Raw genomic sequence first — 51,891 nt, 5'->3', positions numbered from 1 at the left:
AAGTTCTTTCCACTGCTTTCACCAGAGCTTCCTTACTTTTTGGTCCTAGTTCATTTATCAGCCTAATGGGAACCTCGTCTAGCCCTGTGGCTGTACGCTTAGGAATTTGCTCTTCCACTTTCTTCCAGTTTAAATTTGTTAGCACCAGCTGCTTTTCCCCTTGGGTCTCTTTCATGCTCTTTTTTTCAACAAGTATAACCTCGTCATTGCCTTCGAAAGACTCGGCTGTTGCTTTTCGGATGTAATTTATTGCCGCTTCTCCTTTGAGTCTGTTTTCATCTTCGTCTAGGATATGTTGTTGTATTGTTGTTGACTTCCTGTCCAATAATTTTATGTGGTTCCAAAATATTCTAGGTGCGGCCTTCTGCTTCTCACGTATTTATGACAACCAACGTTCACTTTCACCTTTTAATTTTGCTTGCACCAGCATTTGAACCATAGACTTTTTCTCCCGGTATATTTCCCATTTACTAGTTACTTCATCCTGTTGCAACTGCGCCTTCTTTGCCTACCTGTGCTCTCGAGATGCTTTCTGTCGCTCGGCGATTGTTTCTTGTATCTCCTTGTTCCAACAGCATTTCGGTTTCTTTTTTCCTTTCCAACGAACATGTTGGTTCTCTTTCCGTATTTCTGTCTTTATTACACTTATAAGCTCACCATATTCCCACTCTTTACTTGGCCATTTGCCAAGTTATTCCTCAACTCTAGTGACTGTATTTGCTATTTGTTCAGCGTTCAAATTTGGACTGGCCATTTTGCTCTCCTTGCTCTCTTTCCCAACTACATATCCCATTTTCAATATGATGCGTTTATGGTCACTCCCTATGCTGTTAAACCCTTCCTCATCGATGACCATTTCTCTCAACTTATAATGAATTCCTTCTGTCATCAGACAGTAATCAATGGTCGATTGCCGGTTTCCCACTTCCCACTTCACAGCAAAGTGGTATCGTGACTGTTCTACTACCATTCTTCCACTTCACACCCTGCCATCCATTCTGAAAGTGTGATTTAGTGTGAACACATTTTGATGAAGGAGCTTTTAATACATTGATGAATTAACAAGACCATGCTCCACCAAGCTTGAGCAGGCTAAGCTTGGTGTGCCAGTAGAGTGAGCTTGATTTCTTCTCTGCTCATAATGCCAGCATACATGATTGGCAGACAGGTGAAAGGTTGGACTTAAAGAACATAGCGGTGTCACTTCTAGGTGCTTGACACAATAAGAGATAGCATGACATACTTACAGGTGGAACAGTAGCATGACATGTTATGACCATGACACATTAAAGCATAATATAAACAGCTGCACTAATGGGATTTTACTGGGACAATGTTAGTTTATTACTTTGAATGTGATAGCATTACAGGTGAACTTCAACCACTCTGAAGGATCTAGCAGAAAATGTAGCCGGATCCCAAAGGCAGTGCAGTCTAACACAGCATCTCAATGTACTAGCTGTCGAGAGGGAAGAGGGCGAGAAACTGGCACGTTTTGCACGCACCAGATGTTTCAAAGAGTGACTTTAGCACAAGAGAAGTATAAAGCGGTCTGCGCTGGACGCATGAAAGAAGACGAAGGAATGGGCTAGGGGAGAAGTGAGAAGGAAGAAGTAGGAATAAAATGGCGGACGACACCCGTCTCACTTAGATTATGTCATTTCTGTTGCCGTTCTAGTTAGGAACGCTGCATTTTGGCGCAGCCGACAGTTTTCGAAGGCCAGCCATGCGGGTGACGTTTTTCGTCGACCAGGCGTCATCGGAGTCTGTTGTGTTCACCCGATACCAAGTGCACGGTGAGCCAGCGACGGACCTTCCTCTTGAAGTTAGTTCTACCGCGCTGATCAACGTGGTGCTGCAACAAGCTGCAATCAGCCGCCAAGCCCTCGTGCAAACAGGATCGGTGACAGTGAATCTACAACTGCAGACACTGAGCGAACTCGTTCTGGAACCCATACGACGTGGCACCCTCAAAGAGGAAACGCCTGCCGGGAAGGTGAGCCTAGACGACTGTTATGGAACTGCAAAGGAACAATATACAACAGATCGAAATAATGCGAACTTTCGTCCAAGCGCTTAGTCGAGACCAGTCAGCACGAAGCATTGTTGAACCAGATGTTTTTGAAGGAAACTCGCAAAATGCACACTACTGGCTGTGGTTTTTCGAGTACACCTGTGAAAAGAATATGTGGCACTCCGACGACACAAAGATTTTGCATATGCGCCGCTATTTGCACCGCCATCGAATCGTTGTCCGAATTTACTTCACAAGTGGAAGCTGCAGTGCGTAAATAAAACAGTTTATCATCGCACGGGTCATCGTCACAAATTTTGCATTATGTTGCTTTTGACTTACCACTTTTCTTTTTCCATTTTGGTTTGATTGTCGTTATGTGGACATATGGTACACTGCGTTCCCAAAATAAATTGTCATTACTGTACCTACTGCTAGTCCTAAGATAATTGTTGTAACTGCCATTACCTGCTGATTGCTTGCCTAGATTGTTCTTTTTTTCCATTTCGTGTCTTCTCGCTCTCGAAGTGTATGTTTTCAGCGCATCCCTTCACACAAAATATTCTTCACGCGTTAAGTGTTATCTTTCAGTTCTCTCCTATTTTTTGTATAACTAATTACTTACATGTTCTTAACTGCCAGTATCATGTTAATTAACTGTCATGTGCAAACTTGCATTTTTGTTTCCAAACTCAGCTTCTTTCTTATATTACCATACTTGGGCAATTGCTTTTCTTTTTTCTTCCTTTTTTTCAATTATTGTTCTGCCTTAATGCGTATTCATATACATGCCTACTGTATCGCCCAACTGCCACGCTCTCAAATGAGAGTAGCAGTATTGTCAATAAATAAATTTGGGCGGTATAGCCAGAAAATGGTATGACGTGCAACTCATGGATCATGGAACAACATGTTGGGAACTGTGGAAAAACAACTTTTTAGGGGCTTTCGAAGGCAACGCAGTAGAAAGATGGGATGCGGCACTATGGTTCAGTTATACAGGTGGCTCTCTGCTTGAGTACTGTCTTGAAAAGCGTCGCCTATTGTTTTCTGCAGAACCGAAGCTGTCGTCTTCTGCTGTTGTAGCTTTAATAACGCAAGGGTTGTGTATCGAGATCCGTAGTCATGTCCAGCTCAAAGGTCCAAGAACGTTTGAAGACCTTCTGAACTTTCTACAGACCTCAGTGCCAAGAATTACATCGAGAAGACAGCCAGATGGTAGAACAGCGCAACTTGATTCTCGTGAGCTGAGTGAGCATCTAGAGTCGTTGCCGTCAACTGAATGTGAACACAGCTTCATAAACAAATCTCTGGGAAGCGTAAATCATGACTGTGAGGATGGTGAAGAACCAATTACCGCAGTTTACGGCAACCTACTTCCACATAATCTGTCTACCGTGCATCACAAGCCCCAGAAAAAGTGCTTCAGTGAGACAGTGCATTTGGTGTCGTCAAGCTTATTGTATGCCCCCATTAAGGTAGATGGCATTGAAATGAAGGCTCTCGTTGACAGTGGAGCTTCGGTATCTATTATCAACAAGACTCGAGTGGATGCCAGTCGTCTGCACGCTGGTAGAACATTGCGTGTCCAAGCCTACGATGGGTCAGTGACCATGCATAGCGAATGGGTAACCCTGGCTATTGAATTTCAAGGAAATGCTATTACCAGTGACGTATTGGCAATTCCCAATGTCACCTACGATTTTCTTTTGTCCCGACCAGACATGAAAAAACTTAAGATGAACCTCTATTGGGATGACAAGGTTATGGCCGAAGACACGATAAGAACAGAAGATCCTGGTGAAGAACCTAGTGTATCAAGGCTAATTTTTCACCAGGAAGACATGAGGAATAAGTACCCAGAGCTTATATGCATGGGAAGCTACCCTCCAGCAATGAAATCCCATGTCGTTCCTTTCGAGCTCGCAGATAAAACAGTGGTTCGTAGAACCCCCTATAATATGTCCAGAGATAAAAAGGTGTGGCTGAAAAAGGAGTTGCAAGAAATGTTAGACGCAGGTATCATCCGGCCTTCTGTATCACCATTTGCTTCTCCTATAACTATTGCACCTAAAGAAGACGGGACATTCCGCCTCTGCGCATACTACCGGGCTCTCAATCGTCAAATTGAATTGATACCTTATCCAATGCCGAGAATCGACGACATCATTGACGAAACCGGTGGTTGCCATTGTTTTTCACGAATAGATCTCTGCAAGGGCTTTTGGCAGATTCCACTAAGTGAAGAAACGAAGAAGTACACCGCGTTCATAACCCCGTTTGACTTGTTTGAGTACAACCGCCTACCATTTGGTTGGAAAAACTCCCCTGCGTGGTTTCAGAAGAATATGACGGACATTCTGAAACCTTACCTGGGCATGTTTTGCAATGTGTACATCGACGACATCATCATCTACTCAAAGACAAAGGACGAACACCGTAGTCACCTTTCAAAAGTTCTTCATGCCCTCAGTCTTGCCCAACTCACAATCAACTTCAAGAAAAGTGCGTTCTTTCAAGATACCGTAGTATTTCTTGGCAGGGTGTTTGATGGACAGACTAAAAGCACCAAGCAAGAATCGGTAGAGAGAATCTCCAAGCTGGTAAAGCCTTATGATGTGCACTCCCTGCGCGTTTTTCTTGGCCTTGCAGGACACTTCCGGGCGTTTATCAAAGACTACGCACTGAGAACAAGGTGCCTCACACGTTTAACTCAGAAAGACGTGTTTTTTCATTGGGACGAGAAGTGCGAAGCTGTCTATCGTGAGCTGGTAAAACTAATATCGTCGGACCCCATCTTGAGAATACCGGATTTTTTTTTGCCTTTCGTGCTGAACACGGATGCATCACATTATGCTACCGGTGCAGTTCTATACCAGAAGCCATCCAAACAAGCTGATCAAATCAAACACTACGTCGTGGGGTACTACAGCTATACCCTGAAACCCGCCGAAATCAATTACTGTACCACAGAAAAGGAAGCTCTGGCCGTCTTAAAAGCTGTGCAATACTTTCGTACTTACCTGGAAGGTGCCAAATTCATACTTTTCACGGACCATCAAGCACTGACTCAACTTCTGAGCATGGCCCAGCCAAGAGGCCGCATTGCTAGATGGGTGAACTATCTGCAACAATTTGATTTCGTAATTTCGCACCGTCCTGGCCCACTCCTCACTGACGCTGACGCACTATCAAGATTACTCGTACAGGAATCAAGCAATAATCCAGAGACAATCAATCATATTAAGCTATGGGAAGGTACAGAAGAGCTCCAGTTTATCAATGGAAGGTATCACGTACCCACCAACTATGATTCCAAGGATTCTTCATCTATACCACGACATCCCTGAATCGGGTGGACATGATGGCTTCTGGCGCACTTATAAGAAATTGCTCATGAGATTCACATGGCCGGGCATGAAAAACGACATCAGCCATTACATCCGCACATGCCACCTCTGCCAGGTGAACAAAGTTAAATTCAAGCAATCGACAGACGTTATGACAAACCCTGAATATTCAAGCGTCCCGTTCGAAGTAATTCATTTGGACTTCGCGGAGCTCAAAAAGAAGGGGGAAGGAGTCAAGCGAACGCAAGCTTTCTTGCTCTCCATAGATGAGTGCACAAGGACGATTGCGGCTAAAGCTGGCAAAGAAGACGCAAACAGCGTAATAGACCTGCTCAAAGCTGAATGTTTTAAACACACAAAGACGCTCGTCTGCGACAACGGGCCGGCTTTCCGGAGTGCCAAGTTATCAGAGTGGGCACAGGAGCACGGCATAATGATAAAGTATTCTTCTCCATACCACCCGGCAGCAAACGGCCTAGCGTAACGTGCCATACGAGGCATCAAACAGTATCTGAAGATGTATCCAGACTTTGCCGGTGGCTGGAAGTGCTGTCTCGAGGCCGCTGTGAAACATCACAACAGATCATACACCACGGGTTTAGGCTGCAGCCCTCATTTTGTAACTTCGGGTACAGCGCCCATACTTCCTGCAGATCGTGAGCTAGGTCTCCTAGAGAACCTCGAACTTGCGGAAGTAAGGAAAACTGTCAAAGAACAGGAGGTCTACAAGCGCCGCATGAAGCGAAACTTTGATAAAAGGCACAGTAGCGAGATACCGGACATACAGCCTGGAGACTATGCCCTTGTAAGGAAAGGAGCTGTGCCCTCAAATTCAAAATTTTGCGGACCATTTCAAGTTATTAAGACTGCATGCCAGCATGGAATATTGAAGAATGTCTGGTACGCCGGAGCCTCGGGCCAAACGGAGTGCGCCGCTATTGAAAACATATTCAAGTATTACCCCAGGAGGTGTAATTAAAAGAAATCCGGAAGAGTGAAGCGGTCTGCGCTGGACGCATGAAAGAAGACGAAGGAATGGGCAAGGGGAGAAGTGAGAAGGAAGAAGTAGGAATAAAATGGCGGACGACACCCGTCTCACTTAGATTATGTCATTTCTGTTGCCGTTCTAGTTATGAACGCTACAAAGTACCCAATGGACCACAGATATCCAGTGGATATCCGATTTAGATCCGAACGTCCACGTCCGGAAAACAATATCCGTGGTACGAACAGGGGACCTAGTTCTTGGGACGTAACATAATGTCCGCATACTTTGATACGGTGGACGTCCAGAGGATGTTTGTTTATGGATTGACCAGCGGTGTACGTCCCCCGGATGTCCGCCTAGGAATGCCTTGCAACGTCCATTGATTTATGCCCTGGACATAAGCATGCACAGATGCGAAGCTACAGGCGATGGTTACGATGATTTAATTCAATATTTATATCTCCCAAATCGAGCTATATATATATACCGCCGCCATAATATTAATCTCCTAGGTAGAACACTCGGGAAAAGACGAAATTCGCTGATTCACTAATTTTTTATTTAAGAACCCGGACTTTGAACACGGGCTAAAGAAAATCTGACCTAGCACTTGCGTGCGGATTTTTACCTTCATGTGCGGCCTCGCGCACCGTCCACAGTGTGGAGTACAAGGGCATCATTCTATAAAAAATAGTATGCTATAGTCCACGCGTTTATTCTGTTCTGTTCTGAGCAAATGAATGTTTGTATTGTTAACAAAACCGATGTTCCTGTTCTATTCACCAAGCCGTACCGTCGTACTAGAACTGTTTTTCATTCTATTTCAGCAACATGAATTATGCGCATTTGTATTCTGCTCAAACTACTAAAATTTTTTGAAGGTATTTTGAATATTTAATAGGCTTTGTGGCATTTCGGTTTCAGTAGTTTACGTTACTCTTTTGTAATATGCACCTTCAATCGTCATAGTCATCAATGTGTGTGAAAAGCGACGAACGTGCCCCATTCGTGCCCCGTAACGTGCGCGCCGATTCGCTGGCTTCTGCGGGTGCCGTGGCGCGTTTTATATTATTGAATGCAGGTGCCTTTCTCGCGCGCCTTTCAAGTGACGCACTGCGACCTTGCACTTTGGAAACGCGGTGAGAGATCTTTTGTTCCGTGCGTGTGATCCGAGGGCCAGTTTCTGCGCGGGTTGTACCGACTCTCTTCACAAAGTGCGGTTAGGGCTATTGTTAGTAAGCCTATTGCGTACAAGTGAAACTGCTTTGTTCTCGCTTCCTACGGAATGTCGCGACCACCCGACAGGCGTGCTTGCGAGAAGGCAAGCAGGGAGACAAGGAAAGTTATTAATGTTTTTGCGAAAGAAGGAGTTCAGGGGGGTTGTGAAAGTAGCCGGCATGACTCGGAGCAAATAGCATTTGTTCAACCTCTCGAGGCACCACGTGACAGCGGTGGGAACAGCTTAGAAAACTTAAATCGCTCAATCGCGGGATTTGAAGAGCATTGTTACGAAGACCTCACGTCCGTAGACGCAGATGACAGGGAACAGTGGGCAGAAGTCAATCTTGAGTCTGGTAGTAGTGAAAGTGATAGTGAAGAGCGCACAAGCGTACATGACGGACTGCAGGATTCCTTGCGTGAATGGGCAAACGAATATGGTATCAAAAGAAGGGCGTTAACAGCTTTGCTGAAGACGCTAAGGACACAGGGGGGACTTCATCAGTTACCGGAGGATGGTCGTACACTTATGCAGACCCCTCGAAAAAACCTGGATGAATTTCCCATTTGTGCTTTGGCGCCAGGAAAGTATTGTCATTTCGGACTTGCTGTGGGTCTTCAGCGTTCATTGTCTCATGTAGAAAAGCTGCCAGCTGTAATTCCACTCTCATTTAATGTAGATGGCCTCCCCTTGTCAAAGAGCTCCAAAATGCAACTGTGGCCCATACAGTGCTTACCCCGTGGTTGCGGCAATGTGCCCCCATTTGTTGTGGGTGCGTTTGCTGGACAGTCTAAGCCATCCTCGTCTAATGATTTCCTGAGGCCTTTTGTTCGAGAGCTGCAAACTTTGCTTGTGCAAGGTGTGAATATCAATGGCGACACTGTTCAGGTGACAGTTGCCTCGGTCATCTGTGATGCTCCAGCGCGAGCTTTCGTTACTATGACAAAAGGCCATGGAGGGTACAGTGGTTGCGCAAAGTGTACAGTCGAGGGATCTTACATCAATGGAAAAGTAGTATTTTGCGACATGGACTGTCCGTTACGAACGGATGAGAGTTTCAGGGAGCAGCATGATGTTGAACATCACAAGGGAGAATCTTGCCTGTTGGACCTGCCCATTGACATTGTAAATGACCTCCCACTTGATTACATGCATCTTGCATTACTGGGTGTCATGCGGAAATTGCTCCAGTTGTGGATTTCTGGACCACTGCGGGTTCGTTTGGGACCTCTGGATAGGCACACATTCAATGAGAAGAGCAAGCTGCTAAATCCTCACATCCCTAGTGAATTTCCCCGTAGGCCACGCGGACTCGATGAGCTCGACCGCTGGAAGGCGGTTGAGTTCCGACTTTTTGTATTCTACACAGGCCCGTTGCTTCTCAAGTTCTGCCTTCGAGATGATCTATACCAGCACTTTTTGCTGCTCCATGCGTCGTTATCTATACTTGCAAACAAGGAGCTGTGTCGTGAGCATGCTGGTTATGCCGATGAGCTCTTGAGATGCTTTGTTTCACATTTCCGCGAATTGTATGGTGACGAGCATGTTTCTTTCAACGTGCACAGCCTCATACATCTTGCTTCTGATGTTAAAATACATGGAGAGCTAGACTCCTTCAGTGCCTTCCCATTTGAGAACAACATGCAGGTGCTCAAGAGGCAGTTGCGCAAGCATGGAAAACCCTTGGAGCAGCTGCGCAACAGGATGGTAGAGAGCCAGTCTTGGACACGCAGACAGACATGGGATGAAATTCCTGTACATTTTAGCCGTCCTCACAGTCGAGGAGAACTGCTGCCGGAATGCTGCCCTCCTGAATATGAAAGGCTGTCATGGGATGCATATACAATTGCATTGTCTAAAAGAGACAACTGCTTTGCACAGGATGGCCATGTTGTTCTGGCAAAAAACATAGCCTATATCAGAGGGTCTAAGCAGCCATGCATAATTGGCCAAGAGTTTCTCATCAAGGAAGATTTCTATTCTTTACCCTTTGAGTCTTCCAGAATGGGCATTTATGTTGTATCAGGGCTATCGGGCCTGAAGCCTTGGTCCCTGCACAACCTCCAAAAAATGGTGAAGCTGCCACTGAATGGAAAGTTTCTGGTTATTCCAGAGCTTCACACAATTTAAAGGCCTAGATTTAGCTAGCATTCGCAGAAACTTCAAATAATATCTGCATATTTATAGAGGTTGGTGTAGTGCAGTTTAATAATCCTGAAGTTTTTGCAGCCCTTAGTGGCTTACCTTACGTAACGTTTAGTTATTTGTGAAACATGCAGTGAAAAGGAGGGTAACAGTGAGCAATGAAAGAAATAAGCCTCAAATAATCCTGTAATTAACCCGTGCACACTCACTGTAGGGCAGTTCATCGCACAGTCCTATTCTGCTCAACCATATTTCCACAGGTTAGTATTGGCAGAATGCTGCCATGTTATGCCTTTATTTTCAAGGTTATTTATTGGCTGTTCATGACAAATGCCTGTCATATGTAGTTTGTGGTCTTGAGCCTGGTGGCTGATTAATGCTTGGCGCAGATAGCTGGTCTATAAGAGTAGCAAAATGAGTGCCAAGGGTAGGACACTTCGACAAAGTAGTAGGATGCCACTAGAAAATTCGCAGGCATAGGATGGAGAGCCAGATCATGTTGGGCAAGGATAATAGGATTTCATTGGGAATGGCCTTTGACTGGCACTAAGATTAAATGGCTTGGTGACACATACCGCTCCCATCACAACTTGCTGCTGGGATAGTTGGTCCATAGGTGCAACGATCCATAATGTGGCTTATTACAGCCGACATTCAAACTAGCCAAAGGGCTTGAAATACTTGAACTTTAGTAAAACGGCTGTCCTTGGCTGCAGCCAACATTTAAAGAAGACATGTCATTATGGTGAAGGCAAGTCCCTTGGGAAAATGCTTTTTCACTGGTTCCAGGCAGAGGCTTCCCTTGTTTCGCCACCACTGAATACTTCTGACGCTTCATTTTTCAGATGGCTTATGTGATCGCTGAGTTCGTTGAGGACAAACAGGTGGAGGTGGTGCCAGTGACCTGGGTGGAGGGTGACAAGTGTGCGTGGCCCGACAACCTCAAAGGCAACAGAGTGACATCCTTAGTAAAGAAATCTGTACCACCAGACACCTTCTGGAAGTGCTACAGCGTAGCAGTGAAAGGGGTATTTGGTATGTATCGTGTACATAAAAGCCTTTTTTGTTCTATACAAATCAGTTGAATGTTGAACTTTTGTTTTAGCAACATATGAACAAGCAAGGGCCAAACTTAATGACAGCCAGTATACATCAGACCTGGGCACAGGATCGGAAATGTCTCAAGGAAGAAGGACAAGGAGGCCACCAGCTCAGTGGTCTGACTCGGATGAGCCTGACACACCACCGCCACCCAAGAAGGCCAAGCAAAGCTCCAGCAAGCAAATTCCAGCTCCACCAAGCAACTTCCCACTAGGTGAATTCAAAATACTTGTTTCTACTACTTATGGTATCCTGACACTTAGCAGTTAAAAAGTAAATTTAATATATTTTGCTTACTGGTGAGTTATTATTTCCCAGGCCTCTCTTCTGCTTCTGCAGTGCAGCAAGACAGCTGTGAAGAGTCTGAAGGTATGTGACTGACATTTTATAGATAGTGCCTCAATGGTAATACAGTGCAAATCTATTTTAGCTTGAGCTTCCTAATCCACAAAGAATAAAGTGCTTCCCCATTGTGTAATATAAGCCATTAATTGAATTGTTCTTGTCACCTGTGAGGGCTTCGACATACGGGCTGACAAATCAAGGAATGGTCATACGTTTCCTTGTTGATTTTGGTTTGTGTTTCATTTTGCATGGCCACCTAACGTCTACTTTTGGCATAAATTCAAACCTAAGCACTTGTGACAGCAGTGTATTATTTCATTTCCAGGTTCACCCGCATTAAAGAACGTACACTTGTGGCTACTGTTTGCTCATAAACAGACTTGCAAGTCATTGTACATGACACATCTATATAGCAATGTAAAGCAAGCGTTCTGGCCAGTTATTTCCTGTTTGAATTTCAGTTTATGCTGTTAGGGTGTTAAACTTCTGTTCAAGTGAGAAGTAGGCTCTTGGCAGCTATGTTGATAAACCAGCATGATTTAGTTTTGAATTGGATAATGGGTCATGTCATATAGTTAGCTGACTTGCTTCATTATTTATTATGTACATTGAATGTTTTAATGCTAAAGCTTGAGGTTACCTTCTTACAATTCATTTGCAAACTGTCTTGATGTATTAGAGGAGCGATTTGCATAGCTATGCGCAGGTGTGAAATTACACCTTTAGAATGTAAAAAAGAAACTGTTCTGGGCATGAGGTTGCAGGCTCAATTTTGAGCTGCAATATGATTTGGAGCGGGATGCATAAACACATGCATTGCGCATTGGGTGCACATTACAGGACCCTAGGTGGCCCAAGTTCAGAAAACATACTTCAGTGCCTTTGATAGATGGTATGTAGCTTTGGGACATAAAACACCATGAAAAGAAAGAAATGAGTTTATAAAATTGAAATGTCCATGGTGTGTTGCAAGCAAATTGTGAACTCACTAAAACTTTACATCATGCCTGTAAAGTGACCACAGAGAATGCAAGTCAATGCACTGATGAGTTGGTATGCCAACCTATGATATTGAACATGTAAACAAAATGCAGACTGCAACTGCAATCATTTGCTTAGCACTCTTGCATTTTGGAGCATCCTATGGAATGTCTACCATATATGTGTATCAATAACATGACATATGTTCACTATAGCTATGCATTCACAGGTTCACTGCAATCATTCTCTGCAGATGTGAATGACATGCCGCAAGGTGGTGCAGGTGGCCCTAGTTCACACAGTGCAGATGGCTCCAGATCATACACTGCAGGTGGCTCTAGCTCACACAGTGAGTTTTGATAAATCTTGCTTTTACTTTTTTTTCAGTGAAGGGCTATAATTTTTAATGTGGCAGTTCTGTCATATGTTTAACTTCATGTGTATGTAAGCCAAAAAAGTTTCTAAGATGTATCTGTGGCTTGTTCCTAACTTCACAACTGGAATGCACTTTGCAGCTGCTAGCGACAACCTGGAGATGAGCAGTTCTGGTAGAATGTTAAATGGGCTGGGGTCCCACAATGTGACAGCCTTTGATATTAGTGCAAAGTACAAGCATGCATTAAATGCTCACTATTCTTTACTGTGCAGGTGACCAACGGACTTGTGTACCCTCAGGTTCCCCTGACGAACTTTCAAACAATAGTAAGCTTTCATTGTACTATAATACTTCACTACAAAATTTTTTTAAGTTGTGAATGTACTTTAACGTGTGATGGCATTACTTACATAAACTTGCAAATACGCAGTTTTTTTTCACTGTGTGCCTAAACGCCCATTGCATGAACACTGTTTTGTTGTTGTTTTGTTGTTGTTTTGTTTTGAGTCTTGCTCTGAAGTTCGTGTAGTAGCGCATACCTGCAGTCACAAAAGCTTCAAAGGCAATGTGTGCGTGTTCAGACTGTTGTAAAGAGGCTATTTATTGAGACCCCTGTTTCAAATCTATGTTGTTCCATGGCCTCAAGCCATTCAAAGGAAGGGTGCATCTGTCTCATTAGGTTCAATGTAGCAGGCATGGTGCAAAGCATTATAAATTCGTTATATGTTGCAACTTGATTGTGCCTTATTTTGTATTGCTGATGTGTGAGAAGCTGCCAGTTTCTAGGACAATGCAATGTTCTTTGTTTCAGAATAAATTGCTAGCAGTTAGAAAATTGTCTGATATTTTAGTAGCACATCAAAATGTTTTTATGAAAGGGCATTTCTTTACCTAAAGTGTACTAATCAAAGCCACTCTTACATTCCAACATACCTTGCAAAAATAATTGCCTGTAATCTGTGATGAGAAAAAAAAATGGCCTATGAAATGCCTACCTGGTTTGGTTCCTGACTGCCACATTTCCTTCCTTTTGTGTTTGAAGGCTTCAAGAAGCATGTGCTCCGACTGCTCAACATCGTACGTTTTACGCAACAACACCATGGGGATTTGCTTGAGAAGTTGTGCAACATGTATGCAAAGCAGCCTCTTGGTGGAACTGATCCACTCATCGAGTGCCCCTTCCGCAGCTTGGAAGATTTTATGGCTTTTGATGAAAGCCTGGACAAAGAGAAGACTGCGAGTTTGGTACGTAGTTTTCCTGAATTTAGCATAGACAATAGAGAGCACTTGAATGCAAAAAAAAAAAGATATATATTCAGTGGTGTACGCCCCTGTTGCTTGTAGTTACAACTGCATGCTGTTGCATGAAACAGGTCAGTGTATATGAGGTTAGTGTAGCTGTACAGAAATAATCTTGCGAACATAACTTGCACAGGGACAATGCATGCTGCAATTGCCGAATGTATGCTTAAGAATGAGATTTCTGTGTCTGTACTGAAAACCATTTGCAGTTACGACTAATGTGTGCTGAATGACTTAAAGTATGCACGACAGTATGCGCCAACATAAACCCTACTTGAGATAAGCCCAATGCACAAAATACTTACTGACAAGGTTGCATTTTACAAATATCTTCCAGCAACTTCTGAGCTTAGATACACTTGAATTCATAATTATGAGCTATTGCTTTGTTGGAATGCTAAAATTTCTACCAGCAAAGGAAGAACATCTCTACATATCTGAAATTAAAATCTGTCACACCCCTCCATTACAGCGCTGGTATTCTTCATTGCACTATTCTACCATCTACTCTGTAAAGCTGATGTCTTGGAACACAGCTACACAGTGAACTGATCACAGGTGGTCTGATTGACCTTATCCAGGTGGTTTCAAAGGGGAAGAAGTGCAAAAACATTCATGTACCTTATGCTAGGTGCACATTAAAGGACCCCAGATGGTCAAAATTAACCTGGAGTCCCCCACTACGGTGTGCCATATAATCATCGTGGTTTTGGCACATAACACTCCAGAATTTAGTTATTTTTTACCCCTGTGTCTTTAGAGTTGCATCTTCCAATTGGCAATTTTTCTTGAAAATTGCTTGGGGAATATGCAGACCTTAAGCCCTGACATGTCGCTTAGCTGCATCAACTGTGTCATCCTACCTATGGCATGGTATTGTTGATTAGGTGTGAGCTGATGCATATGCATAATGCTCTGCATAGAAATGTGGCTACATTAGTGGAAAGTAGCAAACAGGAAGCCGCTGACCAGTCTCTGCCACTGTGGCAGTTGTGTAATAGCCTGATTGTGCAGTGGAATGGTTTCAGCAGCTATTCTTGGCAGAGTGCAAAGAAGACACACCTAGTCTTCTGCACCACAAGGCCATGTTAATGAATACGTAACTTCTTATAGGTCTCTTTGCTTGGAGTTGCTGTATGCTGAAGAAAATAACACTAAGACTTGCTGTTTCTATGGCATGAGAGTGCTGCATGACAGCTTCTTTTGTGAACATGTTTGCCAACGATGCCATGCAGCAGGCGTTTTCCAACTGGTATAGCCATACATTTAGTTTTCATTTTCTGTGATCGCACACATTTACTCGAAATCTGTTTTTTGCAGGTTCACGAGTTCACAGACCTTGGAGGGAGGAATGCCAGTGCAGCGACAAAGCGTATTCTTGCGTACACCCTTCATGATGACCTGGCCACACTTTTTTCGTGGGTTGGCCGAAAGGGGAAACTTAGTTTCTCTAGTCTGAAGACTACAGCTGCAATTATTGGTGAGTTGAAACTTCTCTTTATATCTTTTAATGAGTACGAGCACTAGGATGAACTTAATTTATGCTTTCGATAGACAGCTATTAAGCCTTTTATTACACCTTGGTTTAGTGCAAACAGTTCAATATAGTACACACCAAGCGCAGTGTGGCTTTGGGTCATCTACAGCAGCACTGCTGCTGCACCAGGTCCTCGTATATCGCTGGCTACTGGGAAGCGATTCATATGAGTGGACACGATGTTAGCGAAGGCTGGTGGTGTTGAGCAATCACCTTTGCTGCCACACAAGTCCTTTTATTCCAGTGCACTGAGCTATTGTAATGATAGCTTTTGGGTGTGTTGTCGATCACCTGGTGGTGGCTGATGAAAATAATATAGTGTCTAGCATGAGGTATTTTAGTAAGGATTAGTTGCATTCTGCTCTCTATTTTGCTACCTAGTCTATAGTTGTCAGTAAGTCTAAAAGATATCACCAGCGTTGCTTGTTGGGATTTCATTAGAGCTTTTCAAGTTCCATTTCTTACACAGTGAAGTCTGCCTTTTATGTGTTTTGTTCTTTTTATGCATTTTTCTTAAAGGGAAGCTTTCGCTCGGGTGCTGCTATCTAACTACATGGAAAAGCAGAAATCATTTTTCTCGCAGTCACTGCAATGAAATTCATGAAGTTACCTTTAAAGGAAAAAGTTAAATTCATGGCGTCAAATGTTTTACAAGAATCCTAAATTTTACAAAATTTGAACTAAACTGTGAAGTTCATAACTGTATCTCAGCAATTCATTTTATTGCAATTCTGTAAGCTGGACCTAACGGTACGCCTAAATCAGACAAAATTGTTACATTTCACATCGATCTCAAATATACTACCTATTAGTGAATAGGACATTTCCAAAACCCGTGTAGACATTCTAACAAGTTCATGTAAGCTGCTGCAAATTTCTCCCTCAACTTTGTCTGCTTTAGGTGATCTATGTAAAATAAAATTTACTGAAATGCGATATGTCTGATGCAGAGTTATATATTTGTAAAGCTTTTTTTAAATCTTTGTAAAAAATTACACCCTAAATCAAAATTTTGCTTCCAGCAGTGACTAGACCTTAATTTTCTCTCGCAAATTCAATAAATCCCATACAAAACAGTCTAGGTGCTGCTTCATAGGTGTTTCTTCACAGCATTAGAGTTGGGCCCGAGCTATAGCTTCGTATGTACAGTTGTGCATAAAGGACATGGACACACAAAAAAACAATGGGACGTACAAGGCGCATACGATACCTTAGTGAAGTAAAGCTTCATCTTAACATCCCAAGGTATATTTGCTATTCTCACCATTAGTGGGAACTTTCTTATTTCAGTTGCTGCAAGACGGATGACAGAAGGCAGCACTAACGATATTGAAGACACCATCAAATCGTGGCTAAGGCATGCTCCAGAAAGGGCCGGTAGCCATAAGAAGCCAAGCGCTGAGGTCTGCCTGCCTCAAGGTATGCTTTTACCCCACTGATTTTCAGCAGCTTGAGAGGCGGTGCCGCATGTTGATTTCTTTAATCGCAGAATGTGCCCTTTACTATCCGAATATTCACTTGATAACATTCCTTAGAGAAGAGCGAGTTGTAAGCGTGATTAAAAAATGTTGGTTGACTTCCGGCTAACTTTCGAAGAACATGCTTCAAGCATCGTTAATGCATTCTACAGAAAGTTAGGCCTTATATCAAAGATGACCGTACTTGTATAATGATCGCACTTTTTTGTCAAAAAAATTTATGCAAATTCAGGGGTGCAATTCAGGTTAAATTTCCCACGAAAAGAATTCTTTTTTTCATCCCGCATTTGCTGCGGGATGACAAGCAGGCAGCTGCTGCTGTCAGTTCGGGACATCAAAACAAAAATGGTGGCCGGCGGAGGAAGCTGAACGGGATTATTTTTCTTCTTGTGAGTACATTAACGTGCATTGAAACAGTTTCTTCCGTATCAGTAATGAATAATATCGTTAATATCGGCAAGTTTGCGACAGTAGCGTAGCCATGTCCAATTTGAGAGGACAGAAACAGAGAGGGGCACGCTTAGCTGCCAGTGACATAGAAACACATGGCGGGCACGCTGTGGAAACTGCAGCATTTGTCTTCACTGCTATCCTAATACGGTACGTTTCTGCTAAGGGTGGGCGAATATCTTAGCTGCGTTACGAGCGTCGGTGTATTAATAGGGTACACTTCTAACGTATCAGTGCAAACGTGACCACTATTGTTGCTACTCGCGATTTGTTGCGTGCCTACGAGTGCATACGAGAAGAATCGAAAGGCGCCGTTTGTGTTGTTGTTGACCAAAACCATCATGAAGCCTACAAATAATAAAGCCGAGACAAGTTTGGTTGTAGCTTTTTTTTTTTTTTTTCCAAGGAAGTGTGGAAAGTGATGAAAGGAATGAAATGAGGCATCTGTTAAGAAAGAGAAAGTTGGGTGTGTGCAGATCACTTGGTATGTCTTCAAGAGTTGTTCACATAGCATTCGACAGATGGTAAGCGCGATCATCGTTAGCTAGACTTGGCACACAACATATCGCTGTGACAAGTTCAGGGTGCGATCATTACACGGGAAAGAAAAAAAATAAAATTTTGACAACAAAATTCAGGGGTGCGATCATTATGCGAGTAAATAGAGTAAAGAGTTTACGAATGTGAGTTGTGTTATTCTCTCGTATTCTTTGTTTGTCCGCTCGAAGCTAAAGTTTAGTTCTGTTGTATGGAACTGTATTAATTTGACTGACTAATGTTGCAAAAATTGTATGTGTTCAGTGATGTTTCATTTGTGTCCTGTACAATCCATTTCTTGGACGCCGTGTATCTTATGCCTACGAGTGTGTACTGCGCATGTATAATATTAGACCCCTACAAATAAGGCGGAAATACCGTGATTACTTCACAAACACTTCTCCTGTCCGCAGTTACTGTGAGCTGTAACGTTATGCATGCCTCGCCCTAAATTGCTTAATCCTAGCATTTTATATGCGAATTCCTCTTGCACCTCTAACGCTATAACAATCTCTTGTAACACAACAAAGTGCCTTGCATCGTGATCTTGATATATTAGCTCTACTATTTGCTCATTATCTGGCTCGTGTATTTGATTAATTCAATTTTTTGTTGCACTTTGTACCGCTGTTGTTTGAGATGTTTTATTTTTTGGTTTTGTGTTCTTTGTGTAACAGAAATGCAACAATATTAAGGCATAATAGCTGTTCTTGGGCACTTTTAGAAAAAAACTCAAAAAATGAAATAAGTAAATTAAGTTACCACTTAGCAACATGAATTCACATCATAATAGTGGCCACAGTGGCTTTCCACTAGAAATGGACATGGGTTTCTCCAACTGAGTTGCATGGCTCAGTTGGAACTGTTTAATACTTAGCTCAAGCTTCTGCATTGTGATCAAGACTGATGTTTTAAAGCAGCCTAAATGTAGGCCAGTATGACTACACTGCTAGTAGTTAACTGGTTTTCTGAATTAAAAATTTACTGTTGTCTGTACTTCATTTATGTATGTGTACATAGTTCAGTCTCTGCTTTTAGAGGAGCCTTCCGTGAATGTAGCTGACATAAAAGACAGCTCTAGTTCAGCATGCATCAGCTGTGATTTTAGGTTAGAAGTGATAAATGGTGTATTAAAGTCAAGCCTGTGCATTTTTTGCATTAAGAATGAAAAGAAAAAGAACTAATAGTTGCGTATTACCTAGGATCATGCTGCAGTCATACTCGTAGCACATAAGCCTAACTTGCTGTGTGGGTGGGACGAACACTCACAGCACTAACAGGTTTATCAAAAAGGGATTGGGAGAGGGATTATGTTGAACATACTTCTTAAATATGCCCTTGCCAACTGCTATCCCAAGTGTACATGAATACAGCAGCTTAGATGATGCACCACAGAGGTTTGGCATGCAGGTTTGATCTCTAAATATGGGTACCACTTCTGCTGTATAAACAGGAAGCTCTCCCATGAGTAACAATCTTCATAGCACAGGTGTACCTGAATGAAGTGAATGTAGGGACGTACACTAGATTAGAACAGAGTGGGAGACCAGTGCGATGCATTATAATGCTGTATGCATGCACGTTTCCTATGAGTGCCACTGCATTTTTGCATCTGATTTGACTGCAAAAGTGCGCTTTGAAAGCTAAAACCAGCTGTCTACAGCATGGCTGGCCCCTTCAGGTTGCCACTCATATGAGCAGGATGTTGATTTTGCAATGGCTTGATCATTATCCACAAAGCAGGCTTGTACTCGTTTGTTTCCCCAAACCTCACATTTTTTTATCATTCTGCTCTTTTACTTTCATGCAGAATAAGTGGAGGCCATTCCATTGTAAAGCACTGCAGCTATGACCTGAAGACTGCACAGGCATCAGAGGCTGCTTGGTTGTGGGCGTGTGCATCTGGTGGAACTTAGGGGATCTGCTGGGCTACGCCAAGGCATGTTTCGTGGACTAGAGGCAGCTACTCAGGGATTTTTTTTTTTTTAACTTTGCACAGTGCAATTGCAGAATTTTTTTTCATGCATTGGAAGGATTCTGCCTGTCATCTGCATTGTCAAATCACTTGCAAAGTCATGCTCTTGCTAGGCTCCATCAATATAGTTTTGTGCAGAATTTGTGTGCGAGAACTTTTTATTGTTTTTGTTTTTTAATGTCATGGCAGTCTTCTGTATTGGTGAAATTGCTACCATTGCAAAGCCATGGTTTTCTGAAATGCTGTTATTCTGCTACTGTACAAAACTTGTGTGCGAAATACTTACATTAGACGCAAGATCTTTTTTACCTCAATATTTCAGAGTATTTCTGTTTGTTCTGTATGTGCATCTACATGTCCACCCATTGTTAGCATAAACACACCAGTGCATGGTTCGTGCACAATGCAGTGCACAAGCGGCAAAAACCACATGCATGTGTGAAATGCTAAGGCAGTGTATTCCGTGGGATCGTTGCCCAGATTTCTCTGCACAGAAGCGGTTGGCTTGCCAGGAATAAATTTGACTGTTTTGCAGTCTTGCTCATCTGCCTGAGACCTAGCTCGCAAGGAGGATCCTGAATCCTTTGCTTGTATCTGTAGGCCACCGTCGTAAGTGGCACATTCACTGTTGCATAAATCCCACGCTTACTGTAGCCCTACTGTGAAGTGTCCACAATCTGTCCTCTTTGCATGGCTGTGAGAATCCCAGCCATTTCCTGTTTCTGAGCGCAAGGAATGAAAAGACTGCGACGCATGCCTTAGTGGCAATTCAGAGGAACCCTCAAAAGACCAAATAAATATGTTAGCTTTTTTATCCTGCAATTGCAGCTTGGACTGACCCCGACATATACGGGCATCACTGAAGCATGCTGTGCATAAGTATAGCAAACAAGCTGCTCCTGTTGCATTATGCTAGTGTCGTGTTCTGCCGTGCTCTATCTGTGAAATGAACACATACTGGCCTATTGTGTGATAACGTCACTGTGGTGTACTATTGTGGAAACACATGCTGGTGTGTTCATGCTACCAGTGGGCTAAACCTTGGACCTTACTGGAAATAGTAAAGGCCAGCCACTCATTGCAAAAAATGCTGGACAGGCCTTTCCCTCTTGCCTTTTTGTGTGCTTGATGGTCTGAGAATCGCCTCCATTGCAAAGACATGCTTTTGTAAGATGCTATTATTTTTCCTTTGTCCAAAGCACTTTTTGTCACTGGATCTTGAGGGTTTTTCTAACCTCTGCCTTTATTATGCATGTTGCTGCCTCTGCAAAGCTACCCCTTCGTGAGACCAATATTGTGCCTGTGTAAAATATTTTGTGAGAGCTTTTTACTTTATATATTTTTTATGTCATGGAAGATTCCTTTTATATTGCTGCTGCTGTAAAGCCATACTTGTGGGACTATTGTTGCGCATATGTATATACTTTTGTGCAAGATACTTTTAGCAAGACCAACTTTTTTTTAATGTTTTGGTCATTTGTGTCCTACACTATGAGCATCTTGCTTATAAAAGCAAGGATGCACTTTATTGAAGTGCTCTTAGTGTGTTTTAGTACAGAACTTTTGTGCAAGATACTTTTATGATATATTTTGTATTATGGGAGGATTCTAGTCACTTTCGTGCATATGTAAGTTGCTTCCAGTGAAGTGTCATTGTTCTTTGTACAAAAGAACTTTTCTGTGAAGTCCGATGGGTACGTCTACAGTTTTACAAGGTAGAAGTGCTACCACAGTCTATATGCAAGTTTAACATCTAGTCATTGAGCCAATGAAACAGCCAGTTTGTTTTTGCATCATGTGCATTGCTGTTGTTGCAAAGATGCCATTATGTGCGTTCTTGCAAGAAAATGTGTGCATAGTCATTGTGCCAGATATTTCTTGTTCTCTTGTACTGTTTGTTTAGTTATGTTTGCGATATCACAGTTCAGGTGCCAATGCAGTCAGTTTATTCTAGTCTTTTTCCTTTATAAAGTGTATGTACATCACTGCATTAAGTTGACAATTCGAATTTTTCTGTGTTAAGGTCACTTCAAGAAGCATCTTTAGTTCTCTTCTGTGCCCCTGTACTGATCTTGTCAATGTCAACATATACTCCTGCTGGCATCTTTTGTGATTTTCAATTTCTTGTGGGTCCTTATGGGCATTTCTTTAATGTGTTCAGGCACAGGTTATGTTTTGCTGTGCCAAGCACACAGGCATGTTCTTACAGTATGCTTTTTAAATAAAGATCCAATGTTTCTGCAGTTTATGCGCAAGTCTATGCCTCAGTTAGGCCATCCTAAAAAGCTGAGCAAGTTTTATTAAAAGGCTTATTACATCATTTGAATTCACATTCATGCAGCTTAATATCTACAACTTTGATGACTATTGGAGTTGATACATAATGCATATTCTGGCTTATTCTGCGCATTTGGAAACTGCACATATACATTTCTGATGCCTGTGTACCAATGGAACTTACATTAAATATGTTGAACGTGCCAGTTTGCAACATGTGCTTCTGCCGTGGATGTTGTGTCCACGTACATTTTCACCTTTGCAACCTGCACCAGTAAGATGGTCCCAGTTCCTTTAGCGGCACTTAATTATTTGTGGATGCAATTTTCACAGTAAAGGAAGTGCAGCATATCCCTGTAACTGGTACATTGGTTCTTAGGTATAGCACAGCTTCTAAAGCATTGAAAAAGCCGCAGTACCAGCAAGGTGACACCCCAACAAAACCGAACAATGGATAAATCCCGGATTTATCATGGATGTCCTCTGTACATCTCGTGGACGTTTCTGTAGTCAATATCCACATTTAAAATCCCACAAATGTCCCTGGGATGTCCATGTCCAGATTGTTTTATCCAGCGGACATTGTTTGGATATTTAGTTTTAAAAACGTCCATTTTTAAGGTCCGACGGATGTCCGAATGTCCGATAAGGGCATACACGGGACGTCCGATTGAACGCCTTTTTTTTTGCACGGGACGGTCCCTCAGATATCCGCCGTATGTAATCTGGATTTGTGGGGATATCCGGTGGATGTCCAAACGTCCGGCGCTAAACGTCCATCGGATGTACTGTGGATTATTTGTGGTCCATTGGGTATATGTGCAATTATGGGTTAACCGTTAGAACATTGGGCCGCTTTGCTGGAAGACGGATTCAATCCTACCAACAGTCACACACTGATTTATAGCCTTATGGGTGTACTTCACCCACTTTGGAGGTGGGTTGAGTGTGCACGATTGCGTCCCAGTGTGCATGAAATTACAAGTTTGTGAGAGGTACAGGTTATAGGAACGTCACTTTGATAAATGAGTATGTGCAAGATTACACATGCATATAGGTGTCACAATCATCAGAACCTATTGCATACTTAGACAGTGAGCAGTGCTATGTTTTAGTCTAGTTTTCTTAATTTACTTACGCTCAATGGCTGGAGAAACATTAGCACATGCAAAGAATCCTCGAAACAGAATTCTGTGACACTCTGCACACGACCTATGCGGCTAGGCACGGGGGAAAGGGGGTGGGTCAAGTGCATAGCTTCACCGCAGCATGGTAGGATGTTTAGTGGTGCAGTCAACGAATAAATTTTTGCCCTACGTGTATGTTTAGTGTGGTCTACCAACTCTGAAACGTCAAAGAAAGAAGTGTGTAGTAACTTTCACATGATTATTTACATTTCTTTCTTTGTGCAGAGAAAAGGCACTTCAAGCAATACGGGTTTACTTTATGGTGGAAGCACTAAAGTACCTAGAACAGCTACTCGTGACCTGAAGCACCCAAACAACAGGGTGATATGAATTTCAATGTGGCAAAGCATGCTGTGTAAGTCTTAGTTTTTATTACTTAGCTTAGCCTGCAACGAAATAATAAAAAGCCATAAATTCCTAGTAGTTTGATCATGAAATGCTTACGTTGTGCATGTTTACGTGCTTTCTCCACATCACATTTAATTTGTAGCTTTTCCTCTAGATGTTTAATAATACAAATGAGCTTTCACATTGCTACTTATTTAATTGAAAATTGTTGCATGCTCAACAGTATTATAGTGTAGTGGAAATCAATATGTGAGCAAGGGATGGAAAGGCTCATTTAGGTGCGTCAGGTGAATGCTCTACACCAAGTTTTACCAATTATTGTGAACTTGGAACTATTTTTATCCCTCAGATATGTCACCTTTTCATACCGATTTCATGTAGTGAAGCAGGCTAACTTTATATAGCTATTTTAATGAGCATACAGATTTCTCTGCTACAACAAAGTAACATTTATATGGGCTACACTGTCATACACCATAAAAATGTGCTGTATTGTTTCAGTCAAACAAAATAGGAATAACCTTGAATTAATATTGAGGCCGTTTTCAGGTAACATTCAAAATGCCTTTTTCTAGACGTTCGTTGAACATCCATGTAATATGCACAAGTCTTGCAGCGAAATGTCTACGGGATACCCAGAAAATGTTCTAGAAAAAAAATGGATGTAAAGTGCATGGAAAAATGTGATCTGGATGACTGAATTGGGTTGCACTTCTTTAAAGTATGCTCAGGTTAGGCACAGGGGCCCAATACTTGATCACCCATGCAACAATGAAAGACAATCGAACAGTAAATGTGTGTTGTGCTTTTCAAGCGAGTTTATTGCAAAACAGTGTAATCTGGACTTCAGTGTTGGGTTGTTATGAGTGCTGTCCTTTAGCATGAATTTTTTTAATGCTGTCGTCTCTGTTCCTTTGTGTTCATGTCCAATAAAAATCGTAGATAAAGCTATACCTTGCCTCAGTTTTGACAGTGACAAGCACCTGATCAAGGAAGAGTATTTAAAAGACTTGACTAGGAGTTAATTGGCACATGCTTAACGTAGTTAGTGCAAAAAGAAACTTGTGTGTAGGCTAGTTTGTTCTTGAACATGGAAGTCAAGTTGTGCTGTATAGCTGATACAAAATACTCCTAAATTAAAATGCCAAAGCACTCAAGATGGTGCACAATCATCTTCTGTGTTTTGTATGAACTATGCACTGCAAGTTGGTTTCATAGCAGGTGAGTGTTATGCATCTGCAAAAAAAAGTAAGAAAGTTATAGATTATATGCTGCACTGGCCTGTTACATATACAATGCCAGCTTTGCAAGAAAATAAATATGTATTATCAGTCTTTTATTGGCAGGACCTTTACAGCAAAACATAAAAGTCTGATTTTTCATCTTAGACAATAGTGTAATATTTAGATAGAGGTACAGACGCTCCTGATGATTTGATGGTAGTGTGAATGCATGCAGCTGGTACATCTAGTGGACTTGTACAAGAGAGGGAAGAAAACGCAGGTGAAGTCCAAAGGATTAAAAAGAATCCGCAACTTGCACTCTGAGACGAACATGTCACTGTGACAACCTGAGTGCTGCTGTTTAGCATATTCTTAGCCTGTTGGTCCGCGGGCACAAGTGCCTGTCTTGCATGAAGCTGCTTAGCGCAGCTTCATGACAAGAGTTTTCTCTATCCGCCACCCGAGAACGGGCTCTGTAACGGTCAGGCTTCACCAAGAGACTTGCGGCAACGGGAAGGTAATGGGGCAATGTCAGTACAAATTTTGGTTGCTAAGGCAGTACCAGACCAATGGCAAGCAAATTTTGTAACACAGTTCAATGTCCGAAATACTTGCTACTACTTAGAAGCAGATTGATGAGATTTTCAAATTGAATAATACAAAGTGAACCTGCCCACAATAAAGCTTCAACCACAAGGAACACGTTCCTGACGGATTGTCGACGCCAGCTGGTGTCGTCAGGAACGAGGAGAAACTGGGGTTGATGCTCTAGATACTGAATTGTGCCCACGTCAAATCAAATAGCCGTCGAAGGGTTCTGGCAGGCTCGTTGGTGCCTCTGCAAGGGAGCAGTGCTGGCTTTCCAGACAGGAGCTGGTGCTGTGGAAGAGTGGGGACTGCGTAGCCCATTTCGTTGCAGCGCCATAGCGCAGCACGTTTTGGGCATAGGAGCCGAGCGCGGCGAGGTCGCTTTCGAACTTCGCGCGCGCGGTCCACCGGCCATTTTTTATGGCAAAGACTGGTGCAACGCGCGGCTCCCTAGACGATCCCACACAGAATCAACTCCTGCAACGCACGGAAGTGACGTCACTAAATGACAACGTCACATGCATGTGTATTTCCGCTTTTTAGAGGGAGCGTGGTTTGATTGCTTGTTCGCGCGTGACATTCAGTACGCATCCCGTCAGCCACGCTTGCGGGTCGTGCTTTTCTGCTGCCGCTGGTCCCAAGACCTGGTTCTGCTGCACCCTCGCAAGCCTTTAACATCATCCTTTTATATGCCCGAAAGCTGCTTTGCAGCGTTATTTTATATTTGCTAGCATTATTTATATATATTCTAATTAGTATTTTGATGGTATTTTGATCGTGTTTGTCGCGTATTTGCCGATCTTGCTGTCCTTGTTCGCGACCGCTTGCTTTGTTCAACCCTAGCGCGGATTTCTCGGATTCAACATATATAGTGCTGACTAGAAGGTAGCCTCCTTTTGTTTGTGAAAAAGCTCGGATTTATTTTCTCGCAGTATTTTTTTTCTTATAGGTGTCATTGCAGATTGCACTGCTTGCAACATGACACGTGTTTTTGTTGCCGGTGACTCGATGGTGAAATACACGGGCCAGTATTTCCCACCCCGTCGTAGTTTGTCAGTCAGTGTTGCCGCGCATAGAGGAGTAAGGATTAAGCATTTTCGGTCAATGATTGCTGACAAGCCAGCTGGTTTTGATGTTGTCATTGTGCACGTTGGCACTAACAACAATGTTGACAGCGTCAGCGTGTGCATGGACAAGTATCGCCAGCTCGCTCAGGGTCTCATTGGAAGAAATCCCATGGGGCATGTAGCCTTTTCTGCCATTCTTCCTCGACGACAAAATTAATACAGCTCATGGGAAGCTCAGTCCTCTTGGTTGCATGACCTGAATGAAAACTAAATAAAGATTAACACTGCCCTGATGCAGTACTGCCACGAGTGCGGCTACACATTCCTGGGTTGTCTCGTGGACAACTGACCCAGTTGCCTGAGCAGACATGGTGCCCACCCGAGCCGCTTTTGTAACAAGGTGCTGACAGACTTCCTGTACCAGGGCACCTGCACCCTGTCCATCCATCTGGAGAGAAGCCGCATCCAGCAGTCCTACAAGGAGACCCAGGCACCTTCATGGGCCGGTTGGTTGGTTGGTGCTACCAGGGCAACGTTCTTTCAGCTCGGGGTAGCCTCCGAGGGCGACTCGGCGCAATACGACCGTGCACGTCAAGTGAGCCGCGTCTCTTTGGCGTAGCCTCCAGAACAGGAGCAGCGAATAGGTAGGCAACCGCCTCGGGTCGAGGACCTTCGGCGAGACCGGCCAACCAAATGGATGACCGGGAGAATGGGAAGTAAGTACGCACCGTTTCGCTGTCCGAGAGCTTCTCCCCGCGTTGCCGCTCCTCGGTCGACTTGAGTTGCCAGGATAGAGGGAACGCGGGTTCCCACCCAAACAGACCAATCGGGTGAGCCCCTGGACTGTCCGGGGGCGGACGTCAGCAAGTGTTTTACGGTCCCGCTGCCGTTCGGCGCCCTCGGAGGAAAGAGAGAGAAACACGAAGTGTGGTCATCCTTACTATAAAGAGTATGCGGATGAGAACGCCTCCCTGAGGTACACCAGTTCCCTGTTTAAATGGACCTGACAATACGCTGCCGATTTTCTCGCCGGAGGTACGGTTGGACAAATAGCTTTCTATTGAACTTAGCACGTTGCCACAGATGCCCGTTCCCGACAAGTCTCTCAAAATTCCGTAGCGCCACGTTGTGTTGTACGCCTTCTCCATGTAGAGGAGCATGGATAAAAAAACTGTTTGGGTACTGTCGGCCAAAAAAGTAAATGGACCACGGCTTAGGCGACAGGAGCGGCGGCGGGGTCACACCGGGGCGCTGCTATCTCGCTCCGCGCGCTGACAGCGAGAACACCCCGAGTGACGCCAGACATCGCCCAGTTGAAAAAGACAACAGGAATTCCTGTCGCTACTACAGAAATTTCTGTTCTACGACAGAAGTTCTTGACGTTTCTGTAGTTGCGACAGACATTTCTGACGTTACGACAAAAATTCTGATGTCGCAAGAGAAACATTCTGTCGTGAAGACCAAGAGTTCTGAAGTAACAACAGAAACATTCTGTCGCGAAGAGAGTTCTGAAGTCGTGACAACAGCTTTCTATTGTGACAGCGACTCTGACGTTACGACAGCAATTCTGACGTCGCAACAGAAACATTCGGTCGCGACGGCCAAGAGTTCTGAAGTCGCAACAGAAACGTTCTGCCGCGACAACAAGAGTTTATGAAGTCGCAACAACTTTCTATCGCAACAGGAACTCTCTGTCTGGACTACACATTTTCTGTCGTGGCGTTAGAAATGTGCCACTTTCTGTCGCAGCGACATAAGTTGTGACGCCGCGACAGAAGCGCTTTCCGTCACGACGCGTCAAGATGGTATGCCAGTTTCGCATCGGTGGTGGATACTGTACTTTTCTCTTGCGCAGTATTCAACCGTGCTTCTCTGAAGCCGGCAATGCTGATAGCACCACCACCGGTATCAAAGTCGACGTGGCCAATTGTTATAATTGTGCCGTGATGGCGAAGCGCCAGCAATGCCCTACCGAGCTCCTCAACATCGGCCGCTGAGCAAAATCCTACTATCTGCGGGAAAGGCTTTATATCCGTGTTGTTTTATTCGGTAAGATGTGGCACATAGGCATGGGGACTTACATGTGCCGTTACACTGACACATTAGTTAATTTCCCAGAAATATTGCAAAAGCCATTGTGAAGCGAAAAAAAAAGTCTTGGGTTGTTCCACAAAGTTACGTGAAAAGCTGTCTCGCTCGGGTCTCAGAATAGCACAGCGCTCCCGTGAGAAACCAGTATGCTGTCAGAATGAACACTCATCCACGAATGTTTATGTAGCTATTTTGCATTGAACACACGAATTATATGCGCGCTCAAAAGTGTAAAGAGCGAGAGACAACGTCGAAATTAGCAGTAACAACCTTAACAGTGTCCCCGATCACCGTTGTCTATTTCTGAATTTCTTATTTAATATGGATATCGTACAGCAAAATCGATGTTCTAACAGTCCACAATGCACCTGTCGATGGTAACAATGCTTTGCTCTTCTAGAGATGCGGCAGTTGATGCGGTGGAGTGAAAGCGCATCTTGGGTCTTAAAATGCAAATGTAAACATCAACGCAGACAGAGATTCTTATTGTTGACATAGCCAGAATGTTCGGCGTAGGAAGAAAAAGGGGCTTGTTCGAACGGCCACGTCTGCGATGAGCTCCGCTGGAAACAGCGCATCCGCACCTCGGCCGAGGATCACACCCACTGTCAACTACTGATTCCGGTAGTTTGAAAGTCGTTCTCCCTCATCTATCGACTGCCAACACCGTTCTCAATTCAGTTTTCCTGCATGGTGACCTGGCAGAGCGGCTGTGTCGGACCCCGTACTTTCGCAATGCACTCCTTTTAGTGCTAAACGCAACTGATATCCTCGGCGCTGGACAACACAAGACGAGCCATTTGTGGTTAGTGACGTGCGTTAACAGCATCGCAAAACATAAACTTGTCGACAAAGGCGAGTTGTTGGTGAAGGGCCTCAAGTGCATTGTCATAGACCTGGAATGTAAAAATATCAAGATGAAGCTTCTTTTACTTCCCCCACACCTCGAACAGAGATGGATTGTGGAAGAGCCAGAGCCATATGATACAGTGCAGTCCATCACGAGAGAAATGTGGCAGTGTGACAGCATGGACGGCTGGCAAATGACTAATCGAGACGTGGCGTTTACATTGAAAGATGCACTTTCTGTCAGTAATCTACTGACAAAAACTCCATCTACTGAGCATATACGGCCATCAGTGCCGCATATTGGTTCCTGGCCGACCACCACTTTGCCTCCAGTGCAGCAGAGTCGGGCATATCCGGCGACAATGTAGAACACCGCGCTGTAGTACCTGTCACCACTACGGTCACTCTGCAGATGCATGCATCGGAACCTACTTCGTGGAAACACATCAGCTGAGGATGATACCACCACCGATCGTCTAATGGACGTGAGCGAAGTTGTGGATGCAGCCGATGAAACACTCCCTGCGGCCCATCGACAAGAACAGATTAAGCCGTCCTTGACTGACAACCGGCAATTGGTTGACAATGTGTGCTGCAGTGACCATAGGATGGTAAGAACTCGAATTAGCCTAGACCTGAGGAGGGAACGGAAGAAATTGGTACATAAGCCGATCAATGGGTTTGCGGTAAGAGCGAAAATAGAGGAATTCCAGATCAAGCTACAAAACAGGTATTCGGCTTTAACTCAGGAAGAGGACCGTAGTGTTGCAATGAAAGACAGTCTTGTGAGCATCATTAAGGAGTGTGCAATAGAAGTCGGTGGTAACTCGGTTAGACAAGATACCAGTAAGCTATCGCAGTAGACGAAACATCTGATAAAGAAACGCCAATGTATGAAAGCCACTAACCCTACAGCTAGAATAGAACAGGCATAACTTTCAAAGTTAATCAACAAGCGTAAGACAGCTGACATAAGGAAGTATAATATGGATAGAATTGAACATGCTCTCAGGAACGGAGGAAGCCTAAAAGCAGTGAAGAAGAAACTAGGAATTGGCAAGAATCAGATGTATACATTAAGAGACAAAGCCAGCAATATCATTACTCATATGAATGATATAGTTCAAGTGGCTGAGGAGTTCTATAGAGATTTATACAGTACCAGTGGCACTCACTACGATAATAGAAGAGAGAATAGTGTAGAGGAATTCGAAATTCCACAGAAAACACCGGAAGAAGTAAAGAAAGCCTTGGGAGCTATGCAAAGGGGGAAGGCAGCTGGGGAGGATCAGGAAACAGCAGATTTGTTGAAGGATGGTGGGCAGATTGTTCTAGAGAAACTGGCCACCCTGTATACGCAGTGCCTCATGACATCGACCGTACCGGAATCTTGGAAGAACGCTAACACAATCCTAATCCATAAGAAAGGCGACTCCAAAGACTTGAAAAATTATAGACCGATCAGCTTACTGCCAGTTGCCTACAAACTATTTACTAAGGTAATCGCAAATAGAATCAGGAACACCTTAGACTTCTGTCAAGCAAAGGACCAGGCAGGATTCCGTAAAGGCTACTCAACAATAGACCATACTCACACTATCAATCAGGTGATAGAGAAATGTGCGAAATATAACCAACCCTTATATATAGTTTTCATTGATTACGAGAAAGCGTTTGATTCTGTCGAAACCTCAGCAGTCATGGAGGCATTACGAAATCAGGGTGTAGAGTGTATGTAAATATACTGAAATATATCTATAGTGGCTCAACAGCCACCATAGTCTCCATTAAGAAAGGAGCAAAATCCAAATAAAGAAAGGCGTCAGGCAGGGAGATACGATTTCTCCAATGCTATTCACAGCGTGTTTACAGGAGGTATTCAGAGACCTGAATTGGGAAGAATTAGGGATAAAAGTTAATGGAGAATACCTTAGTAACTTGCGATTCGCTGATGATATTGCCTTGCTTAGTAACTCAGGGGACCAATTGCAATGCATGCTCACTAGCCCTGAGAGGCAAAGCAGAAGAGTAGGTCTAAAAATTATCTGCAGAAAACTAAAGTATTGTTTAACAGTCTCGGAAGAAAACAGCAGTTTACGATAGGTAGCGAGGCACTGGAAGTTGTAAGGGAATACATCTACTTAGGGCAGGTAGTGACCGTGGATCTGGATCATGAGACTCAAATAACCAGAAGAATAAGAATGGGCTGGGCTGTGTTTGGCAGGCATTCTCAGATCATGAACAGCAGGTTGCCATTATCCCTCAAGAGAATAGTGTATAACAGCTGTGTCTTACCAGTACTCACGTATGGGGCAGAAACCTGGAGGCTTACGAAAAGGGTTCTACTTAAATTGAGGACGACGCAACGAGCTATGGAAAGAAGTATGATGGGTGTAATGTTTAGGGATAAGAAAAGAGCAGATTGGGTGAGTGAACAAACGCGAGGTAATGACATCTTAGTTGAAACCAAGAAAAAGAAATGGGCATAGGCAGGACATGTAATGAGGAGGGAAGATAAGCGATGGTCATTAAGGGTTACGGACTGGATTCCAAAGGAAGGGAAGCGTAGCAGGAGGCGGCAGAAAGGTAGGCGGGCGGATGAGATTAAGAAGTTTGCAGGGACGACATGGTGACAATTAGTATATGACCGGGGTTGTTGGAGAAGTATGGGAGAGGCCTTTGCCTTGCAGTGGGCGTGACCAGGCTGATGATGACGATGATGATGATGATGATGATTATTATTATGGCTGACAATAGCCTTAGCCAGAAACCTACGAGCGAGGATGAGACTAAAGAGCCTGACGACGAACCAACTGTGTCATGGGCAGAATCGCCACCACTTCAAGATTGCCCACCGTCAGTGGAATTTGGATCTATGTGCGAGGCCGCTAAGAAGCGTCTAGCGCCATCTGACAATCCATCGCCCTCGGGTAAGGAGGCTTGCGTTCCCACAGTGTCAAAGTTGAGAAAACCGCTCCGAGAAACGCCTACTCCTGCAGATGTCCCTTGTGTTAACGTGCACCAAAAGGTCCATAGTGCATCACCTCATCATGGAGGGAGTGGTGCACCTCTGGAGCAGCGTTTAAACGCTGCACCTACATAGGTAATCATGGCGGGCGCTTTTCCCTTTCATTTTGGTACTTTAAGGGTGCGATCTTGTACGCGTTCCAAAATAGAACGGAGGCGGTCCGTTCCACCGAGCCGCACACGCTTGGTCAGTTTGAACGGTGTCGAACGCCATGACGTCAATTGTGAAGTGATATCTGGTGTCGATCATTCCGTGTTGTCTGCTATCGGACGAACGCAACGGAACGGACCGCCAGTTTCGCGACGGAAAGAACGGACCGCCTCCGTTCGAGTTTGGAACGCGTACAAGATCGCACCCTAAATGACCGTGGCTTACGAAGTAAGTGACGGCAAGTACAGCTTCTTCATTTGTTACGCAATAGAAAATTAGATATTGCTGCTATCCAAGAAACAAAGATTGAATCCGACAAAAACCCAGAAATAGCTCTATCTTCATTCCTATCTGACTATAATGTTTGTGTCAGCCAGAAAATAGGCGTATCCGCAGGTTGTCTTTTATTTGTTAGAAAGCATTTACTATGTGATTTGCTACATTTGTTTACAGATAGGGAAGGGCGCCTAATATGATACGATATTGATATCAGTGGTATGGACTTTAAATTAGTGTGCGTTTATGCCCCGAACAAGTTACGTGAACGCGAGTGTTTGTTGTTATCTCCAGAACACCATTTCTGTGCAGATCGTGCATTGGTCCTCTTTAGAGACATTTATTGTGTGTATAACGCGCAAGATGGTACGCCATTCAAGCTGAGACATGATCTAAGTAGTGATGCTTTGCAACGCCTATGTGATTATCAACTTGCGGACATGAAAAGGCGGGATGTCGAGATACGCACTTCCAGGGTACCTCGCATGCAAGGCTTGATCGAATTTACATGTCACTTAGCGCGCTATCTTTTACTTATGGTTACACTGTGCATCTTATATTCTTTAGTCACCATTGCCTAGTCTCAGCATCGTTTGGCAGCCATTGGTACCAAAGTTGGGGTCTGTGCTGGGAGCTGTGGAAGTTTAATAATCACTTTTGCGTGAGTGTTTCTTAAATCGTGTTACTGAGCTTATAGCTCATGTGTCATGCCGCAAGGACTTGCCACTTTTTGCCATGTGGGAGTTATTCAAAAAGGAATCTAAAATGATAGCTATTGATGAATCATCAATATTGCCCTCAGAAAAAAAGAATAATTACAAAGCATTGTATAGACTTCTCAGTGAACTGCATGAGCTGGAATGTCTACATCCGGGTCAATATATTGATGATATTCATAAGGTCAAGGCACAGTACAAACTTTTAACACAGAAAAATACAGAGGTGCACTAGTGCGTGCGCGAGAGCAGCGTTTCCTGGAAGAACAGCCTTGCAACAGGTCCCTTGCAACAGCCTTGCAACAGGTATTTGTTGAGACACGCACTGTCTCAACAAATACTCTATATAGATTATGGTGGAACCATTGTTAATGAGCCGACTATAATACCTAAAGCGTTTTTCGAACATTATCGAAAATTCGAGACCATAAGCAATTGGATACAGATGCTACCAAAAATTGTATCGTTGCTGCTCCAGCTAAGTCAGGATGATTATGATTATACAAATGAAAACATTGATATTAATGAGGCAATATTAATTAACTGCATGCATTGATTCTTTAGCGAAGGGCAAGACGCCCGACACGGATGGACTTACCGCCGAATTTAATCAGTGTTTTCGTTCCCTCTTATCGCCATTATTACTTGAGGTGTACTGTGAGCCCTTGGAAGCAGTGTACCTAACCGCCACAATGTACGACGGGCACACCGTCCTCATAGACAAAAGCGATGATGAGACTAAATTGCAAAAAGTGGACGGATATCGGCCTATCTCCTTATGCAATGTGGATTATAAAATTTTTGCAAAGGTATTAGCTAACCGTTTGCAAGTTGTAATAAGATCTGTGGTCGGTGATCATCAAACATGTGGCATCAGAACTAGCTAAGGTGTTCGACAGGGTGAGTCACTCACTCCTGTTTACTGTACTAGAGCATGTAAATATCGGATCCATGCTCTTTAGAGGTGTCAGGATATGTTATGCTAATGGCTCAACGAGGCTGATAATGAATGGCTCGCTCTTCAATCCGATTAGGCTGGTATCATCAGTACGACAAGGATGCCCTTTGTCACCGCTTCTGTTCCGCTTGTATTTAGAGCCACTTTGTATGAGCATTCTTAAAGAACAAAACTTCCAAGGGTTTAAATTACCAACTAATGAGGTTCGGGTTCTTGCGTATGCAGACGACGTGGCCCTTTTTTTTGTACCGATAAAGAGAGTGTAAAGACTACTCTTGCAATTACAGAAGAATTTTATGCGGCTTCTGGTGCGAGCGTTAACTTTGAAAAAAGTTCAGGTATGTTGTTTGGATTATCGGCCACAATGCCATCACATTACGCAGGCATTCAATAGAAAAAAATATCTGCGTAATTAGGTGTGCCTCTCTCACAGTACAAAAGTAGTAACGCTCATTGGTTGGGAGAAGTTGGCAAAATTCAACGTAAAGTGAATTCATGGCGAGGGCGGAATTTGTCAATGTTCATTGGTGCTGAAGTGTGCAACGTGTCCTTAGCTTCCCGTCTTATGTATGTGCTGCAAGTACTGCACTGCTCACGGCTTCGTTCAGGCACTGCATCGCGTATTTGCAACATTTATTTGGAGTTCGAGTTGTGAATCGATGCGGCGCGACAATCTGTTCCTCCCCCTTGAACGTGGTGGTCTAGGATTAGTCCACCTCTACGTCAGGCATATTGTTTCTCGCTTGTTTTTCTTTCGAGACAGTGACCATTGACCACCACCACCAGTGACAGAGACAGTGACCAGTGACCACCACCACCACCACCACCACCACCACCACCACCACCACCACCACCATCATCATCATCATCATCATCATCATCATCAGCTTGGTTACGCCCATTGCAGGGCAAATGCCTCTCCCATACTTCTCCAACAACCCCGGTCATGTACTAATTGTGGCCACGTCGTCCCTGCAAACTTCTTAATCTCATCCGCCCCCCTAACTTTCTGCCGCCCCCTGCTACGCTCCCCTTCCCTTGGAATCTAGTCCGTAACCCTTAATGACCATCGGTTATCTTCCCTCCCCATTACATGTCCTGCCCATGCCCATTTCTTTTTCTTGATTTCAACTAAGATGTCATTAACTCGCGTTTGTTCCCTCCCTCAATCTGCTCTTCTCTTATCCCTTAACGTTACACCCATCATTCTTCTTTCCATAGCCCGTTGCGTCGTCCTCAATTTAAGAAGAACCCTTTTCGTAAGCCTCCAGGTTTCTGCCTCGTAGGTGAGTACTGGTAAGACACAGCTATTATACACTTTTGTCTTGAGGGGTAATGGCAACCTGCTGTTCATGACCTGAGAATGCCTGTCAAACGCACCCCAGCCCATTCTTATTCTTCTGATTATTTCCGTCTCATGATCCCGATCCGCCGTAACTTAACCTATTGTAAATTACTGTTCTCTTCCGAGACTGTTAAACATTACTTTAGTTTTCTGCAAATAATTTTTAGACCCACCCTTCTGCTTTGCCTCCCCAAGTCAGTGAGCACCGTGGGCTCGGTGACTGCACCACAGCGCAGCCACCTAATCCGCTTACCTTTGCGATGCAGACGACCGTCCTCGCATTTGCCAGCCTACTGCTGCCGTCCCTGGCAGGCCTGTCTACGGGGGCGTCATCGGTGTGCGCACTGCCGTACACTGGGGATGACCCTGGCTCCTGCCATCCACCTCCCGACGGATGCTCGTCCCTACTGGATATGCCGCCAGAGGAGCTGCACACACCGGAAATCACAGTACCATGGATGGCCACATCGACATCAGCGACAGTGCCGGCATGCATAAAAGAGCTTCATCCGCTGACGCCGCTTCGTGGGCTCGGTGACTGCACCACAGCGCAGCCACCTAATCCGCTTACCTTTGCGATGCAGGTCAGTTCATCGTATGCCCTCTTCGCTAAAAAATCCAGTAATTATATGTTGGTGCAGTTTCCGAGCCCGCACTGCTGTGTTGCCATTGCCGTTGAGTGTGCTCTCGTAATTCATTCCTTGCTCATGCTATCAGGTGATGTTGAGACTAACCCTGGCCCTCAGGGCAACGCTGCTGTACTCGCCGAACTACAGAAGCTAAGCGCGGGACAGACCCTGTTAATTACGGAAATACAGGGCCTCAAAACACAGCTGAACACAACAGACCAAACCATAGCAAGCCTAGACAAACGAATGGCCGATCTCGAAACGCATTACCAAACACTTCTTCACCTCAGAAACGATATTGAAATAATGCAGTCAACCACAATCGACCAAGCTAAAAAGATTAACGAACTAGAAACACGCCTGGATGACGCGGAAAACCAATCGCGTCGGAATAACCTTATTTTCTATGGTATCCCCGACTCTGCTAGCGCTGAAACGTGGGCCGAGTCAGAAAAACTAGTCATTGATGTTTGCCGCAAAAATCTTGATATAACCTTGGAACCTAACGACATTGAAAGAGCGCATCGCCTCGGAAATCATTCAGCCGATCGAATTCGTCCCGTAATCGTAAAATTCCTATCTCATAAAACCAAAGACGCACTGCTATCAAATGGCCGTAAATTGAAAGATACAAGCTACAGTATTGGAGAGGACTTCTCCCGCACCGTTCGCCATGCGCGTAAACAGTTGTTAGTGTTTGCCAAAGCTAATTCTAACAAGTACTCCTTGCGCTTCAAAACCCTGCACATCGGCCCAAAACGCTATGTATTTGACGCATCATCCCAAACCGTTAAGGAAATAACATAGCAATTGCCCCGTCACAAACCTTTAACAAATCGTCGACCCGCTCCACCGCACAATGTTCTCTCGTTTTCGATAATATTCACTAACATCCGTAGTCTTCTTCCAAAGTGCGAACTCATATCAAACATCATGTCGTCATCCGGGAGCAACATACTAATACTAACAGAAACTTGGCTAAATAGTGACGTAACGGATACGGAAATTTTGGCCGATTTACCCAATTTCGACGTATATCGGAACGATCGAAAAGGCAAACGGGGGGGGCGGTGTTCTCATTGCCATTCATCGAGGCATATCATGCTCTGTTGTTGACGTCGCATCCGACATTGAAGCCATATGGCTCATCTGCTGCGCTCCCCCCGTAACAGTTCTGCTTGGCGTTTGCTACAGGCCCCCCCAGACTAATCCAGACTTCCCACGTCACCTGAACAACATCCTTCATAAACTTGTCCGCACATATCCAAATGCCCGTATTCTTCTTTTTGGTGATTTTAATTACCCCGATATTGATTGGCAGAACATAGCTAGTTCCACAATAACGTGTCATGCAGAGGAGAAGAACTTCATCGATGTCTGTTTAAATTTTAACCTCACTCAATTAATTTCCCAACCAACCCGTGTCTCACGAGAATCAGCAAACACGCTTGACCTGATACTAACAAGCAGCCCCGAGAATGTATCATCCATCAGTTACCTTCCTGAAATCAGCGATCACAAAGTCATGCATGCTTTATTCTCATTTACCTCGACTCAAAAACAGACATCCGATAAAACGATACAACTCTACGATAAGGGTAACTATAATGCAATAACTGAAGAACTTAACACCTTTTTTCCTGAATACGTATCCGCATTTCACACTCGCTCAATTCATGAAAACTGGCTGATATTCAAGAACAAATTAAATCATCTCACTAATATGTTCGTACCAAGGGTTACCTTTCATACTAATCGCAATAAACCATGGTTTACCCAGCACTTAAAACGACTCGAAAACAAAAAGAAACGATTGTTTCGTACCGCCAAACGAAACGACACGCCTGCCGCATGGGGAAAATACTTCGAGGCCGAAAAATCATACCTACTTTCTGTTCGTAACGCCAAGTACTCATTTTATCATAATGACTTACCTAACTTACTTATAAGAAACCCCAAGCAATTCTGGCAAGTTTTAAACCCAACACATCCTCCCGATATTAAACTAACGAATTATTCACATGAAGCGGTGACTGACCACGACTGCGCAGAAATATTTAACCATGCATTCGCATCTGTGTTCACTACCGAACTCGACGCACCTTCACAATTACCACCCTTTAACTTAGATACCCCCATGCCGGCAGTCGCGTTCGTCGAAGAAGGTATTTCATCCATAATTCATAATATGAAACTTTCATCATCAGCTGGTATGGACCTGATTAATTCAAAACTATTGAAAAATGTGGAATCAATTTGCGCATCATATTTATGTCTCATTTTCTCACAGTCACTCTCCTCAGGAATTTTGCCTCTTGATTGGAAAACGGGGAAGGTCGTTCCAGTCTACAAATCAGGTAACAGAGACTCTCCGTTGAATTACCGCCCCATTTCATTAACTAGTGTGCCCTGTAAAATCATGGAACATGTCATTTACTCACAAATCATTAACTTCTTGGACCGAAACCATTTTTTTCACCCTTCACAACATGGGTTTCGTAAGGGCCTCTCTTGCGAAACCCAACTAGCGCTTTTCCTTCACGACTTGCACACTAATCTAGACCGTAATATGCAGACCGACACCATCTTTCTTGATTTCGCTAAAGCTTTTGACAAGGTTCCCCACCACCGGCTATTACTAAAACTCTCAAAGCTGAACCTTCCCCCTAATATTCTCAAATGGATTGAAGAATTCCTAACTAACCGTTCTCAGTCTGTCTATCTTAACGGCCATCTCTCTACATCTCTCCCGGTTACTTCAGGCGTCCCACAAGGTTCTGTCCTCGGTCCCCTACTATTCCTAATATATATTAACGACTTGCCCCTGCATGTTTCCTGCAGTATTCGAATTTTCGCAGATGATTGTGTTATTTACCGCACCATTAATAACTGTCACGATCAATACACTCTTCAGACAGAGCTTAACAGCGTACTAAATTGGTGTAATAACTGGCTAATGTCCCTCAATCCTAGTAAATGTAAACTCATGTCCTTCACTCGTCGTCCCAATCCATATCTCTTTCAATATTTAATTTCTAACACACAGATTGAGCAAGTACAATCATATAAATATCTAGGAGTCACCCTCTCTTCTAATCTATCATGGCAGGTTCACGTCGGTAACATCATTTCAGCATCAAACAAAACACTCGGTTTTCTAAAACGCCACCTTCGTCTTGCCCCACCACATGTTAAATTGCTCGCGTATAAATCACTTATAAGACCCAAATTAGAATATGCATCCCCCATCTGGAGCCCACATCAAGCATATCTAATCACCGCATTGGAAGCTGTGCAGAATCGTGCTGCCCGATTCATTCATTCCTCATACTCATATGACGTCAGTGTTTCATCCTTGAAAGCTACATCCGGACTGCCACCCCTCTCTTTTCGTCGTCGCATTGCTAGCCTCACCCTTTATCACAAATTCTTTTATTCTCCTCTCAATCAAGAACCGTATATCGCCGCCGCATCACGCATATCTCACCGCACCAGTCATCCCCTTCAAGTTGCCCGCCCACTATCACGTACTACTACGTTTTCAGCTTCATTATTTCTTCGAGCAGCCACGGACTGGAACGGCCTACCCCATGACATCGTCGCCATCGCTTCAACACCTGCTTTTCAAGAACGCGTAACAGATCACCTTCAATGTTAAATCACCATCGCTGTTTGTTTTTCCCACTACAAATGTAATCCCACCCCTTATGTAACACCCCCTGAAATGGGGGCCTTTAAGGAATAAAACTGAACTGAACTGAACTGAGTGCAATTGGCCCCCTGACTTACTAAGCAAGGCAGTATCATCAGCGAATCGCAAGTTACTAAGGTATTCTCCAATAAATTTTATCCCCAATTCTTCCCAATTGAGGTCTCTGAATACCTCCTGTAAACACGCTGTGAATAGCATTGGAGATATCGTATCTCCCTGCCTGACGACTTTCTTTATTGGGATTTTGTTGCTTTCTTTATGGAGGAGTACGGTGGCTGTAGAGCCGCTATAGATGTCTTTCAGTATTTTTACATGCGACTCGTCTACACCCTGATTCCGTAATGCCTCCATGACTGCTGAGGATTAAACAGAATCAAACGCCTTCTCGTAATCAATGAAATCTATATATCTGGGTTGGTTATATTCCGCACATTTCTCTATCACCTGATTGATAGTGTGAATATGGTCTATTGTTGAGCAGCCCTTACGGAATCCTGCCTGGTCCTTTGCTAGATAGAAGTCTAAGGTGTTCCTGATTCGATTTGCGATTACCTTAGTAAATATTTGTAGGCAACGGACAGTAAGCTGATCGGTCTATAATTTTTCAAGTCTTTGGCGTCCCCTTTCTTATGGATTAGGATTATGTTAGCGTTCTTCCAAGATTCCGGTACGCTCGAGGTCATGAGGCATTGCGTATACAGGGTGGCCAGTTTCTCTAGAACAATCTGCCAGCCATCCTTAAACAAATCTGCTGTTACCTGATCCTACCCAGCTACCTTCCCCCTTTGCACAGCTCCCAAGGCTTTCTTTACTTCTCCCGGCGTTACCTGAGGGATTTCGAATTCCTCTAGACTATTCTCTCTTCCATTATCGTCGTGGGTGCCACTGGTACTGTATAAATCTCTATAGAACTCCTCAGCCACTTGAACTATCTGATCCATATTAGTAATGATATTGCCAGCTGTGTCTCTTAACGCATATTTAGCAGGGAAGAAGTTTGGGCGTGTTGGTGGTATGCATTCAGACTGGGATACATAGCGCAAAAAAATTATTACACAGGGACAAGCAGAACACAGGACGAGCGCTCGTCCTGTGTTCTGCTTGTCCCTGTGTAATTTTTTTTGCGCTATGTATCCCACTCTTAACGCATACATTTGATTCTTGCCAATTCCTAGTTTCTCCTTCACTGCTTTTAGGCTTCCTCCGTTCCTGAGAGCATGTTCAATTCTATCCATATCATACTTCCTTTTGTCAGCTGTCTTATGCTTCTTGATTAACTTGGAAAGTTCTGCCAGTTCTATTCTAGCTGTAGGGTTAGAGGCCTTCATACAATTGCGTTTCTTGATCAGATCTTTCGTCTCCTGCGATAGCTTAATGGTATCCTGTCTAATGGAGTTACCACCGACTTCTATTGCACACTCCTTAATGATGCCCACAAGATTGGCGTTCATTGCAACTTTAAGGTCCTCTTCCTGAGTTAAGGCCGAATACCAGTTCTGTAGCTTGATTTGGAATTCCTCTATTTTCCCTCTTACCACTAACTCATTGATCGGCTTCCTATGTACCAATTTTTTATGTTCCCTCCTCACGTCTAGGCTAATTCGAGCTCCTACTATCCTATGGTAACTGCAGTGCACCTTGCTCAGCACGTCCACATCTAGTATCATGCGAGGGTTAGCACAGAGTATAAAGTCTATTTCATTTCTAGTCTCGCCGTTCGGGCTCTTCCACGTCCACTTTCGACTATCCCGCTTGCGGAAGAGGGTATTCATAGGAAGGAAACCATAGATCACTGTTTCATAGACTGTAGGGATGCTGTATCTTTTTGGGACATACCCGCCATGGTTGCTCAGTCGCTATGGTGTTGGGCTGCTGAGCACGATGTCGCGGGATCGAATCCCGGCCACAGCGGCTGCATTTCGATGGGGGCGAAATGCGAAAACACCCGTGTACTTAGATGTAGGTGCACGTTAAGGAACCCCAGGTGGTCGAAATTTCCGGAGTCCTCCCCTACGACGTGCCTCATAATCATAGTGATTTTGGCACTTAAAACCCCATAATGTAAGTTTTCTTTTTGGGACATTCTCTAACGGACGCATAGAAATGACATTGACATCACTCCGTATTCAATTAGGTTTCTACCGTTTAAGGCTAAGGGTGGTCCTCTCTATGACATGTTCAAAGTACTTGGTTTATACAGCCTATGGAGATGTAGATTGTCTGATCGCCATGCCGAAAGGCCGCGATCTACAAAATCCTTCTTTCGCGAAAGAGCTGCTTATGTAAGAAGTGTATACGCTGCACAGTAACCTCCGCCAAACTGGATGCACTTGTAGGATGCATGTGCGCGTTTGCCCCAGTTTTGAGTGTGTAGTTGTGTCCACTTTGTAGTATACCTTCAGTTTTGTTTTCCATGTAATAAAAGAAGTTCGGCGTGGTGCATTGGTGAGATGCTGGGCTGAGTACCCTCAGGTCCCAAGTTCGAGTCCCCGGCGGGGAAGTTTCTTTCTCGTGTTTTGTACTAACAAATTTACATAGCCTTGAAGAAGTCTCTGTAAATTTTTAATTACATATTGACCATCATCATAATCAGCAGCAGCAGCCTGGTTACGCCCACTGCAGGGCAAAGGCCTTTCCCATATTTCTACAACTACCCCGGTCATGTACTAATTGTGGCCATGTTGATCATCATGAAAGTTAATCGTCTGCAAATGACGCAATCATCCGCAAAAAGTCGTATGCAGGAGGAAATGTTGCTCGGTAAATCATTTATAAAAATTAGGGCAAGAAGAGGGCCTAGCACACTACCCGGGGTTACACCTGACGTTACAACAGACGTGGAGGAGCTAAAGTTATTCACAGATACGAACAGGTGCCGATTAGATAAGAAATTGCGAAGCCAAGATAATGTGAATGGGTCAATGCTAAGAGCTGTTAATTTAGCAATTAAACGACAGTGAGCAACTCTTCCCCGATGTCCCTTTTTCTTAGCACATTGCTGCGTTCTGGCGAAGCTCTCATTTCTACCACCTATAGTATTGTAATTACAAACAAAATAATGCAACTGGTTTTTAATTTCATTATCATCAGCCTGGTTACGCCCTCTGCAGGCCTCTCCCATACTTCTCCAACAACCCCGGTCATGTACTAATTGTGGCCATGTCGTCCCTGCAAACTTCTTAATCTCATCCGCCCACCTAACTTTCTGCCGCCCCTTGCTACGCTTCCCTTCCCTTGGAATCCAATCCGCAAGCCTTAATGACCATCGGTTATCTTCCCTCCTCATTACATGTCCTGCCCATGCCCATTTCCTTTTCTTGATTTCAACTAAGATGTCCTTAACTCGCGTTTGTTCCCTCACCCAATCTGCTCTTTTCTTATCCCTTAACGTTACACCCATCATTCTTCTTTCCATAGCCCGTTGCGTCGTGCTCAATTTAAGAAGAACCCTTTTCGTAAGCCTCCAGGTTTCTGCCTCGTAGGTGAGTACTGGTAAGACACAGCTATTATACATTTTTCTCTTGAGGGGTAATGCCTGTCAAACGCACCCCAGCCCATTCTTATTCTTCTGATTATTTCCGTCTCATGATCCCGATCCGCGAGCACTACCTGTCCTAAGTAGATGTATTCCCTTACCACTTCCAGTGCCTCGCTACCAGGGGCGTAGCCAGGGGGGCTTATGGGGCTTCAGCCCCCCCCCCCCCCCCCTCCCGAAATTTTTTCGTGGTGACATGCGCCGCCGACCAAAACAACTCCCGGCGCCGGAAATCATGCTAAATTTTGTCTAAAATGTCCTTTTCACGCTCGAAAAGACATTTTAGCGTGAACATTGCGAAAGCGGGGTGGATTTCGCGCCATCGCCCGTGCATCGGGACTCGCATACCGTAAAGCAAGGAGCCCCACCGAACACAGAGTTTCAAGGGTGTGTTTGATGGCGAGCATGCTCGTCACAGCATCTCGCGGAGGCTGCGGAATCTACGGAGCACTTGGATTTCAATTCTCAAACATTATGGGTATGAAATTCTCATTATCTTTTGATGCAAAAGGGGCACTGACATTTCCAAAGTCGTGCTTTAGATTTTATATTCCGGAACTTTGTGGGTTTAATGCTGTTGTAAACATTTTACGCCAAAGCTGCATTGACTTTTCTAAAGTCGTACATCGGACCATACAAACAGACACGCCAAATCAACACGCTGTCACACAAGTTCACAAAGCATGCACCAAGTTCGATGAGACGACATTTGTGCCGTCATGTCACAGAAAGGAATATCAACATATTTTGCCCATGCGTCTAATCATCCATGTTAAGACACTAAAGCCAGCAAAGGTAACTAAGTTCTTATTTATTTTTCTATTTGGAGCTTTAATCGCGAGGACACATTGAGCCTCTTTTTCTCCTCTCTTTTTTTTGTTCTCGCTACCCGGTCGGTCGCTGACGCGGCGCACAGCCTCATGGGAAGTGCCAAGTGGCCAACTTGTCTCGGCGGGGGGAGTTTTCTAAAACGCCCTTTGTGGAGTTTTCGCAGGAAAACAAGATTTTGAACACTCTTAGAAAAAATTTACACCCTTTGGGGCTTATCTTGTCCCCCAACAATAATCGTCATCCGTCTCTAACGCGGCGAGCCCGGTACTTCCCAGTCACGAACGGCATGCGCGTTATCAGTGTGACGCAGCATTCTCGACAGGAAAGTAGCGAGCGCCGAGTTTTCAGGAAAGGAAACACAAGCAAGGCAGATGACGATTATTGTTGTGGGACAATTTTACACCCTAAAGGGTGCAGCAGTTTTAAGAGTGAAGAGGAGTAAAACCTTGTGATGTCGCCTTAATCCTCTCGCAGCTAGCCAACGGAGTGAAACGGCGCAATGGCGCTTTATTGCTCCCATAGTGCAATGCCGAGCCGACCAGCGGCGGAGGTGAAGCAGGCGTTAACCATTCCCCATATGTGGGCCGATGCCGGAGACAGTGCAATGCAGGGCCGACCCGCGGCGGAGGTACAGTTCACCTTTAAGAGGTCCACACACACAGCTTCATTGGTCATCCTTCTCCACAGAGTGGAAGGGCACTGAGTTCTTTTGGGGCACTTTTTAAGCATAATGGAAGCGCCCGGCGTTTTTACACGGTTAGCGAACAGCAGCTCGGCCGTGTTACACCATGTCGCGTGTACTTCATCTTAGTGGGACAAGTTTTGGTGCTTTCTCTGACCCCGAGCCTTATTGCAATCAATTTAGTTACTTTTTTGCGATACTTTTGAGGCACGCTCGCCCTGGCAATGTGACGCAGCTAGCGAAAAACAGCTTGGCCATTGTGACGTAGTTACGCGTGCACATAATCTTAGTGGTGCACCCGCCGTGGTTGCTCAATGGCTATGGTGTTGCGCTGCTGAGCACGAGGTCGCGGGATGGAATCCCGGCCGCAGCGGCCGCATTTCGATGGGGGCGAAATGCGAAAACACCCGTGTAGTAATAGATTTAGGTGCACGTTAGAGAACCCCAGGTGGTCGAAATTTCCGGAGTCCTCCACTACGGCGTGCCTTATAATCATACAGTGGTTTTGGCACGTAAAACCCCATAATTTATTTTCAATCTTAGTGACACAAGATTGTGACACTTTTTGTGGCCCCGCTACAACATATACCTTCTTTCGGTACTAACGCCTGTCGAAAATGCGACGAGCGATTTCCAAGACTGATAACGCGGGAGTCTGTTGCTTGCGCCGGCAGAACGAGCCAAAGAAAACGCCAACGAGCTGTCTTCTGCCTCCTCAACGACAGAAACAAGGCTTAGCACCCACGCATTTGTCTTGAATGCGAGTAGAAAGAATTCTGCGAGCATCCAGCATGGTCTGCCTGAGGGCCTGCGTTCTGGCCACCTCTGCGTGCGTAGCGTACCATCACGTCGGCTGAGGCCAAGTTGTGTCGAAAACGCGCAGTTGCCCGTGTACTTGTGCTCCTTAAGACCAAAAAATAGCTCCTCGGAATGGAGGGATGTTTGTAAATCAGATGTTTTCGTCATATTTTATGTATGGTATTGTCGCAGCACTGCCAAACTGAGGCAGAGAAAGAAGACGTAGAGTGCGCGCGCGTGATCTCGGGGTACTCTGCGCCAGCTGGGCCTGGCGTGTGGCTTTCTCTTGGACCTCGTTTCACCCTGTAAATAAGCATCTTTCGTAACGCACGTCCCGCACGTCCACCAAAGACGTGCGGGGCAAATCTTGGACGATGCTGGACGACCCAGCCCTACCAACTGTCCGACGGAGTAGACGTTTGGCCGGTTTACGACCACAAGCAGCGGACATGGCCGATTCCGGAGAAGGCAATGACGACCCCACCTGAGGCGGACCAGACAGCAATTACGGAGGTCAGGCTGGCCACTGGACACCGCTGTGAGAGCCACCCACCTTTTCGGGGAAGGCGAACGAAGTAGACGACTGGCTTAAACATTACAACAGAGTGGGTCGCCGCAACCACTGGAGCACTACGAAGCAGCTCGATAACGTGTTTTTTTTTCACGCTGGAACCGCGCTCTTCTGGTTTGAAAACAACGAGAACGTTCTGACAACCTGAAATTATTTTGTAGAATTGACCAAGTGCTTCGGGGAACCAACCTCTAAGAAAAAGAAGGCTGAGCAGACGCTTTCCCGACGAGCTCAATTACCTGGCGAAACTTGTACAACATACATAGAGGCTGTTTTTAAATTATGTGGAATCGTCAGCGCCACCATGACAGATGAAGACAAAGTAGCGCGTCTGCTTACAGGAATTGCTGAAGATTTTTATAATTTTCTCATAACGAAGATCTTAATACTCTGTCTGATCTGAAGAAACACTGCCGGGCGTTTGAAGCGCTGAAAATGAGAAGGATTGGACCAAAGTTCGCACGCTTGGACAATGACACTACTATTGCAAGTGTGTCCGTCGCAACTCCCGACGACATCTCCTCGGTGATTCGGCAAGTCGCAAGTGGCAAGTGAACTACTTAAAGTTGTTGACAACGCTCATGTGTGCCATCAGTGGGCATTCGACGATCGCTCCCGTGTGCCACCGCTCACCTGGGCACCTCAGAGTTACCGAGAGCCTCGCAGGACCTATGCTGATCGATCGGAGAGCAGCAACTTTCCAACGCAACCGACAAGTATGGGACGCCGGCAAGATGCACCGCAACAATTTGCTCTCCGGGCTCTTCCCTCCTACGACCAGCCTGAGAGTTTGTTTCTGCCCCTGACACCCATGTCACCGCTGTCACCCGCGACAAGCCGCGACTCCCGCATTTGCTACAGCTGCGGTGTGCCTGGACACATTGCCAGGTATTGTCACCGTCGCCAGCAGCGTGCTCCTCGGTTTAATTCCTATACACCCCGCGTTCCCGCTGACGAGCCCTCGCCGTATCCCAGTTCCTTCCAACGGCTGCAGCAGGCACGCGTGAACCACAGTGACTCCCCCGTTTCCGAGTGCAGCATCCCATCACCACTGACACGACAACGACGCTCTCCATCACCTCGTCGTCGCTCGTTGTCACCGCCACCGCTGAGAAACTAGCTGGTGTGACCGACGGGGCTAAGGCCGCAATATATTCATCTTCATCAAGACCCCCTTGTGCAACATTTTTTAAAACAAAGTGTATGTTCTAGTTGATAATGTGAGTGCTTTTGCTTTAGTTGATACCGGGGCGGCAGTTTCTGTTATGAGCCTGTCCTTCAAAAATCTTGGTCAAAAAGTTATGTTTTCTTGGGATCGGAAGGCTACCTTTCGCGGAGGTGGCAGGGAAATGTTACGTCCCCTTGGGCAGATCTGTTCTGTTCTGTTCAGTTATGATAGGGGAACATACATTTAGAAGTGAATTTACTGTGCTTGCACGTAGAACGCATGACATTATTTTAGGAATTGATTTCTTGCGTGAGTGGGGGCAAGTTTGGAGTGTGGAAGTCGCGTGATTTCTCTTGGCCGCGACGTGCGAACTTCAATGACAGATAACGCCAGTGATGCCGCCGACGTTCTCTCCGTGTCGCAAGATGTGTGTTTGCCCCCTCAGACTACAATGCTTGTTCCTGTCAATACTTCTTGCCCTCGTACGTGTTCTTGTTGTGGTTTAGCCGAGCCCGATTATAACAACGCGCTCAAGAAAAATGTGATAGTCCCTCGCTCCATCGTTCTCACCATAAATGGTCGTACTCGTTTATGGACAGTGGACGTTTCAACCCAATCCACAACATTGCCGCTGGCAAGTTTTGACGAACAAGCCACTGTCAGCGTCGGAACGGTCGAAATGTCAACTGCCGGGAAAAAATCCAACCCCGATTCCAGCCGTGCTAATTCTGCTTACTTTAAGCGCATGATTAACAAGTCGCTGTCTTCTAGTGAGCAGTGTCTGCTGGAAGCTGCGCTCACTCGCTACGCCACAGTGTTTTATTTTGCTCAAGGCCAACGAGCACCACCGGCGTCTCCTATGCAACACCGCATCCATACTGGGCAAGCAACGCCAATTCATCAGAAGCCTTGTCGCGTTTCACCTTGAGAGAGAAAAGTCATCGCCGAGCAGGTCGAAGAAATGTTACAGAAAGGAGTGATCCAGGAATCATGTAGCCCCTGGGCTGCTCCTGTAATCCTAGTCAAGAATAAATACTACTCACGGAGATTCTGCGTGGACTATCACCTCCTAAACACCGTCACAAAAAAAAAAAAGAGGCGCGTACCCCCTACCACGAACAGACGACGCCGTCGACTGCCTCCACCCCGCGTCGTATTTCTCTTCTGTTGATTTGCGGTCAGGATATTAGCCAATTCCCATGCACCCCTTAGACAAAGAGAAGACAGCCTTCGTGACACCTGATGGTCTCCTTGAGTTCAACGTTATACCCTTTGGCTTATGCAATGCTCCAGTGACATTCGAGCGATTTATGGATACCGTGCTCCGCGGACCCAACTGGGAAATTTGCATGGGCTATTTAGACGACATCATTATCTACAACCGACATTTCACGAGCACAATCAGCACCTGTCGTCGTTCTTGAGTGTATCCAGCAAGCTGGCCTTATTTTAAACTCGAAGAAATGTCATTTCTGTGAGCGTCGAGCCCTCGTACTAGGTTTTCTGGTCGACAAAGACGGCATACGACCGCACCCTGAAAAGATAGCAGCAGTTCGCGACTTCCAACAGCCACACACGATGAAAGATCTGCGAAGCTTTTTGGGCCTTTGCTCATATTTCTGGCGCTTTATCAAGAATTTCGCACACCTAGCCCCTCCCTTCACGTCTTAGAACGACAGAAAGCTGAGCTAGTGTCCTCCCTTTTCCGTGTTTTTTGGCGCTGTTTGAAAGATCCATACCAACTAGCTCGCACCCAAACCCTTCTGAGTCGCAAAGCTTATCTCTGAAAAGTTGCCAATTATTATTTACGGATCTTTCGTTGAAATTTGCCAGAAATTCGTCAACGAAGTTTTCAAGTGTTTTATTGATTAGTGTACTTTCCTTTAGCATAATCATATATTACTTTTATATTGTTATGCGACGTTCGAGCAGGGAAGTTCAACATGACATGTAATAAACAATGATCGCTTATACCTGATAAATAGGTAATATTGGAAACAGCATCAGGGGCCGTTGTTAGCAACAAGTCTAATACATTGGATGTTGAAGATGTGACCCTTGTAGGCTGCGTTATTGCCTGAGTTAAACAAAAGTCGAAACAAAGATTAACACAATTAGACGATTCTGACGAAGAGTTGATAGTGGTATATGAAATGCTAGACCAGGTAATATTTGGGAAATTAAAATTACCAAATAAAAAAAATAGGAATATTCGGAAATTTGGCACACACAGCGCTCAGCGCGTCATAAAGGTCGCTGGAAAAACCAATCCCAGTAGAGGGCGAACGGTAGCATGCACATAATAGAAGTTTTTGATATTCAGGTCGTGACCTGCACACATAAAAACTCTAGTGTCGTAGGAATATCAATGTGAAGGCTATCGAGATGATCAGAGACAGCGACAAGAACACCGCCACCACAGCGAAATCGCAGCGAAATATGGAATACCGCTTTTGGGTAGAGAGGATTTCCGTGCTTCGAACAGAATAATTCAGCCGTGTTTCTGTAAGGACAGTAATCTCGGCCGATGTGGTATCGGCGGCACAGGAAACGTCATCGCGATTGCGAACAACACTGCATATATTTGTGAACAGCACTGAAATTCCAGAGATCAGCTGCGCACGCGGACGAAGGTGACTATCCAGCTATCTCGAATCATCAGAACCACCTGCGGCCCTGGGATCCACACGTGAAGTAGTAGCATACACGGCTAGTTTGTTCACGAACTTTATCACTTTCAGCACAATAGGTATAGCATTTCTTACCTTACATTAGCATTTCTTAGCATTTCTTACCTTTCTTACCTTACATAACCTTACATGCCTCAGTTTGAAGCGCGTGTTAGGCGCCGTTGCCTTCGCAAATTCCATCAGTTTTTTTCTAGCATGTCTTGTAGATGGACTGAAATCTTCAGACATAGAAACATCTGAATCTTTGAGTTTAGACTGAGCATTTAATAGCATTTCCTTTGTTTTGTAGTTAGAAAATTTCGCCATTATTGGCCACGTTTTCGTAGACTCTTTAATGCCGATTTGGTGGGCCCGGGCGATATCGGTAGTAGAAAGGGTAATTGGCATTTTGTGCTGTATTATATTCACAATTTTTTCCTCTGACTGCAACCATGTTTCACTGCTTTCGATGCCTTCAGATATACCGAAAAATAAGAGGTTATCTCTGCGGAATTTATCTTCAAGGTCGTTCATTCGGGCTCTTAATGAATCATTTCCTTTGGCTAGTCGTTCAGCAGTTGACTTGAGAGCATTAAGGTCCTGACGGACGGATTGAAAACCCGCAAGTTTGGTCTCAACGTTTATAAGCCGGTTTGAAATATCAGTAACCTTCACGTCTAGTTCGCTGCATGCAATAGACTTAACTGAGTTCAATATTTCGACCTGCCCTTACTCAATGTTTGTTGAGCGGGTTCTTAGATCCTCTAGAAGGGCGAGTATGGCACCACTGTCAGATTCGGGAGTCGGGTTTGGAGGGTTGGTACGAGTGCTATGGCCAGGGCCAGGGTTTAGTTCAACATCTCCGGACAAACGCAATTTGAGCACATAATAACACTGGCATACATTTTCTAACAGCACTTGTGGGCAAGGAAGCATAATGAGGCAGATATCATTTGAAGGCTTGGATGAGACTGGACCACAGAAGAAGACATTTAGGAGGTGGAACTCCCGTCAGCGCGAGCGAGCGCGGGCGGCCAGAAAACGTCACAATTGTATGCGCCGACGTGGCCGTATGCAGTGGCGGTGCCATGCGGCGCGTCGTAGAAGCCGCAGCGAAAAAAAAAAATGCAGCGCCCGGGCAGGCGGCTCCGGTGCGCTCTCCGGCCACTTCCTCCGTGCCCTCATAGAAGTCAGGCGCGGGCGGCCGAACGGGAGCAACAAGTTCGACCGGGTGCCCTGGCAATCGAAACGGTGGTGATTTCTTTCCAGGCCGCCATGCGTCGCCAGCATGATAATGGCTCCGCGGGCTTGTGACCTTTTCTGGTCGCCGCAAAGAGCGGAGTTTCCACTCCTAAATGTTTCTTGCTCCGTGGACTTGACTAACCTGAAGGATGA

At 44.7% G+C, this 51,891-nt stretch overlaps 2 protein-coding genes across 4 annotated transcripts; both read left to right on the top strand.

Annotated features, from left to right (window-relative positions):
• Window positions 1-6,567: 6,567 nt before the first annotated feature.
• LOC139046683 (uncharacterized) lies at window positions 6,568-22,041 on the top strand. Of its 3 annotated transcripts, none has more exons than XM_070533407.1 (10): window positions 6,572-7,491; window positions 10,562-10,751; window positions 10,822-11,031; window positions 11,136-11,186; window positions 12,397-12,492; window positions 12,792-12,845; window positions 13,562-13,764; window positions 15,142-15,301; window positions 16,649-16,777; window positions 19,634-22,041. In XM_070533407.1, the coding sequence occupies exons 2-10, from the start codon at window positions 10,562-10,564 to the stop codon at window positions 19,636-19,638; spliced, it is 1,098 nt and encodes a 365-aa protein (XP_070389508.1). In that variant the 5' UTR covers window positions 6,572-7,491; the 3' UTR covers window positions 19,639-22,041. The 3 variants fall into 3 exon arrangements, with proteins under 3 accessions (XP_070389510.1, XP_070389508.1, XP_070389509.1); XM_070533408.1 differs by lacking the exon at window positions 6,572-7,491 and adding an exon at window positions 7,500-9,976; XM_070533409.1 differs by lacking the exon at window positions 11,136-11,186 and having other exon boundaries at window positions 6,568-7,491.
• Window positions 22,042-36,479: 14,438 nt separating this feature from the next.
• Window positions 36,480-37,337, top strand: LOC139055303 (uncharacterized). The gene has a single exon (XM_070532749.1). It carries the CDS (start codon window positions 36,480-36,482, stop codon window positions 37,335-37,337), a length of 858 nt encoding a protein of 285 aa, XP_070388850.1.
• The last annotated feature ends 14,554 nt before the right edge of the window (window positions 37,338-51,891 follow it).

Source organism: Dermacentor albipictus, chromosome 2 (genome assembly GCF_038994185.2).
Source record: "Dermacentor albipictus isolate Rhodes 1998 colony chromosome 2, USDA_Dalb.pri_finalv2, whole genome shotgun sequence".
Taxonomy (NCBI): Eukaryota; Metazoa; Arthropoda; class Arachnida; order Ixodida; family Ixodidae; genus Dermacentor; species Dermacentor albipictus.
The sequence above is the reverse complement of the archived record's forward strand: the minus strand, read 5'-3'. Positions and strand labels throughout refer to the sequence as shown.

Excerpts from the sequence above, each read along its gene's own strand:
- LOC139046683 (XM_070533407.1), top strand. The coding sequence starts at position 10,562 with ATGGCTTATGTGATCGCTGAGTTCGTTGAGGACAAACAGGTGGAGGTG. Across the intron at positions 10,752-10,821 it reads AGCAGTGAAAGGGGTATTTG|CAACATATGAACAAGCAAGG; the intron begins GTATGTATCGTG and ends CTTTTGTTTTAG. Across the intron at positions 13,765-15,141 it reads AAGAGAAGACTGCGAGTTTG|GTTCACGAGTTCACAGACCT; the intron begins GTACGTAGTTTT and ends TGTTTTTTGCAG.
- LOC139055303 (XM_070532749.1), top strand. The coding sequence starts at position 36,480 with ATGCAGGTCAGTTCATCGTATGCCCTCTTCGCTAAAAAATCCAGTAAT.